Source organism: Aegilops tauschii, chromosome 1 (genome assembly GCF_002575655.3).
Source record: "Aegilops tauschii subsp. strangulata cultivar AL8/78 chromosome 1, Aet v6.0, whole genome shotgun sequence".
Classification (NCBI taxonomy): domain Eukaryota; kingdom Viridiplantae; phylum Streptophyta; class Magnoliopsida; order Poales; family Poaceae; genus Aegilops; species Aegilops tauschii.
This window is the reverse complement of record NC_053035.3, coordinates 133,894,965-133,967,053: the sequence shown is the minus strand read 5'-3', so window position 1 is coordinate 133,967,053 and position 72,089 is coordinate 133,894,965. Positions and strand designations below refer to the sequence as shown.

Here is a 72,089-nt window from a genome sequence, read left to right as displayed (position 1 = left end):
ACAGCAGGTATGTTCACGCATGTTTCTTTAACAGGTTTGCTCTTATCAATAGCTCTGTTGATTTCAATTTCAATTGTGTATACAGTTGACTTTCATATCATGCACATTACTAGCATCACAACAGAGCCAATAGTGTTGTTGTACATGTAGACCCGTGGTACCCATCTGAAATCTTGTTGTGCCGTGTAGTTTCCCACGCTTTGTATTCTTTCACTGCTGCTTTGTCTTGAACTGATATGATTTGAACCGTGTCTCTATTTTGATTTGGCAAGACAATGCAGTGACCATAGGACATAGATATATGTTTGTTTGATGCTTTTATTATGTACTAGTACTTGGCAATAGAAGACTTGGTAGTTTAATCCTGTCCACCTTACTAATGAACTGGTTCACCAAAATGAGTTTCATATACTAGTACATGCTAAACTTGTTATGTGTCTGCTTGTTTCTTCTTTTAGAATGCTGACAGAATATTGGGGAAGAGTGCCTTATTAAGCAATGGTAAAGGAAGTAATGCAGATAAGGTTCAGGATAGTGACACATCCTTGTTGGTCTCCAACAAAGCTGATAAAACAGCTAAGGAAGACTATCTTGAAGACAGCGAGACAACCCCAAAGTCCTGTCTTGGTTTAGTGTTCGAGTTACTGGCCACTACCGCTTGCACAAGCTATTCAAACTCACTGTCTAAATCAGTTCGGTTTCTTGAGTCTCAACTACAAGCTGAAAGACATCGATCAGCTGTGCTGCGACAAGAAGCGGAAGGACTGCGGAAGTCCCTGGAGCATTCAGATGCATACTTTCAGGTGCAACAGCAAGCATTGGAGGATTTAGCGCCAAACAGGACAAAGCTAATCAGCTTGCTAAGCTTATTGCCAGCATGGTGGATACCCAGGATAACGTTTCTTGATCTCTTCTGAAGTTGTTTCAGTTATGCTCTTGTTTTGCTGCCGCGTTTATTTGCACTGGTGGCCAATTTTGACGGCCAGTGTATGTAATGTGCTACTTTGTTCCCTATATTTGCACTGGTGGCGAACTTTGATGCCCAGTGGATGTAATATGTGTAATAGCGGTAATAGGCTAGCGTTAATTGCTTGCTTATTTATTTCCTTATTGTCTTGTTTAGTTGTTTGCTTGTAGTCACTTCAGTTCTTTTTCTGTTTTTTTCTAGTGGCCACAATAGCCTATTTTTGGTAACTAGGCCAAAATAATCATGGCAACACACAGACTGTTGTAACTATGGGCCTCCTACAGGCCGTATGATCCATGGGCCTTCGTCCGGCCGTAGGATCCATCGACCTTCTATACGGGCCTTAGGGTCCATGGGCCTTCTATGGGCCGTAGGGTCCATGGGCCTTCTACGGGCAGTACGATCCATGGGCCTTCTACGGGCCATACTATCCATGGGCCTCATATGGGCTGTAGGATCCATGGGCCTTCTACGGGGCGTATCATCATTTCGCCAATCATGGGCCGTACTATTCGTGGACCATAACGGGCCGTTAATACGCCGTATTTGATTACTCTATGAAAACAGCCCAACGGGTTTTTTTTGACATGAAAACGGCCCAACGTATTAACGGTCCGCAAACGGGCCGACTGTAACGACGGGCTGAATTTGGCCCACAAGCAGAAAATGACAGTAACGGGCCGTATGTAACCGAATGCTGCAAATGAGCCCAAGAATCAATGGGCCCTGAGAAGGCCGAAAGATAACTTGGGCTAGAAACGGCCCAATGGAATAACGGGCCGTTAATGGGTATAAAGTGATACACTGTTCATTACGGGCCAGTTTCACCACGGGCCGTTAATGGGCCAAGAGTTACAAAGGTCCTCATATGGGCCGAAAGAAGTCATGGTCCACACATGGGCCGGAAGTTAAAACGGGTTGAATCATATTGGACGGCCCAGATGACGCTACTGGGCCTAATTCGGATAGGGCGTAACGGGCCCTGGGTTAGCGGGCTGTAAATGGGCTATATGCGAACAGGCCGTTAACAGGCTTTCCGTGGGCCGGCCCGCCACCTTTTGACCAAGTCAAACGGGCCGGCCTTTTCACAGGAATGGGCCTTTGTTGGGCCGTGCCACGTGTCACCGTATCATAGGCGCCTTCGGTCCAATGAGCGGATGACATCTGTCCCAACGGTGAGCCGACACGTGTTTCCTCCAGCCAATGATGATTTTACACGTGGAAAATCCCCATTGGTCGGGGCTGTTAATGGGTTATCGGATCCAACACCCGACCCGATAGCTTAGCGGCGTTCCGTTATGGTGGATGCCACGTGTCGGTCACCCTTGACGAAAGCACTTCTGTGACGCGCGATTTATCATCATGGAAGTGGACACTTCCGTGACGATAATTTTGGCAATGTCATGGAACACTTCTACGACAACACAGGTATGACTATCTTGATTTTGTCATAAATTTGTCATGGATGTACATGCATGACAGAAAACGCGACCTACTGTGACAAACACGTATCATCACGGAAGTGTATTTTTTTGTAGTGCTACTTCATCCCACATTAACAGTGTCCTGCACCTTCTTCCATACAAAGCTTGGAAAGGTGCCATCTTCAAACTAGCCTGATAACTATTGTTGTATGAGAACTCTGTGTAAGGCAAATTATCATCCCAACTAGATCCATAATCTAGCGCACAAACTCTCAACATGTCCTCCAGAATCTGATTGACTCTCTCGGTCTGTCCATCTGTCTGTGGATGAAAGGCTATACTGAACTCTAGCCTGGTACCCAAAGTCTGGTGCAGCTGATTCCAAAACTTCGAGGTAAATTGTGTTCCTCTATCTGATACGATGGTCCTCGGAACCCCATGCAGACATACGATCCTGGTCATATATATCTTGGCCAACTTCGCGCTCGTGTAAGTAGTTTTCACTGGGATAAAGTGAGCCACTTTGGTCAAGCGATCAACTACTACCCAGATAGAATCATATCCCGATCGTGTCCTAGGTAATCCAGTGATAAAATCCATGCCAAGTTTATCCCACTTCCATTCGGGTATCGGCATAGGCTGAAGTAATCCTACTGGCTTCTGATGTTCTGCTTTAACTCTCTGACATACATCACATACTGCTACATACTCGGCAATATCCTTCTTCATACTTATCCACCAGAAACGTTCCTTCAAATCCAAATACATCTTGGTGTTTCCAGGGTGAATCGAGTATGGCGAGTCATGAGCCTCCTGAAGTATTAACTTCCTGATCTCCGCATTATTGGGCACATATACACGATCCTCAAACCATAAAGTTTCATGCTCATCCTCACGAAAACCCTTGGCTTTTCCTTTGCTCATCTTCTCCTTATCTCAGCAATTTCATTATCCTCTTTCTGAGCTTCTCGAATCTTTCCCAATAATGTAGACTGAACCTCCATTGCTGCAACAAAACCTCTTGGAACTATCTCGAAACGAAGTTCCTTGAGATCGTCGACTAACTCCTGCGATAATCCTCCGCTTACGAGGGTATTGACATAACTCTCACGGCTCAAAGCGTCTGCTACAACATTGGCCTTTCCGGGATGATAATGCAACTTCATATCATAATCCTTTATGAGCCCCAACCATCTCCTCTGTCTGAGATTCAGCTCCTTCTGTGTGAAAATATACTTCAAACTCTTATGATCCATGTATACATCACAATGGTTTCCAATAAGAAAATGTCTCTAGGTCTTGAGCGCATGCACTATGGTTGCTAACTCCAAATCATGCGTGGCATAATTCAACTCATGAGGTCGAAGCTGACGTGAGGCATATGAAACAGCTCTTCCGTCTTGCATAAGTACACCTTGAAGTCCTAGGCGAGAAGCGTCGCAGTAAACTTGGAAATCCTTGCGTATATCCGGAAGAATTAGCACTGGGGCTGTAACTAACCGTTTCTTCAACTCTTGAAAACTGGCCTCACATTCCTCGGTCCACTTGAACTTGGTGTCCTTCTTCAACCACTCCGTCATGGGTTTCGCAATCTTGGAAAAATTCTCAATGAACCTCCTATAATATCCTGCGAGTCCCAGAAAACTGCGGATCTCTCCTACTGAGGTGGGTGCCAACCACTCAGTGACAGACTGAACCTTGGTAGGGTCTTTTGCTATACCTTCTCCTGATAAAACATGTCCAAGAAATCCAACTTCCTTCAACCAAAACTCACATTTGCTGAACTTGGCGTATAGCTGATGTTCCCTGAGCTTCTCGAGAACTAAACGCAAATGCTCCTTGTGTTCCTCTTCATTCTTCGAGTATACTAAAATATCATCAATGAACACCACAACAAACTTATCCAAGAACTCCATGAACACCTTGTTCATCATACTCATAAAATAGGCAGGGGCGTTAGTCAATCCAAAAGACATGACCATGTACTCATATAGCCCGTACCTTGTGGTAAAAGCTGTCTTGGGTCTATCATGTTCTTGGATCTTCAGCTGGTGGTATCCTGATCGAAGACCGATCTTGGAGAATACTTTGGCTCCCTGCAGCTGGCCAAACAAATAATTGATCATCGATAGTGGGTACTTGTTCTTGATCGTCACTTCATTAAAAGCCCGATAATCAACAACCATTCTCAAAGATCCATCCTTCTTCTCAACTAAGAGCACTGGGGCTCCCCATGATGATGAACTTGGTCGAATGTAACCTTTCTCCAATAACTCTTTAATCTGCTTCTTAATTTCCTCCAGATCATTAGCGGGCATCCAATACGGTCTCTTCGATATTGGTCTGGTGCCTGGCAATAACTCTATTAAAAATTCTATGTCTCGATCTGGTGGCATGCCTGGTAATTCCTCTGGAAATACTGTAACGCCCACGATGCGGCTATATCTCCCACGTGTCGAGGCACGACTTAGAGGCATAACCGCATAGTGGTTTTGTCGCAAGAAGGGTCATCTTCACACAATCCCATGTAATGAACAAGAATGGGATAAAGAGTTGGCTTACAATCGCCACTTCACACAATACATGAATATAATCCATACATCATCCAAAATACACACATAGATCGACTACGGTCAAGATCCAAATGAAAATAAGATAACCCCAAATGTTAGATCCCTAATCGCCCCAACTGGGCTCCACTACTGATCATCAGGAAAAGACACATAGTAACGACCATGTTCCTCATCGAACTCCCACTTGAGATCTATCCCATCATCTGCACTGGCATCGTCGGCACCTGCAACTGTTTTGGTAGAATCTGTGAGTCACGAGGACTCAGCAATCTCACACCCGCGAGATCAAGACTATTTAAGCTAATAGGAAAGGATGGTGTAATGAGGTGGAGCTGCAGCGGCAATAAGCATATATGGTGGCTAACATACGCAAAAGAGAGCGAGAAGAGAAGCAACGGAACGGTCGTCATCTAGTAATGACCAAGAAGTGATCCTGAACTCCTACTTACGTCATTCATAACTCAAACCGTGTTCATTTCCCGGACTCCGCCGAGAAGGGACCATCACGGCTACACACACGGTTGATGTATTTTAATTGGGTCAAGTCACAAGTTCTCTACAACCGGACATTAATAAATTCCCATCTGCCTCATAACCGCGGGCACGACTTTCGAAAGATAATACCCTGCAAGGGTGTCCCAACTTAGCCCATCATAAGCTCTCACGGTCAATGAAGGATAAACCTTCTCCCGGAAAGACCCGATCAGTCTCGGAATCCCGGTTTACAAGACATTTTGACAATGGTAAAACAAGACCAGCAAAGCCACCCGAATGTGCCAACAAATCCGGATAGGAGCTGCACATATCTCATTCTCAGGGCACACCGGATTGTCCAAGCTTCCGGTAGGCTAGACCAGAGTTGCCCCTGGTGGCCACCGGCGACTGACAGGTTGGACCAATACTCAAAGGAGCACTGGCCCGGGGGTTTAAATAAAGATGACCCTCGGGCTCGCGAAAACCCGGGGGGAAAGGCTTAGGTGGCAAATGGTAAAACCAAAGTTGGGCCTTGCTGGAGGAGTTTTATTCAAGGCGAACTGTCGAGGGGGTCCCATAAATCACCCAACCGCGTAAGGGACGCAAACTCAAGGAACATAATACCGGTAAGACAGAAACTAGGGCGGCAAGAGTGGAACAAAACACCAGGCATAAGGTCGAGCCTTCCACCCTTTACCAAATATATAGATGCATTAATATAATAAGAGATATTGTGATATCTCAACATATCCATGTTCCAACATGGAACAAACTTCAACTTCACCTGCAACTAGCAACGCTATAAGAAGGGCTGAGCAAAAGCGGTAACTTAGCCAAACAACGGTTTGCTAGGAAAGGATGGTTAGAGGCTGACATGGCAATATGGGAGGCATGATAAGCAAGTGATAGGTAGCGCAGCATGGCAATAGAGCGAACAACTAGCAAAGCAAAGATAGAAGTGATTTCGAGGGGTGGTCATCTTGCGTGCAAGGTTCTCAGAGTTGTCGAAAGCTTGATCCTCGTAAGCGTGCTCAATATGTTCCTCGTTCACGAACTCGTCTCCCGGCTCTACCCAAGACAAGAACACAAGCAACGGAACCACAACCAACCACGAGAAATGCACAAGCAACATGATGCAAAATATGTATGATATGCAAGATATGATATGCGATGCATATGCGTGCTCCGGAAGAAAAATGATGAACAAGGCAATAACTTGGCAAACCAAGCATGCCACTGGAAAGATGAGATGATTTCGGTCGAAATCGATATAAAGATCACCGGAAACGGATGCACGGTTTGCAAATGGCAAGCAAAACAAGAATGACATGAATCTGCGATTAACAGCAAGATAGCACTTAGAATACATCAAGAAACCATGCTACAGCACTCCAAAATAGCAACAAAGCATATGGCAGTAATCTACAGGAGATTATTGACAAAAGATGAACACTGACCTACGGCTAGATCACAACATATCAAGCTCAAACAAGCATGACAAAAGTACAAAAGATAACAGGTTCACAGACTTGGTGAAATTACTGGACATGGCAGAAAACAGCATCAGGTAGCAATGTTCAGATCACGAAATCAACATGCTACAGGAAGTTAACATGGCAAAACAAGGCATGGAAGTATTCTACTGAATGCATATGACAAAAGTACCTTACTTACCATAAGCCAAAAAGGACCAGAAGATATGATGGCAACCATGTAAACATAGCAAGTTTCATTAACAGCAGAAAACAGAGCATGGGAGAAACAGACATTAAGAGGGCATCTAGGTGAGCTTGATGCACTCACCACAAAGCAATGCATGACAAAACAAGCATACCTACAGCAAGATGGCATGTTTATGAAGCTATCCATGGCAAGAACAAATGCATAGCATGTATGGATCAACTACAACAAGCTTGGCAAAAAATGAATATCATGTTAAGAATCTGCCAGAAATATTTTATAGCAAAAGTAGAGCAAGATTGAGTCATGCTATGGCACTCCATAATTGCAAAAAATGGCAGGAATAGATCAATTACAACAATGTCTACAAAACATCCTTACTGAACATCTCCAAAATATGCATGTATCTCTCTGTAGCATCAAGTTTACATGGCAACAAAATAACAGCAGACAAGGACTTGGAGAAATCACTGAGTCCCTGAAATCAGAAACATTACGGGGCCTAGTTTGCATGCTTGTGCTAGTCACCATAGAGATCACAAAAATACATGTCATACATCACTGGAAAGATGGCATGGCATACAACAAAACACATGTAGAGCTCATGCCCATAAGATGCACAGATTAAAAGTTACAAAAATAACAAATCTCCAAGTTCTGCTAAGAACCAGTAGATAACAGCAACTAACTCTCTTGCAACAGAGATTTGGGCATCAAGATGGCCTCTAATGAACATGGTTCAATTGAACAAAATGTAGAGCATCACGAGGCGAACAATTTGACATATTACACGCGCGAAACGGAGCTATATGCAGAGAGTTATGCAATAATAAACATGCGCATATAATGTGAAAATTGCAAAAACTTAGGAAAATTCGGGGGGTACTCGGTCAACCTTAGGTTTGACCCAGATCGGATCGAGGCTTGGGTTCTCGGGCTCGGGCTCGCCGGAGGTTCGAGGTTGCCAGCGCGAGGGAGGACGAGGGGGACGGCGAGGAGGCGCGGGCGACGAGGGGCGGAGAGGCGGAGTCGGCGAGGCGCTGGCGGGGCTCGCCGGCTCGGGCGGCGGCCGCGACGGAGGGCGGCGGAGCGGCGGAGGCGGTGAGGGCGGCGGGCGGCGCACGGGAGCGGGCGGTCGGGCGGCGGAGGCGCGCGCGCCCGCGGGGCCGGCGGCGGGCCTGGCGGGCCGCGGCGTACGGGCGCGGGCCGCGGCGAACCCGGAGACGACACGTGGCGGCGGCGGTGGAAGACGGACGTGTCCGTCGGTGGACGTTTTCGTCCGGCGGCGCGGCGGGGACGAAGTTAGGGTTTCATCTGCGAACGTTTTTCAGGAGAGATGCCTATTTATAGGTAGAGGGAGCTAGGAGAGTCCAAATGAGGTGCGGTTTTCGCCCACACGATCGTGATCGAACGACCTACAGCATAGAAGAGAGTTTGGTGGGTTTTGGGCTGTTTAGAGAGGGTGTTTTGCTGCAACACACAGAAGGACTTTGCAGATGCCCGGTTAACCGTTGGAGTACCAAACGACCTTCAAATGGAACGAAACTTGACCGGTGGTCTACCGGTGGTATACCAAGGCCACTTGACAAGCCTCGGTCCATTCCGAAAATGTTTGACACCCTCTCACGAAAGAAAACAAGAGGGGTGCACCGGAGGAGATGGGAGCGCCGGATTGCAAAACGGACAACGGGGAAAATGCTCGGATGCATGAGACGAACACGTATGCAAATGCAATGCACATGATGACATGATATGGAAAGCATGACATGAGCAAAATGCAAAACGAAAGACAAAACCCGACCACGGAGGGAATATCATAACACATAGCTGAAAATGGCAAGAGTTGGAGTTACAAATATGGAAAGTTACATGCGGGGTGTTACAAATACATCCGGGTAAGCCTTCACAACAGGCACTTCCTCCTGAACAACTCATGAGAGTGAATTTACTTGAGTCCTCCTTGGCGCATGCCGGGACACATACTTGATCCGTTTACCCTCTGGGGTGGTGAGCAAAATTGACTTACTAGCACAGTCGATGTTTCCTCCATACATCGATAGCCAATCCATGCCTAGTATTACATCAATCCTTGTGACTCCAAAATTATTAGGTCTGAGGGGAAAACACGCCTACCTATGGTCAATGGCATCTGAAAACATCCTGTGCTTGCCATATACTCCGCTTCTGGCGAGCTTACTAACATAGGTGTCTTAAGAACTTTGGTGGGCAACTTATACTTATCCACAAATCCCCTCGATATGTATGAATGCGATGCACCAGTATCATAAAGAACAATTGCAGTAAATGACTTAATCAAAAACTTACCTATAACCGCATCTGGCTGTTCTTCAACCTCCTCCACGTTAACGTAGTTCACCTGTCCTCTGTTGAAAGGGTTGGGATTCTTCCCAGAACTTCCATTGCCATTTCCATTCTTTGCTTCAGGACATTCGGTGGCGTAGTGTCCAGCCTTCCCGCACTTGAAACAAGTAATGTGACTTAGATCCTTCTTGGCGGGTGTAGTGGGGTTGGAACGGTTCTGTCTGTTGTTTCCTCCATTCCCATTACCATTCTTAGGGCCACTATGGTTGTGTGAGCTTCCTCCATTGTGAGTATGGCCTCCCTGGTTATGATGGGTATGTCCTCCCGAGTTCGGGGTAAAACGAGGCTTCTGTTGGGCTCCAGAATTGTACTTCCCCTGTCCATACTTCCTTTTGCGGCTCTCTATCTGTTGCTGCTTGCCTTCGATCATAAGGGCCCTGTCTACCAACTCCTGGTAGTTAGCAAAGGTTGCCACCATCAACTGCATACTAAGTTCATCATTTATCCCTTTATAAACTTCTCCTGCTTTGCGGCATCTGTGGCCACATCATCCGGGGCATAGCGGGCTAACTTGCTAAACTCATCCACGTACTAAGCCATAGTACGATTTCCCTGGCGTAAGTTGCGAAACTCACGCTTCTTCATGCTTATTGCTCCAGTTGAGACATGGGCTGTGCAGAAAGCTTGCTGAAACGGATCCCAAGTGACATTTGCTATGGGGAACGTGACTGTATAATTCTCCCACCATGAGGCCACGGGTCCATCCAGTTGGTGTGCGACAAAGCGCACCTTCTCAGTATCTGTGCAACCTGCGGTGGTCAGCTCCCTTCCAATCCCGCAGAGCCAGTCATCAGCGACAATCGGCTCGGTGCTACTGGAAAACACCGGCGGATTCAACCTCAGAAAATGGGCCAAGTTGTCAACTGGGGGTGGCGGCGGCGGGTTGTTGTTGTTGTTGTTGCCTTGGTTCTGGACTAGCAACTGCATAAAGGCATTCTTCCATTGGATCAACTGAGTGAGCTCCGGTGGGAAGACAAATCCGGGGTCACGTCTCGGAGGCATCTGATGGGTTTAGAGGGGAGAGATTAGAATAGAGTGAGGTCTAAAGAGAAATCACTACCCATATGCACATGAGACAAACACATTCATATCAGACCACTCAATTCAAACAAGGGCATACAAACGATCTAACTACTGTTACAAAATACTTGGACTATTACTATATATATGGGGAAAATACTACTGATAATTTGGTGGTCGACTAGAAATTTTGATCGGTGGAAGATTCCATGATATCCGCTCCAGCTTCGTCTTCATAATCATCATCACTATCAGGGTCGGAGTCGGTGTCATCGATGATGATGTAGTCTTCTGGGTGGTTGTCCTCCTCTGGCGCGAGATCTCCCATGAATATTCCTAGCTTCTTCTTCAGGTCTTCATTCTTCTCCAGTAGTACTGCAATCTCCTCTTCATATCCATCGTGTGTAGACTTGAGTTCCTCTTCTAGCTCCATGTTCCTGGTCATCAACTTCTTCATGTCGATCATGCTGGCGCACATCTGGTTCTCCTGACGACGAATGTGTTGGTTTAACTCCTGGATGTAGGCTGCAATGGATTTATCCCCCCTAGTGCAAATCATCTCCCATTGCTCATCTCGGCGTCCACATATCTGGTAGATGGTGTCCTTAAGATCCTTGTGGTATACCTCGCCGACGCGTCCCATGGCGATGTGGGCTGCCATGCTCTTTCCTAGACTCCAGGTTGGTGCATCAAAGGAAAAATCTATGAGCTCCGTAACTGGTGTGAACGTCCTTCCTGGAACATGAACTCGAATCATCCAGCGCTCCTCTTCTGGTAAAGTGGTGGTGTAGGTTCCGGTGAAACTTGGTATTCCGATGTTCAGGTATCTAGTGGCTTCCTTCAAGTGTCGTCCAAAAGGTGTGTCTTTATCCGGTTGAGCAAACTTGTTCCTTGGGTCCGCCATCTATAGAGTAGAAAATGGAGAAGAGCCAGAAATGAGTAGAGAAGAGTGTCCTATGGCTTTTCTTAGTGGTCGCGTCCTACAGTCAGCGTGCGCTCTGATACCATCTTGTAGCGACCTGACCTCAGATGGTCAAATCTTTGTGCATAAGTGTCATCCCTGGATCGGTAATGCTGACACACACAGTACTCGAGGATTTATAACAGAGTTCAATCACACACTTATTACATCGAATGTATCAAAAGAGAACTTATTACAATAATATGGCTTAAGGCCATCTAAATAAGATAACAGCGGAAGCTTCGAAGATAAATGAGTCCATCAACTCCAACGGCATAGCTGAGTGCACGACAATGACGTAGAGCACCTTACTCTTCATCTGAAAACTCTGCAACATAATACGTTGCAGCCTGTGTAGGTCAGCACATGGAATATGCTGGCAAGATAACACTATAGAGCAAAGAACAAGTAACAGCTATAACTATATGCATATATGGCTGGTGGAGGCTCTATGGTTATCATTTGCATAAAGCTAGTTTTTCCCTATTGTCGGTGTCAAAACTGGCAGATCTCGGGTAGGGGGTCCCAAGCTGTGGATCATGGATCGACGGGTAACAGGAGACAGGGGACACGATGTTTACCCAGGTTCGGGTCCTCTCTATCGAGGTAATACCCTACTTCCTGCTTGATTGATCTTGATGAATATAGGGTTACAAGAGTTGATCTACCTCGAGATCATATGTTGTGGTCTAAGACCTAAGGGTATAATGAGTAATGTCATAATGATCTAGCATATATCTATCAACTAGCCCTGCCTCAGTTTATATAATGCACCAGAGGCCTAGGATAACAAGAGTCCTAGTCGAATACGCCGGTGGGGAGGAGTCCTCGTCTTGATCACCAAGTCTTGTGGAATCTTCCTCATGCATGTCATCGGCTGTCCGAACTGGCCCATGAGAATACAGCCATGGGGGTCCTCGGCCCAATCTAACTGATCGGGAGACGACGTGGTGAGTACCCCCTAGTCTAGGACACCGTCAGTAGCCCCTTGAACCGGTCTTCAAGTTGGGGACGCTCCTCGATTCTTCCGAACTGTTCTTCATCTTCGGTCGTCGGTCTTGAAAACTCGTTCAACAAATCATCTCATCTTCGATCTTGAGGATCGCCGAAGTGAATCCAGAGAGTTTACACGTCGGGTATCCGAGGAGCCCCTTTAAGTTATCGGCCTTTATCAATGCCTGGTTATTTTTATTCCACGCCTCGGGTTTGAAGTGTTGCCCGTGCGGCGGTGTCCTCTTGCATCCAAGCTCCAACGCCGAACCGCATTCAAGGTATCTTTTGCAGCCGAGCACCAACGCTGGACCGCTTCCGAGCCCCAACGCCGGAATGTATCCGAGCTCCAACGCCGGACTGTATCCGAGCTCTATCGCCGGACTATGTCCAAGCTCCAACGCCGGACTGTATCCGAGGTGTCATAGATCAACTTGGTTCAAAAAAGTTGAAGGAGTTTAGCCGAACTTAATGCCAGAAATGCCCTCTATGGAGCCAGCCACTGGCGCCTGAGCTTTATGCCGGACTGCTTCCGAGGTGGTGCACCACCCCGACTACGGGCTGATTTTTTGTGAATATATTTGATTGGTGCAATTTATTCTCTGCCGAGATATATATCCAGTAGCCCTCAAGGCGTGTGTTGGTCTAAAACCCGAGATGCACCTGAAGGATGACATAAGACCGCTGATCCCAGTAGCCCCTGAGACTCAGTTTGATTCGCAAAATCGGCCTGAGGATCAAGGCCTAGCTCGGCAGGATACTTCGGGACACAAAAAGCGGTGTGCAAAGTCCTCGAGACTCAGGTTGGGTGCGGCCGACCAACCTGAGGATCATAATCTCCTCAAAAACTATATTGCACTTAAATTTTCTGCATTGGATTGCCAATGCAGTAGCCCCCGAGACACTGGTCGGGTGGCAACACCAGATCAGGGGATCGATGTGCCCCTTTAATATTTATAAATAAGGAGCGCGAACCCCAGTAGCCCCGAGCCATAATGTGGGCACGGGTGGCCGAATTAAGGATCGATGTCCGGAGTAAAATCACAAATTATGTGTAATGATTCTATGTTTCCAAGTACTTGACATCATTAATGCTCGGATCCGCATTGTCCAAAACTTTGTTGACCGACCATCGGCTTCAACCTCCTCGGCCAGTAGCTGGGGAGTGTTTGTCCTACTTTATTAAGCCTTTATAAGGGCAAAGGTTTATGGCAAACAAGGCAATCCGGTCATACGGTTTTATAAACAAAGGTACGCGGAGAGATATGTTATATTACTTTTTTAACGTAAGAAATATCTTCCAAAGAAAATAGTCCCGCTACCGGTTCCTTTCTTTGGGTCGTCATGCTTATCATGATCATGAAACCTCACCTCCGATCAATGTGGGAGGAAAATATTGAGGATTTAGTTCGGGGAAAGTTCCCGAACTCTATGGTATTAATGAACCAAAATTTTCACTTCCATCGTTGCCGACCAATGTGATCCTTTAAGATTGCAAGCTTTCGGCTTCACCCAGCCTGAGGTACTTACTCGGATGACCCGGTAGTAACAATCACAGAGGTGCTCCCTTTACCACCTAGCCGAACAATCGGGAACGTAGGGGTAAGCAGAGGAGCCAGGCAACCCAGCTTGGCCAAAATCTTAAGTCAAATTGATGCATATTTATGGCTTTATATAACGATAATTACGGAAGGCAACGCTTGTATAGGAATACAAACGCTGATGATATATACTTATTTTGACTCCATTGCAACCGTTTATCAGTTGAAAGTGGCCCATCGTCGGCTTCTACACCTTTGTAGATACCACGCAAGGTGTTTCCGCAATAATAAGACAACCCTTAGCCGACGTCTCGGTGCCCGAAGGCGGTTGTGTTAGCGGAAACGAGGCAATCAGATATGCGGGCTTTATGACTTTCACTTAGTCATAGGAGCTTTAAACTGAGGAAGCTAGCTACGAGCCCCCGGTTAGTGTTCGGCGACAGCCGAGGTCAAGCCGTAAACACTTCGGCCAATGTTATGAATGGCCCGTCTTTTAACATAGTCATCGGATCGCTGACCAGTTTACGCTTATTGTGACAGTTAGTTTTCGGCTTTCTCCACTGAGGTGCTTAACCATGCAAGCTGGAAGCACAATCGCAGTGGTTCTCCCTTTGTGCACCTAGCCGAACAAAGCAGAACGTAGGAGGCAAGCACAGGAGCCGGGCAACCCAACTATTGACCAAAGACACAATTCGAAACCGATGCATATATAGCAATATCCGAGAATGTTTTTGCCGAATCTCTAAAGCTGTCCGGCGTTGCACTGCAAGACTTATGTTGGAAACATACAAATAGTTTAAAAGTGCCATAGGCTTGGAAAACCAAAAAACTTCAGTAAAAACTTGACGTCCGAACTAGATCAAGTGTTTAGTGCCAATTCGAGAATTGGAGAAAAAATTGTGCTTCTGTCGTGCTTTAACATGACACATCCTATGTCAAGACTTCAAGCGGGTCAGCCTACGGCTTCAACCTCCTATCCCGAAGGCGGAGTACTTCTCGTTAGGCCAGTTTAGCAAACTAACCCCTAGCGTCTTTGAGAGAGAAATTAGGCTATCCGGCTATTGACCATACACTCGAGTCGAAAAAGGAGCGGTAGAAAAAGACTTTGCAACGACCAAGAAGAAAACACATTCACTATAAAATGGCTCATACTAATTTAAGAGCCCCCAAGTGACTTGGGTAAAAGAATTTTATGTATAATGATTGTATGTACCAAAGTACTTATATCACATCTGTGTTCACCCGAACATTAAACGCGTCTTAACCGACCGTCGGCTTCTCCCTCTTCGGTCAAGGGCCGAAAAGTGTTATGTACTCCACCTGTCGAGAATATCAACGGTGTTTCCGATAACCAGGCAATCAGACCATAAGGCTGTAACAGACAAAGCCTGCTCAGGGAACTTATGCTATGTTACTGACGAAGCGTAAGAAGCATCTTCGAAGAAAATAGTACCCCCACCGATACCTTTCTTCGGTTGCTCATTATTACTATGAGACTTGTGCAATAGATTTTTTGTACTCATGAGTTCCATTGTGTGTCGACCATGATTGAAAACAATAAGAGCGCTAGCTTTCAGCTTCACCCAGTCTGAGGTCCGAGCTCGGATGACCCGATCATGACAATCGCAGAGGTGCTCCCTTTACTCCCTAGCCGAACAATCGGGAACGTAGGGGTAAACACAGGAGCAAGGCAACCCAGCTTGCAAAACACTTAAGTCAACATGGTGCATATTGTGGCGTAATACACGAACAAGGAACGAAGCCATACAAGTATAATCATATGCAAGAGGAAAGGCTTCATAAAGGAAGCCCCTAAATAAACAGGGTATTTGAATTTGTGAGTTACAAACGAAGTTTTGTCAAGGAAGTTTTTCACAAACAACTTTTTGCCAAAAAAGTATAATGCTTGGTCGAACCGAACAAAATTTAAAACTGAAAGTATTTGAGCATGAAAGCGACTTAGCTGGTTAATGTGCTCGGTGTTGATGACGCGATCCGAGCTTACGGCGGGACGAGGTCCTAGCCCCCAAGCCGGTCCCGAGGTGGCAGAGCGAAGAGCTCGGCGCTCTGAAGTGGCGACATAGCACGGCCGATACAGGCCGGTAGTGTGATGCCGAAGTACCCAGCGTGGGTTAATGAAGTGACGGCGAAGCCCCCGGTCCAGCCGAGGTGACGTGGTATGTCGATACGCCGAGGTGACAGTGCTGCCCAATCCGGAGATAATAGTGCAGGCCGGAGATAATAGTAATAATAATAAATTAAAAAAAGGTAGCATAATAAATAATTTATGCGAAGTGGATAATTAAAGGAATATTGCCAGTGCGCCGAACACCCGACGAGGTAAAACCCTCTTGATGATGCCGAAGTCCCCGAGGCAACCAAACATGTTGGTATGGCAATTCAATCAACAAGGTGGTCATGCGAGCCGATTTATGCCAATTGGGACGACGACGCTGGCTTGCCGAAGTGACCGCGTGACGCAGTCGAGGTCGATCACCTACACACATAAAACAGTGCGGTCCAGAAAGAATAATATAAATATATATAATCCCTGCGCAATTGCTTTTCACAAAAGTAATTTATTTAAAGAGATGTGGCCTAGCGCCGAAGCCAATGTCGATGCAGTGCGTCGGCGTGACGCGGTGAAGGCGTGCCGAAGCCAGAATTTACAGGCTGGTCCGGGTTCCGGGTGCGGCTTTCGCCGAACTGTATACGGAAACTGACCGAACCACCACGCGGCCGTCGTTAATGCGGCCACCATTTGACAGACCTGTGTACGAATGATGGAACAAACCAGAGTAATAATTCCTCGGGAAAAAATAAACCCAAACAAGAAAAAGTTACTAGGATTAATAGCACCTGGTTTATCTGTTGCAGCAATATGAAGAAAGGTTACTCCCAAAATTGGGACTCGATCCGCACACCCATTGCCTGATGGGCGATGAAGCGACGACATGGCAATGCTGGGAAGGGTTGGCTCGCCGAGGCAAAGCCCCCGGTCCGGCTAACGTTACGAAGCTGGTCGGCCGGTGATGCCGAAGTCTCCGAAGTGGGTTGATGAAGAGATGGAGAAGCCCCCGGTCTAGGCCGAGGTAACGGAGCGGGTTGGTAAGGAGACGTTGCAGCTGCCATGTCAGCCGAGGTGTTGAAGCAGTTCGGCGTGATGGACATCAGCTTGACGAAGCAACTGTGCGGCCATGCCGACGCTGGTCATAACTTGTGACGCGGTCAAAGCCGGATTGATGAAGAGACCGAGCGGCGATGTCGGCGCGCCTGACCCGTGCAATCCACGGGGTGAGGGTGTTGGTGATAATTTAGTCTTCACGATGCCGAACTCTTGTTCGGCTCGCCCAGCTGAAGATCTGATAAGGATGGGCTCAGCTCGATGATGCGACGATCCGTCTGGCGCACGTCGGCAGCCGTGGAGTAATGTTGCCGGACTAGTTTGACACCAGCACGACGGTGAAGGTTACCTCCGAAAAGGAGCAAAATTTGTGAGCATGTGTTCGGAAACAAAACACAATACCCTAGAAAGAAAATTCCTTTCAAAAGGTTGTCCAATATCACATTCATAAAGAAACATGAATTCAGGTCGGATTCGTATTCGCGCAGAAAACAGATCCGAAAATTTGTTCCACTCATCGGAAGGTTCCCGGAGTTTGAACCGTCGGTTCGAGCTGAAATTTGGAGGGGAGGTAGATATGGGAGATCCACAGCAGATGAACGGTAGGATATTCCAAAGGACCTCCGAGCTTGGCTCTGGAGACCATGCCCTAAACTCGTCCCGATTCCCGTCCAGATTTGACAGGGCTCCGGTACATCGTAGATTGCCGGAGATTCCTCCATCGGAACTCGATGAAATTTTGCATGGTTGTTGTAGACCTAATTCCGCACAATTCCACCAAAGCAATCATTAAAACGACACTCGAGGAGGCGGTGGCGGCGGATACAAGTTCGCTGCCAGAAAAACAGCACGGTCGCCCAAGGGCTATGTTGACGTTGAGCCCCCAAGCTCCATGGATGATTCCTCCATGATCTTGATAGAGATCGGAGTTGATGTTGATGTTGACGAAGGCCCTCATCCGAACATGATGATTGGAGGTAGGGCATAGTCCTCGGTCAAGCCGAGGTGACCAGTCAAGGCGGCGACGAAGACGCCGACGTCGCAGTTGATCTGCAGGCGAGCCATTGATCCTTTTGCCGATCACACTGCGGAACTCTCAATGAAAGCACCATTGTCGGTGTCAAAACCGGCAGATCTTGGGTAGGGGGTCCCAAGCTGTGGATCATGGATCGATGGGTACCAGGAGACAGGGGACACGATGTTTACCCAGGTTCGGGCCCTCTCTATCGAGGTAATACCCTACTTCCTGCTTGATTGATCTTGATGAATATAGGGTTACAAGAGTTGATCTACCTCGAGATCATATGTTGTGGTCTAAGACCTAAGGGTATGATGAGTAATGTCATAATGATCTAGCATATATCTATCAGCTAGCCCTGCCTCGGTTTATATAATGCACCAGAGGCCTAGGATAACAAGAGTCCTAGTCAAATACGCCGGTGGGGAGGAGTCCTCGTCTTGATCACCAAGTCTTGTGGAATCTTCCTCATGCATGTCATCGGCTGTCCGAACTGGCCCATGAGAATACAGCCATGGGGGTCCTCGGCCCAATCTAACTGATCGGGAGACGACATGGTGAGTACCCCCTAGTCTAGGACACCGTCACCTACAAGGAATATATTTTATTTAACTACAAAGTTTGTTGAAAATATTGAGAAGGTTCCTCCAACTCAATCCCAAAATAACAATTATCAACCCAACAAATTAATTAAGTAAAGTGATGAGATCAAATCAATAATTCAAGTACAAGATACTCAATATGTCCATAACCGGGGACACGACTAGCCATGATTAGTTTACACACTCTGTAGAGGTTTGCACACTTTTTCCCACAAGAATCGATCTCCTCCGTTGAATTTCTCGCACTACATGGTGTTTGAGAAACGGATGACCGAGACACAATCTTTCCGGAGAGGTCCCCTTAACCGATAGATAGGCCGGTACACCTACAATCCCCTACATCTGTTAGCCCATCATGGAAAGGATTCCCACAACTTACTCAACTATGCCAGAGCCCATAATGGCTTGTGGCTGCACACGAAAGTTTCTAGCATGAATAATCTTATGATCCCTTTGAGCCTGGGTGGCATTCCATAGGATGAACACACGGGTACTCCGGGATACCCCAGGACAACGCTGGATTGCTCCAGGTGCCCGGACAACCACTGGGTGCTCCAGGGTGCCTCAACCAATCCACCCAGATGTGTATTAAAGTAGACACCTTAAGTTTAACCATTAGTAGATAACAACTCTTACATCTGTCGTGGATCACTCAAACCAAACCACGTCTACGAGCATAGCATAGCAATATAAGCATAACGTAATAACTCCCAGGGTTTGATATAAGACAATAGGTTCTACCTCATCAACTACTTCCCAAAACCCAAAAGTTAATCAGATCCTAACCATGCAGTGTTTGAGGAATGAAGCTAATGCATAAAAACTGGGTAATAAAAGGGGTATGATCAAAGTGTTACTTGCCTTGCTGACAATCTCAAAACCCTAGTGACTCGTAGTAGAAAGCCTCGCACTGCGGAAACTCTATCGTGAACAAGCAATAACATACATAAGCACTCAATCATAAGATGCAAAGGTAAAACTCAACAGAAAATATCCAAACTGAAAGTTCAACTGAAGAGCTTCGATTTGCAAAAAGAATCAATCGAATCGGAGTTACAAAACTAAAACTACGATCAAAAGAAGTACGAATTCAAATCTGCTTGAAACCAAATTTTAATTTGTCAAAATCTTGTTCAAGTTGATTATCTGCAAAGAGGGGAACAAGACGAAGATTTTGGCGTTGGTTTCACTGGATTTGGACAAACGAGCAAAAAGTAGCGAGTGTTTGAAGATCGGGGACTAAACTGTGATAAAAATATTCACGGATAGGTCCCTGGCCGAAAAAAGTATAAACAGAAAAAGAAAAATCTAACGAACGAACATTCACTAACAGAACTAAACAAACGAATTTGTTCGTTAAAACGATCTAACCGAAGGACGCTCGCTATTTAACCTAATAAATAAAAAAACCGATCTAATCTAAACCCAAAAAAACAAAAGAAAAACCTGGGAAAACCGAGCGGTTTTTACCGGTCAACCGCGGCGGCGAGGTCAATGGCGGCGCGGCGGGATCCGGCGGCATCTGCGGGGTGAGGCGGGGCTCCGGCTGGCTGCGGCAGCAGCAGCAGGCGGCGGCTAGCGGCGGCTGGCGAGGTGGAGGAGGCGGCGGGGTGGGCGGCTTATAAAGGAGGGGCCGGGGGGCTTGCTTGCGGGAGGGGCGACGGCGGAGTGGAGTTCGGCTCGAACTCCATGGCGGTGGCGACCGGGACTCCGAGCGGGAGGCAGCGGCGGCGCGGGCTGCTCGGCCTTCGGCCCAGTCGGGCGATGAAGATTTTTTTTGTTTTTTTATAAATTTTCCCCGAAAGAAAAGACCTAATATAATATAAAAAATATTCTAAAAATACTAGAAATAATTTTCACCGTCCAAACCTAATATTTAGGACAAGATGAACATTTTTCTGGCCTAAAATGCAATTTTCAAAAATGCATATTTTTTCTAATTCAAATAAAATAGCAAATAAAATACAAATAAAATATTAATTTGATTTTCAAATTTCTTCTCCAATATTCCTTTCATTTGAAGAAGTCATTTTATCTCCTCTCATTTATTATTATTGGTGGAAATAATTGGAGAGAAAAATACTAAAATCAAATTGATCCTCTTTTCAAATTTGAGAAAAATCCAAATATGAAAATTTGTGAAATCTCCAACTCTCACCTTGGGTCCTTGAGTTGCTTAAGATTTCTAGGATCACAGCCAAAATGCAAAATAAAATATGATATGCATATGATGACCTATGTATAACATCCAAATTGAAAATTGGGATGTTACAAGACTCCGAAAAAGTTTTTCTTCTAGACTGGACAACGACCAAACTACGATCAATCAAGGGGGCTCCTATGGTCGGTCGAGGCTCTGATACCAACTTCTCACGCCCAATATGTGATCCTATCCGAGAGGAACTCGAGGGTCCCACCAAGGATAGAACCGCATATTGAAACGCTTTTGCAAGGTGGATATCATTACATCGTACCATTACGTAATAGTTGGGGATACATACAAAGGGCATACAAATGCCACAAGAATACATCAAACATCATACAGAAGAGAGGCATCTGACTACGGATGAAGTCAAATGGAAAACAAGAACGACATCCACCCTGCTATCCCAGGCTGCCGACCAGAAACCTATCCCCTGAACGAAGAAGAAGCAGAGGAACTCGAAAATAAGCAAGCATCGCTCTCACGTCATGATCATCGCATTACCTGTACCTGCAACTGTTGTTGTAGTAATCTGTGAGCCACGAGGACTCAGCAATCCCATTACCAAGGGTATCAAGACTAGCAAAGCTTAATGGGTAAGGAATGGATAAGTGGTGAGGTTGCAGCAAGCGACTAAGCATGTATGGTGGCTAACTTACGAGTACAAGAATAAGATGAGAAACTACGCAAACGGTCGCAAACTAGTAATGATCAAGAAGTGATCCTGAACTACTTACATTCAAACATAACACCACCGTGTTATCTTCTCGACTCACCCGAAAAGAGACAATCACGGTTACGCACGCGGTTGGTGTATTTTAATTCGAATCTGGTGTCAAGTTCTCTACAACCGAATATTAAAAATTCCCATCTGCCACATAACCGCGGGCATGACTCTCGAAAGTTTAAACCCTGCAGGGGTGTCCAAACTTAGCCCATGACAAGCTCACAATCCGCGGAGACAATCCTCCATCTCGGGACCCTCCGATCAGACTCGGAATCCCGGTGCACAAAACATTTGGATAATGGTAAAACAAGTCCAGCAAGACCTCCCGACGTGCCGACACCCTGATAGTAGCCGTGCGTATCTCATCTCAGGCCAGGATCGGATGAGTGAAGCGTACATGATCCAAATACCCCAAGTTGCCTAGGGGCGGTCCTGCATGGTGCTCTAGTTTGGACCAACACTCATGAGGAGCACTAGCCCGGGGGGTTGATTAAGTCCTCGGGGTCCGGAAAGTCCCTATCCAAGTTTTCGTTGTTATTAGGCAAATGGTAAAACCAATGTTGGGCCTTGCCGGAAGAGTTTTATTTAAAGCAAACTGTCAAGAGGGACCCATAAACCCACATCGTGTTAGGGACGCAAAATCAAGGAACATAACTGTTGCGGAACGTAGCATAAAATTTCAAAAAAAATCCTATGATCACGCAAGATCTATCTAGGAGATGCATAGCAACGAGATGGGGAGAGTCTGTCCACATACCCTCGTAGACCGAAAGCGGAAGCGTTATGTTAACGGAATTGATGTAGTCGAACGTCTTCACGATCCAACCGATCCAAGTACCGAACGTACGACACCTCCGTGTTCAGCACACGTTCAGCTCGATGACGTCCCTTGAACTCTTGATCTAGTAGAGGGTCGAGGGAGAGTTCTGTCAGCATGACGGCGTGGCGACGGTGTTGGTGATGTGATCCACGCAGGGCTTCGCCTAAGCACTACGACGCTATGACCGGAGGCGTAAACTGTGGAGGTGGGCACCGCACACGGCTAAGAGAAATCTTGGTGTGCCTTTGGGGTGCCCCCCGCCCCCGTATATAAAGGACAGGGGGGAGGAGGAGGCCGGCCCAAGGGGGGCGCACCAAGAGGGGAAAAGGGGAAAGGAGGGAGAAGGAGAAGGAAAAAGGGGGGTCGCGCCCCCTCCCCTTGTCCAATTCGGATTGGGCAGGGGGGCGCCACCTCCCGTGGCCTGCCTCCTCTCCTCCACTATGGCCCATTAGGCCCATTAACTTTCCCGAGGGGTTCCGGTAGCCTCCCGGTACTCCGAAAAATCCCCGAACCTTATCGGAACCATTCCGGTGTCCGTATATAACCTTCCAATATATCAATCTTTACCTCTCGACCATTTCGAGACTCCTCTTCATGTCTGTGATCTCATCCGGGACTCCGAACAAACTTCAATCACCAAAACACATAACTCATAATACAAATCGTCATCGAACGTTAAGCGTGCGGACCCTACGGGTTCGAGAACTATGTAGACATGATCGAGACACATCTCCGGTCAATAACCAATAGCGGAACCTGGATGCTCATATTGGCTCCTACATATTCTACGAAGATCTTTATCAGTCAAACTGCATAACAAAATACGTTGTTCCCTTTGTCAGCAGTATGTTACTTGCCCGAGATTCGATCGTCGGTATCGTTATACCTAGTTCAATCTCGTTACCGGCAAGTCTCTTTACTCATTCTGTAATGCATCATCCCGCAACTAACTCATTAGTCACATTGCTTGCAAGGCTTATAGTGATGTGCATTACCGAGAGGGTCCAGACATACCTCTCCGATACACGGAGTGACAAATCCTAATCTTGATCTATGCCAACCCAACAAACACCTTCGGAGACACCTGTAGAGCATCTTTATAATCACCCAGTTATGTTGTGACGTTTGATAGCACACAAAGTGTTCCTCCGCTATTCGGGAGTTGCATAATCTCATAGTCAGAGGAACATGTATAAGTCATGAAGAAAGCAATGGCAATAAAACTAAACGATCATTATGCTAAGCTAATGGATGGGTCTTGTCCATCACATCATTCTCTAATGATGTGATCCCGTTCATCAAATGACAACACATGTCTATGGTCAGGAAACATAACCATCTTTGATCAACGAGCTAGTCAAGTAGAGGCATACTAGGGACACTCTGTTTGTCTATGTATTCACACCTGTACTAAGTTTCCGGTTAATACAATTCTAGCATGAATGATAAACATTTATCATGAAATAAGGAAATATAAATAACAACTTAATTATTGCCTTAGGGCATATGTCCTTCAGCCTCCCACTTGCACTAGTGTCAATAATCTAGATTACATAGTAATGATTATAACACCCATGGAGTCTTGGTGCTAATCATGTTTTGCTTGTGGAAGAGTCTTAGTCAACGGGTCAGCAACATTCAGATCCGTATATATTTTGCAAATCTCTATGTCTCCCTCCTTGACTAGATCGCGGATGGAATTGAAGCGTCTCTTGATGTGTTAGGTTCTCTTGTGAAATCTGGATTCCTTCGCCAAGGCAATTTCTCTAGTATTGTCACAACAGATTTTCATTGGACCCAATGCACTAGGTATTACATCTATATCAGATATGAACTCCTTCATCCAGAATCCTTCATTTGCTGCTTCCGAAGGAGCTATGTACTCCGCTTCACACGTAGATCCCGCCACGACGCTCTGCTTGGAACTGCACCAACTTACAGCTCCACCATTCAATATAAATACATATCCGGTTTGTGACTTAGAGTCATCCGGATCAGAGTCAAAGCTTGCATCGACGTAACCATTTACGACAAGCTCTTTGTCACCTCCGTAAACGAGAAACATATCCTTAGTCATTTTCAGGTATTTCAGGATGTTCTTGACCGCTGTCCAGTGATCCACTCCTGGATTACTTTGGTACCTCCCCGCTATACTTATAGCAAGGCACACATTAGGTCTGGTACACAGTATTGCATACATGATAGAACCTATGGCTGAGGCATAGGGAATGACCTTCATTTTCTTTCTATCTTCTGCAGTGGTCGGGCATTGAGTCTGACTCAACTTCACACCTTGTAATACAGGCAAGAACCCTTTCTTTGACTGATCCATTTCAAAATCTTATCAAGGTATGTGTTTGTGAAAGTCCAATTAAGCGTCTTGATCTATCTCTATAGATCTTGATGCCCAATATATAAGCAGCTTCACCGAGGTCTTTCATTGAAAAATTCTTATTCAAGTATCCTTTTATGCTATCCAGAAATTTTGTATCATTTCCAATCAACAATATGTCATCCACATATAATATTAGAAATGCTACAGAGTTCCCACTCACTTTCATGTAAATATAGGCTTCTCCAAAAGTCTGTATAAAAAGATATGCTTTGATCACACTATCAAAGCGTATATTCCAACTCCGAGAGGCTTGCACCAGTCCATAAATGGATCGCTGGAGCTTGCACACTTTGTTAGCACCTTTAGGATCGAAAAAACCTTTTGGTTGCATCATATACAACTCTTCTTTAAGATATCCATTAAGAACGTAGTTTTGATATCCATTTGCCAGATTTCATAATCATAAAATGCGGCAATTGCTAACATGATTCGGACAGACTTAAGCATCGCTATGGGTGAGAAGCTCTCATCGTAGTCAACTCCTTGAACTTGTCGAAAACCTTTCGCAAAAAGTCGAGCTTTGTAGACAGTAACATTACCATCAGCGTCAGTCTTCTTCTTGAAGATCCATTTATTCTCTATGGCTTGCCGATTATCGGGCAAGTCAACCAAAGTCCATACTTTGTTCTCATACATGGATCCCATCTCGGATTTCATGGCCCCAAGCCATTTTGCAGAATCTGGGCTCATCATCGCTTCCTCATAGTTCGTAGGTTAATCATGGTCTAGTAGCATGACTTCCAGAACAGGATTACCATACCACTCTGGTGCGGAACGTACTCTGGTTGACCTACGAGGTTCGGTAGTAACTTAATCCGAAGTTTCATGATCATCATCATTAACTTCCTCACTAATTGGTGTAGGCATCACTGGAACTGATTTCCGTGATGAGCTACTTTCCAATTCGGGAGAAGGTACAATTACCTCATCAAGTTCTACTTTCCTCCCACTCACTTCTTTTGAGAGAAACTCCTTCTCTAGAAAGGATCCATTCTTAGCAACGAATATCTTGCCTTCGGATCTGTGATAGAAGGTGTACCCAACAGTCTCTTTTGGGTATCCTAAGAAGATGCATTTCTCTGATTTGGGTTCGAGCTTATCAGGTTGAAGTTTTTTCACATAAGCATCGCAAGCCCAAACTTTAAGAAACGACAGCTTAGGTTTCTTGCTAAACCATAGTTCATATGGTGTCATCTCAACGGATTTAGATGGTGCCCTATTTAACGTGAATGCAGCCGACTCTAAAGCATAACCCCAAAATGACAGTAGTAAATCAGTAAGAGACATCATAGATCGCACCATATCTGATAAAATACGGTTACGACGTTCGGACACACCATTATGCTGTGGTGTTCTAGGTGGCGTGAGTTGCGAAACTATTCCACATTGTTTCAAATGAAGACCAAACTCATAACTCAAATATTCACCTCCACAATCACATCATAGAAACTTTATTTTCTAGTTACGATGATTTTCCACTGCACTCTGAAATTCTTTGAACTTTTCAAATGTTTGAGACTTATGTTTCATCAAGTAGATATACCCATATATGCTCAAATCATTTGTGAAGGTTAGAAAATAACGATACCCGCCGCGAGTCTCAATACTCATCGGACCGCATACATCAGTATGTAATATTTCCAATAAGTCAGTTGCTCGCTCCATTGTTCCGGAGAACGGAGTCTTAGTCATCTTGCCCAAGAGGCATGGTTCGCAAGCATCAAGTGATTCATAATCAAGTGATTCCAAAAGCCCATCAGCATGGAGTTTCTTCATGCGCTTTACACCAATATGACCTAAACGGCAGTGCCACAAATAAGTTGCACTATCATTATTAACTTTGCATCTTTTGGCTTCAATATTATGAATATGTGTATCACTACAATCGAGATCCAATAAAAATAGACCACTCATCAAGGGTGCATGACCATAAAAGATACTACTCATATAAATAGAACAACCATTATTCTCTGATTTAAATGAATAACCGTCTCGCATTAAACAAGATCCAGATATAATGTTCATGCTCAATGCTGGCACCAAATAACAATTATTCAGGTCTAAAACTAATCCTGACGGTAGATGTAGAGGTAGTGTGCCGACGGCGATCACATCGACTTTGGAACCATTTCCCACGCGCATCGTCACCTCGTCCTTAGCCAATCTTCGTTCAATCCGTAGCCCCTATTTCGAGTTGCAAATATGAGCAATAGAACCAGTATCAAATACCCCGGTGCTACTACGAGCATCAGTAAGGTACACATCAATAACATGTATATCAAATATACCTTTCACTTTGTTATCCTTCTTATCCGCCAAATACTTGGGGCAGTTCCGTTTCCAGTGACCAGTCCCTTTGCTGTAGAAGCACTCAGTTTCAGGCTTAGGTCTAAACTTGGGCTTCTTCCCGGGAGCAGCAACTTGCTTGCTATTCTTCTTGAAGTTCCCCTTCATCCCTTTGCCTTTTTTCTTGAAACTAGTTTTCTTGTTAACCATCAACACTTGATGCTCCTTCTTGATTTCTACCTCCGCAGCCTTTAGCATCGCGAAGAGCTCGGGAATTGTCTTTTCCATGCCTTGCATATTATAGTTCATCATGAAGCCTTTATAGCTTGGTGGCAGTGATTGAAGAACTCTGTCAATGACACTATCATCAGGAAGATTAACTCCCAGCTGAGTCAAGTGGTCATGGTACCCAGACATTCTGAGTATGTGTTCACTGACAGAACTATTCTCCTCCATCTTGCAGCTACAGAACTTGTTGGAGACTTCATATCTCTCAACTCGGGCATTTGCTTGAAATATTAACTTCAACTCCTGGAACATCTCATATGCTCCATGACGTTCTAAACATCTTTGAAGTCCCGATTCTAAGCCGTAAAGCATGGCACACTGAACTATCGAGTAGTCATCAGCTTTGCTCTGCCAGACATTCATAACGTCCGGAGTTGCTCTTGCAGCGGGTCTTGCACCTAGCGGTGCTTCCAGGACGTAATTCTCCCGTGTAGCAATGAGGATAATCCTCAAGTTACGGACCCAGTCTGTGTAATTGCTACCATCATCTTTCAACTTAGCTTTCTCTAGGAACGCAGTAAAATTCAAGGGAACGGTAGCACGGGCCATTGATCTACAACAACATAGACATGCAAAAAACTATCAGGTACTAAGTTCATGATAAATTAAAGTTCAATTAATCATATTACTAAAGAACTCCCACTTGGATAGACATCCCTCTAGTCATCTAAATGATCACGTGATCCATATCAACTAAACCATGTCCGATCATCACGTGAGATGGAGTAGTTTTCAGTGGTGAACATCTCTATGTTGATCATATCTACTATATGATTCACGTTCGACCTTTTGGTCTCAGTGTTTCGAGGCCATATCTGCATATGCTAGGCTCGTCAAGTTTAACCCGAGTATTCTGCATGTGCAAAACTGGCTTGCACCCGTTGTATGTGAACGTAGAGCTTATCACACCCGATCATCACGTGGTTTCTCGGCACGACGAACTGTAGCAATGATGCATACTCAGGGAACACTTATACCTTGAAATTTTAGTGAGGGATCATCTTATAATGCTACCGCCGAACTAAGCAAAATAAGATGCATAAAAGATAAACATCACATGCAATCAAAATATGTGACATGATATGGCCATCATCATCTTGTGCCTTTGATCTCTATCTCCAGAGCACCGTCATGATCTCCATCGTCACCGGCTTGACACCTTGATCTCAATCGTAGCATCATTGTCGTCTCGCCAACTATTGCTTCTACGACTATCGCTACCGCTTAGTGATAAAGTAAAGCAATTACATGGCGATTGCATTTCATACAATAAAGCGACAACCATAAGGCTCCTACCAGTTGCCGATAACTTCTACAAAACATGATCATCTCATACAATACCTTATATCACATCATGTCTTGATCATATCACATCACAACATGCCCTGCAAAAACAAGTTAGACGTTCTCTACTTTGTTGTTGCTAGTTTTACGTGGCTGCTACGGGCTTCTAGCAAGAACCGTTCTTACCTATGCATCAAAACCACAATGATTTTTCGTCAAGTGTGCTGTTTTAACCTTCACAAGGACCGGCCATAGTCAAACTTGATTCAACTAAAGTTGGAGAAACAGACACTTGCCAGCCACCTTTGTGCGAAGCACGTTGGTAGAACCAGTCTCATGAACGCAGTCATGTAATGTCGGTCCGGCCCGCTTCATCCAACAATACCGCCGAATCAAAGTAAGACATTGGTGGTAAGCAGTATGGCTATTATCACCCACAACTCTTTGTGTTCTACTCGTGCATATCATCTACGCATAGAACTAGCTCGGATGCCACTATTGGGGAACGTAGCATGCAATTTCAAAAAAATTCCTACGATCACGCAAGATCTATCTAGGAAATGCATAGCAACGAGAGGGGGAGAGTGTGTCCATGTACCCTCGTAGACCGAAAGCGGAAGTGTTTGACAATGCGGTTGATGTAGCCGAATTTCTTCTCATTCCGACCGATCAAGCACCGAATGTACGACACCTTCGAGTTCTATACACGTTCACCTCGATGACATCCCTCGAACTCTTGATCCAGCAAAGTGTCGAGGGAGAGTTCCGTCAGCACGACGGAGTGGCGATGGTGTTGGTGATGTGATCCGCACAGGGCTTCGCCTAAGCACTACAACGCTATGACCGGAGGCGTAAACTGTGGAGGGGGGCACCGCACACGGCTAAGAGAAATCTTGGTGTGCCTTTGGGGTGCTCCCCGCCCCCGTATATAAAGGAGGGGCGGAGGAGGAGGCCGGCCGAAGGGGGGGCGCCAAGAGGGGGGAGTCCTACTAGGACTCCGTTCCTAGTAGGATTCGGCCCCCCTTTCCTTCCAACGGAGAGGGGAAAATGGGAAAGGAGGGAGAAGGAGAACGAAAAAGGGGGGACGCGCCCCCTCCCCTTGTCCAGTTCGGATTGGGCAAGGGGGGGGGGCGCCACCTCCCGTGGCCTGCCTATTAGGCCCATTAACTTTCCCGGGGGGTTTCGGTAGCCTCCCAGTACTCCAAAAAATCCACAAACCTTATGGGAACCATTCCGGTGTCCGTATATAACCTTCCAATATATCAATCTTTACCTCTCGACCATTTAGAGACTCGTCGTCATGTCCGTGATCTCATCCGGGACTCGGAACAAACTTCGGTCACCAAAACACATAACTCATAATACAAATCGTCATCGAACGTTAAGCGTGCGGACCCTACGGGTTCGAGAACTATGTAGACATGACTGTGACACATCTCCAGTCAATAACCAATAGCGGAACCTGGATGCTCATATTGGCTCCTACATATTCTACGAAGATCTTTATCGGTCAAACCGCATAACAACATACGTTGTTGCCTTTGTCATCGGTATGTTACTTGCCCGAGATTCGATCGTTGGTATCATCATACCTAGTTCAATCTCGTTATAGGCAAGTCTCTTTACTCGTTCCGTAATGCATCATCCCACAACTAACTCATTAGTCACATTGCTTGCAAGGCTTATAGTGATGTGCATTACCGAGAGGGCCCAGAGATACCTCTCCGATACACGGAGTGACAAATCCTAATCTTGATCTATGCCAACACAACAAACACCTTCTGAGACACCCGTAGAGCATCTTTATAATCACCCAGTTACGTTGTGACGTTTGATAGCACACAAAGTGTTCCTCCGGTATTCGGGAGTTGCATAATCTCATAGTCAGAGAAACATGTATAAGTCATGAAGAAAGCAATAGCAATAAAACTAAACGATCATTATGCTAAGCTAACGGATGGGTCTTGTCCATCACATCATTCTCTAATGATGTGATCCCGTTCATCAAATGACAACACATGTCTATGGTCAGGAAACATAACCATCTTTGATCAACGAGCTAGTCAAGTAGAGGCATACTAGGGACACTCTGTTTGTCTATGTATTCACACATGTACTAAGTTTCCGGTTAATATAATTCTAGCATGAATAATAAACATTTATCATGAAATAAGGAAATATAAATAACAACTTTATTATTACCTCTAGGGCATATTTCCTTCAATACCACCGGTATGACGGAAACTAAGGCGGCAAGAGTGGAACAAAACACCAGGCAAAAGGCCGAGCCTTCCACCCTTTACCAAGTATATATGTGCATTAATTAAATAAGAGATATTGTGATATCCCATGATATCCATGTCCCAACATAGTTTAACTTGGCGCACTTTATTTTACTTTTTAACAACAATAAAATATGGTTTAGGGCAGAACAGTACCAAATTGCTAAATGTGCATATGGGGATTTACCGGAATTGTTGTTTGTTGTTTCCAGCCTCACTTAAACTTGCCTTTATAGTTGGTTTACTTATGCCTCACCTCTTGCCATGTTTAACAACATTTAATATTGTTGAGTAGCTTTAACAAGAGCGAACTAAATAATTAAATGTGGCGTTTCTTCAATATGCAACTCGTTGCATATTGAGCTCCACTTAATTTGTAGTATTGTTTGTTGCACTTTGTCATGCCATGCCATGAATCATGAAACCGGACATGCATCATACTTGATTGTGCATTATGCCATGTTTATGTGTTGTGTGTTTACCATGTTGTTTGCTTCTTTCCGGTGTTGCTTCTTCTTGATAGTTCCGGTAACGTTGCGATTGTGAGGATTCGTTCGACTATGTCGGATCGTCTTCTTCATGGATTCGATCTTCTTTCTAGCGGGATTTCAGGCAAGATGACCGTCACCTTGGATCTCACTACTATCTTTGCTATGCTAGTTGTCTCGATGCTATCGCTATGTCGCGCTACCTACCACTTGTTTATCGAGCCTCCCAGATTGCCATGATAGCCTCTAACCTTTTCACCCTTCCTAGCAAACCGTTGTTTGGCTATGTTACCGCTTTGCTCAGCCCCTCTTATAGTGTTGCTAGTTGCAGGTGCAGTTGCAGTTTGTTCCATGTTGGGACATGGATATCATGGGATATCACAATATCTCTTATTTATTTAATGCACATATATACTTGGTAAAGGGTGGAAGGCTCGGCCTTATGCCTGGTGTTTTGTTCCACTCTTGCCGCCCTAGTTTCCGTCATACCGGTGTTATGTTCCTTGATTTTGCGTCCCTAACACGGTGAGGGGTATGGGGCCCTCTTGATAGTTCGCTTTGAATAAAACTCTTCCAGCAAGGCCCAACATTGGTTTTTAACATTTGCCATAATAATACTTGAACTAAATAATTAATTGGCACAGGGCGTCATGAACCCGAGGATTTTCTACATAGCAGGGGGGCCAGTGCTGATGGTGTTGGTCCCAACTGGGTAGACTGCGGGGCCACCTCGGGGAAACTTGAGGGCTGGTTTTACTCGTAGGATGTCCCATCCGGACGTTGCCTGAGACGAGATACGCGCGGCTACTATCAGGGTGTCGGCACGTCGGGAGGTCTTGCTGGACTTGTTTTACCATTGTCAAAATGTCTTGTGCACCGGGATTCCGAGTCTGATCGAAGGGTCCCGCGATGGAGGATTGTCTCCGCGGACCGTGAGCTTGTCATGGGCTAAGTTGGGACACCCCTGCAGGGTTTAAACTTTCGAGAGCCGTGCCCGCGGTTATGTGGCAGATGGGAATTTGTTAATATCCGGTTGTAGCGAACTTGAAGTAAGTCCAATTAAAATACACCAACCCCGTGTGTAACCGTGATTGTCTCTTTTCGGGGAAGTTCGAGAGGAGAACACGATTGGGTTATGTTTGATCGTAAGTAGTCCAGGATCACTTATTGAACGTTACTAGTTTGCGACTGTTTGCGTAGTTTCTCATCTTATTCTGGTATTCGTAAGTTAGCCACCATGCAATGCTTAGTCGCTTGCTGCAACCTCACCACTTATCCTTTCCATACCCATTAAGCTTTGCTAGTCTTGATACCCATGGTAATGGGATTGCTGAGTCCTCGTGGCTCACAGATTACTACACCAACAGTTGCAGGTACAGGTAATGTGATGATCATGACGTGAGAGCGATGTTTTGCTTGTCTTGGAGTTCTTCTTCTTCGTCGATCTTAGGTTAGGTTCCTAGTCGGCAGCCTGGGCTAGCAGGGTGGATGTCGTTTGAGTTTCTGTTTGTGTTTCATCCGTAGTCGGATGTTATTCTCATTTATGATGTATTGATGTATTCTTGTGGCATTTGTATGCCTCATATGTATCCCCATCTATTATGTAATGGTTTGATGTAATGATATCCACGTTGCAAAAGCGTGTCAATATGCGGTTCTATCCTTGGTGGGACCTTTGAGTCTCTTTAGGATAGAGTCGCATATTGGGCATTACAAGTGGGTGATATTTAAACCACTTCTCTTTTGGGAGTTCAACATGAGTAGTAAATGATTCACAAAAGGAGGCTACTATCTCAGAGTCAAGTCCATATTTAGTGTTAAACTTTTGAAAAGCATCAGTATCCATAAAAGATTTAACACAATCAAACTTAAGCTTAATAGCTGACTCTTTACCTTCGTCGAGTTCCCAATCTTCAGAGTTGCATTTAATTCTTTCCAAAAGATCCCACCGGAATTCAATAGTTTTTCTTCATAAAAGAACCAGCACAAGAAGTATCCAGCATGGTTTGATCATTACGAGAAAGCCGAGCATAAAAGTTCTGAATAATAATTTCTCTTGAGAGCTCATGATTGGGGCATGAATATAACATTGACTTAAGCCTCCCCCAAGCTAGAGCGATACTTTCTCCTTCACGAGGCCAAAAATTATATATATAATTCCGATCACGATGAACTAGATGCATAGATAATTTTTTTGGTGGAACTCCAATTTTAAATGAGTCCAATTCCATGATCCAATATCATCGCATAACCTATACCATGCCAATGCTTTTCCCTTGAAGGATAAACGGAAAACCTTTTTCATCAGCTCATCTCTGGGTAAACCTGCAAGCTTAAACAATCCACAAATTTGTTCCACATATATCAAGTGCATATCAGGATGTTCGGTTCCATCTCCTGCATAAGGATTAGCTAGCAGTTGTTCTATCATACCTGAAGGAATTTCATATTCAATATTTTCAGTAGGTTGAGGGGTAGCTAATTGTGGTTCCGGTCGAGGTGAAGATACCCCGAACAAACCCCTCAAAGGATTGTTTTCCATAGTAACAAGTGACAATAAATTTCAGCACACTATATAAATGTTTCCTTACCGAATTCCACTTACCAAAGGCGCTTCACTCCCCGGAAACGGTGCTAGAAAATAGCCTTGATGACCCACAATTATAGGGGATCAATTGTAGCTATTTTCGATAAGTAAGAGTGTCGAACCCAACGAGGAGCAGAAGAAAATGACAAGTAGTTTTCAGTAAGGTAATGTATGCAAGTGCTGAAACTGTAAGTAGGGAGTAGTTTGATAGCAAGATAATTTGTAACGAGCAAGTCAAGATAATAGCAATAAGTATGCAGCAAGGTATCCCAATCCTTTTGAGGCAAAGGACAGGCCAAATTGGTCTCTTATGATAAGCAAAGCGTTCTTGAGGGTACACGGGAATTTCATCTAGTCACTTTCATCATGTTGGTTTGATTTGTGTTCGCTACTTTGATAATTTGATATGTGGGTGGACCGGTGCTTAGGTGCTGTTCTTACTTGAACAAACCTCGTACTTATGATTAACCCTCCCGCAAGCATCCGCAACTACGAGAAAAGTATTAAGAATAAATTCTAACCATAGCATTAAACTTTTGGGTCCAATCGGTCCCTTACGGAATAGCGCATAAACTGGGGTTTAAGCTTCTGTCACTCTCGCAACCCACCAACTATTTACTACTCCACAATGCATTCCCTTAGGCCCAAATATGGTGAAGTGTCATGTAGTCGACGTTCACATGACACCACTAAGGGAATAACGACATACATACTATCAAATATCAAACACATTTCAAGTTCACATGATTACTTGCAACATGATTTCTCCCATGACCTCAAGAACAAAAGGAACTACTCACAAATGATAAACATGCTCATGATCAGAGGGGTATTAAATAGCATAATGGATCTGAACATATAATCTTCCACTAAATAAACCATATAGTAATCAACTACAAGATGTAATCAACACTACTAGTCACCCCCTAGCCGGTAACAAGATTGAATACAAGAGATGAACTAGGGTTTGAGATGAGATGGTGTTGTTGAAGATGTTGATGGAGATTGCCCTCCCCAAGATGGGAGAGTTGTTGGTGATGATGATGACAATGATTTCCCCCTCTGGGAGGGAAGTTCCCTCGGCAGAATCGCTCCGCCGGAGGGCAAAAGTGTTCCTGCCCAAGTTCCGCCTTTTCCTTATTTTTCTAGGTCAAAATGACTTATATACCAGAAGATGGGCACCGGAGGTGGGCCGAGGAGGCCACAACCCACCAGGGCGCGCCTAGGGGGCCTGGCGCGCCCAGGTGGGTTGTGCCCACCTGGTGGCCCCCTCTAGTGGTTATTGGCTCCAATATTTCTTAAATAATCCATAAAAAATCTCCGTGAAGTTTCAGCTCATTTGGAGTTGTGCAGAATAGGTGGCCTGACGTAGCTTTTTCAGGTCCAGATTTCCAGCTGCCGGAATTCTCCCTCTTGGTGTGTACCTTGTAAATTTGAGAGAAAAGGCATTCGAATTACTCCAAAAAGCATTATTATGGATGAAAACGTTATAAATAATAGTAAGAAAATATGATGCAAAATGGACGTATCAACCATCAGCGCATGTCTTCTTCTTGAAGATCCATTTATTCTCAATGGCTTGCCGATCATCGGGCAAGTCCACCAAAGTCCACACTTCGTTCTCATAGATGGATCCTATCTCAGATTTCATGGCCTCAAGCCATCTATCGGAATCTGGGCTCATCATAGCTTCTTCATATTTCGTAGGTTCGCCATGGTCTAGTAACATGACTTCCAGGACAGGATTACCATACCACTCTGGTGCGGATCGTGCTCTATTCGACCTACAAGGTCCAGTAGTAACTTGATCTGAAGTTTCATGACCATCATCATTAGCTTCCTCTCTAGTTGGTGTAGGCATCATGGGAACGGATTTCTCTGATGTGCTACTTTCCAAATTGAGATAAGGTACAATTACCTCATCAAGTTCTACTTTCCTCCCACTCACTTCTTTCGAGAGAAACTCCTTCTCTAGAAAGGTTCCATTCTTGGCAACAAAGATCTTGCCTTCGGATCTGTGGTAGAAGGTGTACCCAATTGTTTCCTTAGGGTATCCTATGAAGATGCACTTCTCCGATTTGGGTTCGAGCTTATCAGGCTGAAGCCTTTTGACATAAGTGTCGCAACCCCAAACTTTAAGAAACGACAGCTTAGGTTTCTTGCCAAACCACAGTTCATACGGTGTCAACTCAACAGATTTAGACGGTGCCCTATTTAACGTGAATGTGGTTGTCTCTAATGCATAACCCCAAAATGATAGTGGTAAATCGGTAAGAGACATCATAGATCGCAGCATATCTAATAAAGTACGGTTACGACGTTCGGACACACCATTACGATGTGGTGTTCCAGGTGGCGTGACTTGTGAAACAATTCCACATTGTTTTAAATGAAGGCCAAACTCGTAACTCAAATATTCGCCTCCGTGATTAGATCGTAGAAACTTTATTTTCTTATTACAATGATTCTCCACTTCACTATGAAATTCTTTGAACTTTTCAAATGTTTCAGACCTGTGTTTCATTAAGTAGATATACCCATATCTGCTCAAATCCTATGTGAAGGTCAGAAAATAACAATACCCGCCCCGTGCCTCAATACTCATCGGACCGCATACATCGGTAAGTATTATTTCCAGTAAGTCATTAGCTCGCTCCATTGTTTCGGAGAACGAAGTTTTAGTCATCTTGCCCATGAGGCATGGTTCGCAAGTATCAAATGATTCACAATCAAGTGATTCAAAAAGTCCATCTATATGGAGTTTCTTCATGCGCTTTACACCAATACGACCTAAACGGCAGTGCCACAAATATGTTGCACTATCATTATCAACTTTGTATCTTTTGTCCTCAACTAGCAAAGTGGCCCGCTCGATGCGCGGGCTAGTATTTTGCGAAGTTGAATTAGAAGATATATTTTATTCGTTATTTTTTGAAGTAAACTCTAAAGCAATTGTTGAGACATTCTTTAAGTATTACAATTTTGGAAACTTTATTCTTTGATGTTTTATTGATATCTGAATATAATTATTTTTCGAACACCCTTTATCTGCTAATTATTCATGCCATACTAATTTGATACGGTATGTTTGATTGGCATGTTTATTTTTTTGTAATTGTTTTTATATCGAGAAAAAACATCTTACATTTTGAGACGGATATAGTATTTGTTTACATAGACAAGTAGCAAGGGTGATCGGTTGCATATGTGTTCTGTCTAAAGAAAACAATATTCGAACGTAGACATATTTCAGTGTTAAATACATTCGTTTGAGCAACATCTATTATGAAACGGAGTGAGTACCTTGATAATGTTCTTTTTTAAGAGTAGTATCATGCCATGGTTGGAGTGCATCATTTCGGAGGACGAGCTCCATGCAGCTCGTTTTAATTTTTGAAAAATTCAAAAAAAACATATTTTAAAGTTTCGAAAAATTGCGGTAAAATCCATAGGCATTCATGTGGATGTGTTCTACATGTGTGTAAAATCTGACGATGAAATACATTATGGTGAGAGCTACATAAAAAAGACAAATTCATGCATTTTTTGTAGTGAACAGTGCGTGTACTGTTCATCATTTCAAAATCATGATTTTTTTTATTTTTTGTATAGCTCTCATCGTAATGTATATCATCTTCAAATTTCACACACATGTATTACACATCCGTATGAATGCGGACAATTTTTGAAGATTTTTTTAAGCTTCAAAATGTGATTTTTTAAATTTTCAAAATAAAGAGCTCCATGGAGCTCGGGGCTAGGCCTCCATTTAGCATTTTCGCCATGGTTGTAGCTATACATATATTGTCTTGTGTTATTCTCCTGTGGCTAACCAATCATCATCACGTAATGTAGGTTTGACTGGGATAAACATACAACTCTATTTGGACAATAAGCAAATTAATGCTTGTAGTTATAGCTTGATATAGGTAATGTAGATTTCACCTGGGTAAAGGTTTTTTCAGTTTTATGTTCGGTTGAATTCTTCAAATTAGATATTTTTTTCTAACATTTTTATCATGTCGGTCTTTTGTGTGTGTAAAGTTATTCTTCTTGTTTTCATGTAGTCATAAATTATTTCACTAACGCTATGAAACATTGGCATATTTTTTATTGTTTTTGTAGAGTAAATGTTTTATTATTTATATATACAGTATACGTATATGCATAAAAGGTTTGTTGGTGTTTGCTTCCATACACGTGCACTCAACGGTACCACCAAGTTTTGTATTTTAAAAAAGAGTTAATTACACTATTAATACATAAACTTGCACGGTGCGTAAAAATTCATACATAAAGTTGTAAAATGACACAAATTAGCCCTATAACTTGTGTTTGGGGTACATTTAAATACATTTTCGTTAGTGGATGTTAACTCTCAGTTAACTTTGCCTACGTGGCATGCCAGCGAGGCCGGGCCCGCACTCTCTTATTTGTGGGTCCGACCTGTAAGTTGCAAAAGAAGAATATATAGAAAAATAAAATTGCGCAGCAACTGCAGCTGACGTGAGAAGTATAAGTAGGTACCTATGTCTATATCACTTCCAGAGCTTTTCGTTTCTTCTCCCATAATTTTGGAAACCGAGCCGACTAGCCTTTCAGTTCAGGTTTTTACCCGTCAGACCGCCGGTCTACTGGTCAATCAACTTTCTAGGCACTAAATAAAAAGAGATCAAATACCACCAGTTTCTATAATTATTATTTTTTAGAAAATATTTTCTATAAATAATTTTTTTAGACAATAATATGGTATCTTGGGTGTGATGGTTATTGGGCCAAACCTGAAGGCGATTACTGTAATGACCTAGGATCGTATCAAAATCCATGTGGACTAATTTCTATTATAATTTATCTGCACGCGTATGGCTTATTCAGCGCCCTGGTTTTTACCCCGGTTTACAAAAAAGGTCTATTCAGATGGTTCAAACTCGTTCAATAGTAGAATACAAAGAAACAAATTCTTGAACGTAGATAAAACAATTCTGCCGGTTCAAATAATAGAATGTGAAAATCTTTTGTTCCAGACCTTTCCTAAGATATATAAATATGTGTATCTAAATGCAACTAAGCAAACAGAAAGCGGCTCATTGGCTTGTGCAACAACCCCTATGCGGGAGCTTTTGAAATCGAGTTTAGGCAGCAACAGTGCTACATTATTCTTTTTTCTTTCTCTTTCTCACTTATAGGTGGGACCCACAAATAAGAGAGTGCGGGCCTGGCCTCGCTGGTGTGCCACGTAGGCAAAGTTAGCAGTGAGTTAACTGTCACTGACGGAAATGTATGTAAATGTACCTCAAACACAAGTTGTAGGATTAATTTGTGTCATTTTTCAACTTTATATATGAATTTGTACGTACCGTGCAAGTTTGTGTACTAATAGCGTAATTAACTCTTAAAAAAAGCTCGGCAGTACCAAGTTGCCTTATATTTTGACGTTACATTGTTTTGTCTCACAGTTTCCACAGTACATAATTGGTGTCATGGGTCCCACCAGTATTACTCTTCACTTTACCCTTTCTGCAGTCTTCTGGACTTCTCTGTTCTTCTTTCCTCACACAAGTGAGAATGTTCTTGGCCGATCCCCTTTCTCCTCTCCTCTTATTTTTCTTATGAGTTAAAATTTGCTGATGTTGGATACCACCCATCAGGTTGCTCTCTTGATTCACTGCATTCAGGATGCTCGTCCTAACCTGAAGCCACCCCCGCACCTGGTGCTTTGACGGGGTGACCATCGACGGCGATTGAGGGTTAGCAGGGCCCAAGGATCTACTACACCAGAGTCTAGGCAAGATCATCGATCTGGACGCTGCCGTTGATGCTGTCGTCCGTGTCGTTGATTTGGTCTTGGATTTCATCTCCCGCAGGCCTGCAACGGCAACATTGTTCCAAATTGAGCTGCAGGTCCTTATTTTTCCTTTTCCTGACTCTGTAATATTTCCCCTTTCTCCTAGCCTTTTCCTGTCCTTGTGCCATTCAACCAATATAATTTAATTAAGGAAATTCTTGTTAGCTGTAAGTATTTCATAGTTTCCCTTAAATTCTTGAATAGCATGTTTTTTTAAGTGATCTATAAGTGTTGAATGAGGTATAGAGTAGATAATAATAAGTTAGTGTACATTTTAAAGATGTAAGTATATACCGTATAAGTTAGTGTATACTTTACCAGGGCATCTTGTGTGTCACCATACGGTGTGTGTTGGCGATCTACATGACTTCTACTCTGCCGAGCATCCAAGCCAGCACCCATCTAGAAGTTTTATAGTAATCGCAAAATGTTTTCCTTTAGTCTGTTTTATAGTAATTTAATTTATTATCTTGCTTAGATATCATTTTTTTATTTGATTTGGACAGGTGATATCATATTTGTGACATGAAGAGTAAGAGAGCCACATGTCAATCTTAAGGAGGTGTTTTTTGGGAATGTTTATATGTTCCAATCATGCCATGTATCTTCATCTCCAGTTGGGTATGCCTCCTTCGATTTTCTTCAATTCTTAAAAATAAATCAGTGTTTATTTCTTTATGGGCGTTGTTAGTGTTGAATGAGGTAGATGCTAAAGAAGACACAAGCGAGTGTAACTAAATTTTTTTTAAGTATATGTCTGAGTACACATGATAACTTCAATCCGTACTCTCGTGGAGCATAAAATAAACATAAACGTTTATCAATGCAAATTACTACTAAGTATAGAGTGTGTATAGTATATTCTTCAATTCTTGCAGCTATTGGACGTATGTAAGCACTTGCTGCTGTATAATGCCTAGCCCATGTATCTCGCTGGTTCTCTCCTAATCCTCTTAGGTCTATCATACAAGGTTGGCTGCATGTCTTTAGATGATATTTTCCTCCTCTTTATGCAATCGGTCCTTTCCTTCTTTGTTCTGCTTCTAGTTTTGGCGTTCCATTCTTCATTACGGTCATCTGTGCTGGTACAGTTGTTGTCGGCGTGACTATTGTTGTCTCGCTGCATAAATGCAAGAACAATGTTATTATTGAAACATTCATAAATTTCCATAAATGCATGGTAGATATTAAGCTTGTATATCATCGCCATATTTAACAATGTATTATGGAGTACATATATAAGATCAAATGCATACAAAATTAGACCACAGTGGGAAATGACCGATACACTGTCATGGATTATTATTTTTAGTATATATAGATGAGCGTAAGTAATTTGAAACCTCATTATCGAATAGATTGCTCTCTGTAAGAACTTTTTTTTTATTTCGCAAAGCCTTTCTTTTCAAATCCTGTTTACATCTCTTATGTTTGGTCTCTCCTTTTATCTTCGGCGAAACAGTTTTTGGCTCTTCCTGTGTGTTTTGTGATGTCATAAATAAATAGGCTGTAAACAATTATCAATGCATATATAGGAAGATATTTTTTTTTCCATTTGTTACCTCGTCATCAGGAGCATCGATTTTAACAATTGGTTTTCTGCTATTTCTGGAAGCAAACATTGTCACATCTTTTTCATATATTTTGCTAGACTTCTTTCTCTTTGTCCTCCTTTGTTGCTTTTTGTTAGATGATTTAGAGGTTTCCTTTCAGCACATATCCTCCTTCTCATCATTTCTTGCATTCTTGGAGGAGTGGTTGACCTATAAAAATATTTTTTTAATACTTTAAAACAAAAATTGCACACTCGTGACAGCAAAACCATTAATTAGTGGCAATACCTTGTTATCGGACTTCTGCATAGCAAAATTTGAAGAACCTTGTGTGTCTTGCCTTTCCAGTATACGCTTTAAAGAATGTACTCGCGTTATAATTTTATAAACCATTTAAAATACTGAAATGTGCATGTGCATACCTCTTCAACTATTTCATTTGAATATTCCATCTCAAGTCTGTCATCAACTTCAAAAGTGAAGCTCACTTTAAAATTTTCCGTACACTCTTATAGATTCCTTGAATTTAACTTAAGTCGGAATATGAGTTTTCTGCCATAAAGGTCTTAAATAATATCTGGTACTATGTTGTTGAATCCCTCCTGCTCTAATAGGGTTGATGCAGATATGTTGCCCAAAAGACTCTTTGCTACCTCATTAAACATAACGAAAGTTGTTGTTGTCGTGTCCTCGCGTACCTTCAAGTTTAATTAGGTACCTAATATGATAGTGTCAGTTATTACTGGTCTATTATTAAAAGAAATGGCACCAAAGACAATCTAGTGCATTAACATGCTCACCTTATGTTGGGATTTTCAGATACTTAATGACAGGAAGTGCAAATATAGTTATGGTGTTTATGTTATAATATCATCAATTGTTGCTTTTGTCCTGCATACAAATTCCTATTAAAGATTAAACATATGAGTTTACATAATAATGTAAAATAGAGAAGGTATAAGATTTTTATGATCAAGGTTAGAGGGAAACCTTTCTTTTAACATCAACATATCATAGTTCTATAATTTCCCTCAATGTTTTTTTATTGTAGAACATTTGCTCTTCAATCATTCCTTGGGTGCTTTCGTCAATTCCAACCATTGTTGGAATAACATCGCTTTCACAATGCCTATAATACATTACAATATGAGCACATAAACTTGTAACTTAAAAAACATGCATAATTGCATTATTATATACATACCTCTCAATAATTTGGTCTGTCTCTAGAATTTCAGGGTCCAGGAAGACTTTAGATGCATTTGTCGGGCGTAGTGATAGCCCTGGTAATAAATTGTCAGTAATTTGGATTCAGGTTTACACATAGAGATTATAGTTCTCACCATTGAATTTTCTGACCAAATTTGAAGTGACAATCACTATTGTTTATTTGTTTAAAAGCTTTTCATTCTCCATATTTGCAAATATTCCCCCGTAGCGTGATTCTGATTATCTCACCACTTCATGCATTTAATCATGAAAAAGTGATATATAAAGATCATATATGCAATTCAAAAATATCTATAGAATATAATCACTTACTCTAGTGAAAGGACTTCAATCTCACGGACGTTTGAAGTTTGCGTCATGCCCGTCCCTTTATTTATTTTTGCACTTGCTATATTGGCTTCATTGTAGTAAGAAATCCAATGACATCTGCACATAATCATACTTACAAATCTAGTTCACCGGTGCTTGTTCTTCGATATGGATTTTGATTGTACCCGAGCACTATTTATCAATAATCACCCTACTATCCAAGGTATCACCATAAGCAAATTCAAAGTGGTAGTCCAAAAACTTGGATTTTCCTTCATCCACTTCCTTCATCGTTGTATCATAGACAAAACTTCTCTTGAGATTTTTCTTCAATGGTCGGTATTTTTCATACTCCCAAACTTTGAAGGTCTTAATTTTGTACCTCTTTAATTTTTGATTTAAATTTATCGACCAGTTTGCTCCAAATAGAAGCATGGATTACATCACCTTACATAGAGAAAACATCAGCAAACTTTGGAAAGGGTAAATTGAAGAGACATTATACATGTAATACTTGCACCTTTTTATCTAGTAAAATCACATCAGTGCTAATGAGTTCATTAGTTAATAAGTTAATTGGGTCCCAAAGTCTTAAAACCTTGACTTTGATTGTCCATGTCTCGTTTCCTGTAGTCGATGAATTCAACGGTGTCTGTGCCATAATCTTTGAGGCCCTAAAAATATAAGAACAAAGTGTTGATTGATAAAGTAAGTAACATAATGACATGCAAGCTCTATAAATACAAAATATTTTTGTCGCTTTTAGATTAGCACTGCCTACAGTGTAATTTAAGTATTATTGATCCATTAATAGGTTAGATCTATAATATGAACACCATCTAATGCACCATATATGTTTCTCTATATCGCAGCAAGCAATCCCACTTCTTTCTATTATAGTTGTATGATTCTAGACTTCGATTCTATGTTATCTTAACGTGAAAACACTGGAAGCAACATCCATGGCATTAGCCTTCTGTAGATGAGTCTATATGAAATCATAGTAGATGGGTCGATACAATTTTATTAACAATTGGTCTTAAATTTTGTTTCAGATGGAGCTGCTGGTATTACGACAGGAACCCACCATAGCATCTGAGGTTGACCAAATACAGGAACCATCTATGTTTCTCCATATCTGTTTGTACATAATGAAACTTGTGAGCTAACATGTGCAATCTTTTTAGATTAGCACTGCCGATAATATAATCTAAGTATCATTGATCCATTAATAGGTCTGATCTATAATACGAACACCATCTGAAGCACCATATATGTTTCTCTATATCACAGCAAGCAACATCCATGGCATTAGCCTTTTGTAGATGGGTAAAAAGTATGAACATGACACCATTAAGACATGAACCCACACCTATAGGATTCTACGTAATCAACCTTCTGAGGTAACATGTCAAATATTCTTAGATGAGGACTGCGTAGAGCATACTTGAACCATCATTGATCCATGAATCGGTATCATTTATAATTTCGTGCAGATTGAACTTACTTGATGTTTCTTGATTGCTCGACAGAGATATCCTATGGCCACTGGAGGAAGATAATTCTGAAGTTGATCTCGAAGTTTGGGTCGCCGGAGGAAGATGATGTGCGAGGAAGATCATGTAGAAGTTGTAACCTAAAATCTCGAGGACAACGAACCTATGAGGTCGTGGGGAAGGTCTTATATGGATGGTTAAGTTTCTCATGTTTGCACGATGGAAAAAAATTGGATTCCATGTGGACACATATTCTGTTTGGAGAGATATGATATTTTCGATTTCGTTAGGCACATTAGACCTTTTTTTGGGATGGCCTCATCGCTGATGGCATGGTCCATCCTGTATGCGTGCGATGGCCCAACCTGCATGTTTTTTTCTTCTTAATGATGCGTGATGCATGTGTGTTTCTGATCCCTCACGGGATGGTCCAACCATTGGGGTTGTGGTTGGGATCGTGAAAATCAAACGTGAAGCCGTCATTGGACGCTATGGACCCAGATCATTTATGAAGATCGAATGGTTGGACTTATCTTTATTCTGACCCACCTGGTTTACAAATATCTAATGGTTGGATTTTGTTGTCTCACGACATGGACCACGGCATGGACCCACCTGGTTTACGAAGATCTAATGGTTAGACTTTGTTGTCTCACAGAATTAAAGGCTAGATCTTTCTAATTATTGTGGTATTTACTAAGCTAATTATCTTTATTCTGATGACCTTGTCAAGTACTTTTTATATATAAATAGATACCATGAATATGTGTATCACTACGATCGAGATTCAATAAACCATTTACATTAGGTGTATGACCATAGAAGGTTTTATTCATGTAAATAGAACAACAATTATTCTCTGACTTAAATGAATAACCGTAGTGCAATAAACAAGATCAAATCATATTCATGCTCAATGCAAACATCAAATAAGATTTATTTAGGTTCAACACTAATCCTGAAGATAGAGGGAGTGTGCGATGGTGATCGTTTCAACCATGGAATTACTTCCAACACTTATCGTCACCTCGCCCTTAACTAGTCCCTGTCTATTCTGCAACTCCTGTTTCGAGTTACTAATCTTAGCAACTGAACCAGTATCAAATACCTAGGGGCTACTATGAATACTAGTAAGGTACACATCAATAACATGTATATCAAATATACATTTGTTCACTTTGCCATCCTTCTTATTCGCCAAGTATTTGGGGCAGTTCCGTTTTCAGTGACCATTTTCTTTGCAGTAGAGGCACTCAGTTTCAGGCTCGGGTTCAACTTTGTGCATCTTCGCGAGAGTGGCAACTTGCTTGCCATTCTTCTTGAAGTTCCCTTTTTTTCCCTTGCCCTTTTTCTTGAAACTAGTGGTCTTGTTAACCATCGACACTTGATGCTCTTTCCTGATTCCTACCTTCGCCGATTTCAGCATCGCGAAGAGCTTGGGAATCATTTTTGTCATCCCTTGCATATTATAGTTCATCACGAAGTTCTAGTAGCTTGGCGATAGTGACTAGAGCACTTTGTCAATCAATATCTTATCTGGAAGATTAACTCCCACTTGATTCAAGCGATTGTAATACCCAGACATTTTGAGCACATGCTCACTGGTTGAGCTATTCTCCTCCATCTTGTAGGCAAAGTACTTGTCAGAGGTCTCATACCTCTCGACACGGGCATGAGTCTGAAATACCAATTTCAGCTCTTAGAACATCCCATATGCTCCGTGGTGTTCAAAACATTTTTGAAGTTCTGATTCCAAGCCGTAAAGCATGGCGCACTAAACTATTAAGTAGCCATCATATCGAGCTTGCCAAATGTTCATAACGTCTGCATCTTCTCCTGCAATAGGTCTGTCACCTAGCGGTGCATCAAGGACATAATACTTCTGTGCAGCAGTGAGGATAATCCTCAGATCACGGACCGAGTCCGCATCATTGCTACTATCATCTTTCAACTTATTTTTCTCTAGGAACATATCAAAAATAAGGAAGCTATATCGCAAGCTATTGATCTACAACATAGATTTGCAAATACTATCAGGACTAAGTTCATGATAAATTAAGTTCAATTAATCAAATTACTTAAGAACTCCCACTTAAATAGACATCCCTCAAGTCATCTAAGTGATACGTGATCAAAATCAACTAACCCATGTCCGATCATCACGTGAGATGGGGTAGTCATCAATGGTGGACATCTCTATGTTGATCATATCTACTATATGATTCACATTCGACCTTTCGGTCTCTAGTGTTCCGAGGCCATGTCTGTACATGCTAGGCTCGTCAAGTTTAACCCAAGTATTATGCATGTGCAAAACTGTCTTACACCCGTTGTATGTGAACGTAGAGTCTATCACACCCGATCATCACGTGGTGTCTCAACACGACGAACTGTAGCAACGGTGCATACTTAGGGAGAACACTTTTACCTTGAAATTTAGTGAAGGGATCATCTTATAATGCTACCTCCGTACTAAGAAAATAAGATGCATAACAGATAAACATCAAATGCAATCAAAATATGTGACATGATATGGCCATCATCATCTTGTGCTTTTCATCTCCATCTCCAAAGCACCGTTATGATCTCCATCGTCACTGGCTCGACACCTTGATCTCCATCGTTGCGTCTTGGTCGTCTCACCAACTATTTCTTCTACAACTATTGCTAACACATAGCGATAAAGTAAAGCAATTACATGGCATTTGCATTTCATACAATAAAGAGACTATCATAAGGCTCCTGCCGGTTGCCGATAACTTACAAAACATGATCATCTCATACAATAACGTATATCACATCATGTCTTCACCGTATCACATCACAACATGCCCTGCAAAAACAAGTTAGACGTCCTCTACTTTGTTGTTGCAAGTTTTATGTGGCTGCTACGGGCTTCTAGCAAGAACCGTTCTTACCTACGACAAAAACCACAATGGTGATTCGTCAAGTTTGCTGTTTTAACTTTCTTCTAGGACCGACCGTAGTCAAATTCGATTCAACTAAAGTAGGAGAAACAGACACCCGCCAGCCACCTTTATGCAAAACTAGTTGCATGTCAGTCGGTGGAACCGGTCTCATGTGCGTGGACATGTAAGCTTGCTCCGGGCCGCTTCATCCCACAATACCGCCGAAACAAAATAAGACGTTGGTCGTAAGCAGTATGACTACACCGCCCACAACTCTTTGTGTTCTACTCATGCATATCATCTACGCATAGAACTGGCTCATGATGCCACTGTTGGAAGTCGTTGGATGGAAAACAAAAAATTTCTACGCACACGCAATGATCTATCCATGGAGATGCATAGCAACAAGGGGGAGAGTGTGTCTACGTACCCTTAAAGACCGTAAGCGGAAGCGTTTCACAATGCGGTTGATGTAGTCGAACTTCTTCGTGCTTCAACCGATCAAGTACCGAACGCACGACACCTCCGCGTTCTGCACACGTTCAGCTCGGTGACGTTCCTCGCCTTCTTGATCCAGCAAGACGTCGAGGTAGTACATGACATCCGTCAGCACGACGGCGTGGTGACGGTGATGGTGAAGTGATCTCCGCAAGGCTTCGCCTAAGCACTACGAAAATATGACCGGGGGTGTAAACGGTGGAGGGGGGCGCCGCACACGGCTGACAATTGATCTGGTGTGTGTGCTAGGCGCCACCTTCCCACATATATATAGGTGGGAGGGAGGGAGGAGCAGCCATAGGAGGCGCCCAAGTAGGAGGAATGCTACTTGGAGTCCCTCCCAAGTCGCCTCCCATTTCCTTATTTGGAGTGCGGGGAAAGGCAGGGGAGGGTGGCACCCCCCTTTTTCCTTTCTCCCATGAGAGGGAAAGGCGGGAGGGGCTAGCCCTCCCCCTTTTCCTTCCCTTTTTTTTGAGTGGTCCTTTTCCTTCCCTAGGGCTGGCCATACAACGGAGGGGGCGCACCAGCCCCCTTGTGGGCTGGTCTGTCCCCTCCTTTGGCCCATAAGGCCCATATCTTGTCGGGGGTGCCCGGAACCCCTTCCGGTGACCCGATTCTTTCCCGGTACGTCCCAAAACACTTTCGATGTCCAAATACCATCGTCCTATATATCAATCTTTACCTCTCGACCATTTCGAGACTCCTCGTCATGTCCGTGTTCTTATCCGGGACTCTGAATGTCGGTGTACAAAAAGAGGGGCACGCTTTTGTACCCCTTTACATGTGCACGGGCAGTTGGAGCCGCGCCCACGGTCACACCAAGCAGAACAAGGGAGGTGAGCCAAGGTAAGACCGAAGCCCAAGATAATCAGAGCAACACCAAGGCCGAGGCCACAAGGAGCAGAGTGACGAAGCAGGCTCCCCCGGCAAGACCCTTGCCGGGGCAGCTCGCCCACACCAACAGAGCGAGCCACCCTTGAGCCCACGGTACCCAACGCCATCATCCACGTGGGGCCAGGGCTCGGGAAGGCACCTCTGTGGTGGCATGCAGATCTTTGTGAAGACATATTCAAGATCAGATGAGGATTAGAAGACGACGATCCTCGGCAAGATCCTTGCCGAGGAAGGCCACCAGACCCCCGGCAAGGCCCTTGCCGGGGACGAGAGCGCGCCACGGCAACACCCTTGAAGGGCCAGACGGCAAGACCCTTGCCGGGCCACCCGGCAAGGCCCTCACCAAGGACGCCAGCAGGGCCACCGCCAGGCCCACGCCGACCAAGCTTCCACCACCGTTCACATGCAGCTGCCAGCCCAACCAGCTGGGCGGGCACCTACGTGGCAAGATGCAGCCCCCAGGCCAACTCATCGAGCGCCTGCATGGCGGCATGCAGATCTTCGTGAAGGCTCCACCACCGCGCCACCTCAAGCTGCCTGCCTGCCTACATGGCGCCACATGCATCGCTGGCCAAGGCGCGTGTCAAAGCGAGGAGGAGCGGCGACGGACGGGACGGGCCTCGCCCCCGTCCCCAATAAAGCAAGGGGACACCTAAGCTACGCATTAAATGCGTCTTGTCCTGTAATACGAGCGATAAGCTCAGGGCACTGTACGCCTTTACACCTCCTGTGTGCCACTGTGGCAGCCCCTTCCGACTATAAAAGGAGGCCCATGGCATACTGGAGAAAAATTCGGCTCTTTCGAACCACACACTCACCACAGCTAGTTCGAGAGCTCAAGAACTCTCTGAAATACACCCACCAAAGCAGGACTAGGGTTTTACGCATCCTCGCGGCCCGAACCTGGGTAAACGATCCTTGTGCTGTCTACTAGCCCTGCTCTTCTCGCAACCCCGCGCCCCGGCAACCGTAGTAGGGATTCTTGTGATCCCATAGGTGTCGTTCCACATCGACATCTTTGGCGCGCCAGGTAGGGGGCGCAAATTGTGAGAATCTGGTCTAGTAGTTAGCGTAGCAGCTCTTCATCGTCCTTGGCTCCTGAGAAGAAGGCGGCCGGAGGAACGACGCCGGCTCGGCAACAGAAAAGCTAAGCCATTCAGAGCTTTGAGTTATTTCCTCCTATACATAAGGTTATCGTCCTTGGAGATCTTGCCTATGTATGAGAAACCTGCACGCAAAGGGGCCCTCCCGCAATTGGCAACGCCCTTGTTCTGTTTCGAGTCCGCTCAACAGCTCAAAGCGGCCGCGTCGAGAGTGGCGGGGTAGCCTTCCGCACTTGGCAATGCTCCCGACTCTGACTCGAGTCAAGCTTGATAGTTCGGGCGGCTGCGCTAAGGGCGGCAAGGTGGTTCGCCCGGCAGCAAGCACACCCGGCAGGCCAATGGGGATCCATCCCCAAGACGTCGCCTTGGGTTTACGCGCCAGCGAGCCTACCCAGCAACGTAGGAAGGACATACAAAGGAAAATCGAACAGGAAAATAACATGCATAATACTGAAAGTGTTGCAGAGTTATATTACATCGAATTGTTGTTGCGGTTCTAACTAGAGATAGCGATTGTCTTGGTTGTGAACCTGCAGTGGCGATAAAGAATGGGATGCCTAATCCCGGCGCTGGCCCTCCACCCTCTGGATTTCGCCGACTCGGCTGATGATGGGCTTGATGCGCTCCCTGAGCGGTGCGAGGTTAGTACCCTCCGGCAAGCTCTCCAGCGCGGCGTCAAAGTCGAGGTCGGGGTACCAGTGCGCCACCTTGGTGAGAACCTTGGTCATGGCACCCTGGCAAAGCCTCCGGGACTCGTCGGCCAGTGAGGCCGCCTGGTTGGCGTGGAGCCGCTCCAGAGCGCCGACGACCTTCTCAAAGAACATGGTCAGGCTGCAATTGGCACTCACGCTCCGCTACGGGACATACCTCATGTCCGGCATCCCCATGATGGCCAGCTGCGCAGCGGCCTGGTTGGCGACGGTGGCGAGGCGATCGAGCCAACGGTTCTCGCCCGCCATGTGATCCGCGAAGTTGAGGCCCTTGTTCTTCCGCAACTGCTTCTCGGCCTCCAGCTCCTTGGCCAGGGTCCCCTCTCGGGTTTTGGCCTCCGACAGCACCTTCTCGAGACCCTCCAGCTTCAGCTTGAGGTCTTTGATGGAGTTGTTGGCCTCGGAGAGCTCCCCAGCCTTGCTGACGACCGCGCCCTGCGCCTCTATCAGGGCACTGTTAAGCGTGTCCTTCTCCTGGGACAGCTTCAGGGCCTGCCCCTTCAGCCCGTCGTGCTCCGCCTCCAACTCATCCACCTTGCCGGCGTGAACCTGGGCCTGGGCATTGAGTGCCTCTTTGTGCCTCTGCTCCAGCTCACTGGTCCGCTGCAAGACAAGCTTCTCCACCTCTGCATCCTTGCCGCGAAGCATGGCGGCAAGCTTCTCCTCGCGTGCAGCGAGGTCCTCCTCCTGGGAGTTCAGCGCGGCCTCGTGCTGGGTCCGGGCGGCTTCGGCGGCCGCGGCCAAGTTCCTCGCCATCTCTTGAGCTTCATGGCGAGCTCCACGTCGCGCTTGGCCAGCTCGCCCTGGGCAGCCTTGAGCTCCTTGTGGGCCTCGCGGAACCAGTCCTGCGTCTCGGCAGCGCGCTTCTGGAGGTCCGCCTCCGCCTTCTCCACCACAGCCGTCCTGGACTTAGCCTTGTCCAGGCGGGCGTGGTGGAGCGCCTGGAGCTTCCGGAAGCTGGCGCCCATGGCGTGGAGGAGCCGCTCTTCCTGCGAACCGTCGTCGCCAATGATCGGCTCGTCAACGACTTCAAGCCCGGTAGCGGCAAGCACTTCGCCGTCGAACACCTCTCCCTCAACGGGTGTCCTAGTGCTCGACGCGCCTGGAAGGTGGACGAACAAGTCGTCGCTCACCCTCAGGTACTTGCCGAAGCCGGAAGCAGTAGAAGAGGAAGGCTGGTCATCAGCCACCTCCTCCTCCTCCTCGGCAGCGGCCCCGCCGGCCTCTCCGGCAGGCCCCTTGCCGGTCTCCTCAGCGGCAGCCTTGCCGGCCTCCCCGGTAGGCCCCTCGGCGGCGTCCTCGGCAGCACCCTTGGCGGCCTCCTCGGCGGCGATCTTCTCGGCGTCCGCCTCGGCGGCCTTGGCGACGTCCTCGATGACGGCGTCGACGTCCTCTGGGTTCACCGAGGAGGAATCTAGACGCCGAAGAAGGGGGTGAGGCAAGGCCAGGACCAAGAGTCGTAAAGAAAAAGAAGCAGGGACGGACGGCGAACGACTTACCTGTGCCAGTACCCGGCTGGGAAACGGAAGTCCCCTCCCCGCCAACATTTGGCGTCGAGGCAAAGCCGCCGGCGCCCAAGTTCTCCTCCTCCTCCTCCATGTGCGTGGGCCCGGTGCCTAGCGCCCTTGCCGGGGACGCCCCTCGGGGCGGCGTGGTCGATGGGGGCGGCGTGTTGGGAGTAGCCCTCTGTGGCTCCTCCTCCTGCTGCTCTCCTCCTGCATACCTGGCGAGGTCAGCACCAAAGTGTCGTGCCCCTGACATATGTCGACAGGGGAAGAGTGATGAACTTACGCTGGGGGCTATGCCGGGGGCTGCTGTCCGGGCTGCTCAACACCACCAGTGGCGCCCCCGAAGTACCAACTGGGGGCTGGCCACCCGCCGAGACCTTGGCCCTCTTCACTCTCTGGGCCAACATCTCCACGTCCCTGCAAAGATGAAGACAAGTCAAGACGAGCAACACAGATTGAGGAGGCAGAGATAACGAAAAGGAACCAGATACTTACTCGTCGTCTGCCTCCTCCTCTGCTGTTTTCCTCTTCCTCCTCGGGCTGAGGGATCCATAATCGAAAGTAACCTCCGTATCAACATCCGCCGGAGGAGGAGAAGGAGGTGGTGTTGGGGAATGTAATAATTTCAAAAAATTTCCTACGCACACGCAAGATCATGGTGATGCATAGCAATGAGAGGGGAGAGAGTTGTCCACGTACCCTCGTAGACCGAAAGCGGAAGCGTTAACACAACGTGGTTGATGTAGTCGTACATCTTCACGATCCGACCGATCAAGTACCGAACGCACGGCACCTCCGAGTTCAGCACACGTTCAGCTCGATGACGTCCCTCGAACTCCGATCCAGCCGAGTGTTGAGGGAGAGTTTCGTCAGCATGACAGCGTGGTGACAATGATGATGTTCTACCGACGCAGGGCTTCGCCTAAGCACCGCTACGATATTATCGAGGTGTAATATGGTGGAGGGGGGCACCGCACACGGCTAAGAGATCAATGATCAATTGTGTGTCTAGAGGTGCCCCCTGCCCCCGTATATAAAGGAGCAAGGGGGGGTTCGGCCGGCCAAAGGGGAGAGGCGCGCCAGGAGGAGTCCTACTCCTACCGGGAGTAGGACTCCCCCCTTTTCCATGTTGGACTAGGAGAGAGAGGGGGAAGAGGTGGAGGGGAGGAAGGAAAGGGGGGGCGCCACCCCCCTCTCCTTGTCCTATTCGGACTGGGGGGGAAGGGGCGTGCGGCCCTGCCCTGTCCTCCTCTCCTCTCTTCCACCTAGGCCCACTAAGGCCCATTAAGTTACCGGGAGGGTTCCGGTAACCTCCCGGTACTCCGGAAAAATCCCGATTTCACCTGGAACACTTCCGATATCCAAACATAGACTTCCAATATATCAATCTTTATGTCTCGACCATTTCGAGACTCCTCGTTATGTCCGTGAGCACATCCGGGACTCCGAACAACCTTCGGTACATCAAAACATATAAACTCATAATATAACTGTCATCGTAACGTTAAGCGTGCGGACCCTACGGGTTCGAGAACTATGTAGACATGACCGGGACACCTCTTCGGTCAATAACCAATAGCGGAACCTGGATGCTCATATTGGCTCCCACATATTCTATGAAGGTCTTTATCGGTCAGACCGCATAACAACATACGTTGTTCCCTTTGTCATCGGTATGTTACTTGCCCGAGATTCGATCGTCGGTATCTCGATACCTAGTTCAATCTCGTTATCGGCAAGTCTCTTTACTCGTCCCGTAATACATCATCGCGCAACTAACTCATTAGTTACAATGCTTGCAAGGCTTATAGTGATGTGTATTACTGAGTGAGCCCAGAGATACCTCTCCGACAATCGGAGTGACAAATCCTAATCTCGAAATACGCCAACCCAACAAGTACCTTTGGAGACACCTGTAGAGCACCTTTATAATCACCCAGTTACGTTGTGACGTTTGGTAGCACACAAAGTGTTCCTCCGGTAAACGGGAGTTGCATAATCTCATAGTCATAGGAACATGTATAAGTCATGAAGAAAGCAATAGCAACATACTAAACGATCGAGTGCTAAGCTAACGGAATGGGTCAAGTCAATCACATCATTCTTCTAATGATGTGATCCCATTAATCAAATGACAATTCATGTCTATGGCTAGGAAACATAACCATCTTTGATCGACGAGCTAGTTAAGTAGAGGCATACTAGTGACACTTTGTTTGTCTATGTATTCACACAAGTATTATGTTTCCGGTTAATACAATTCTAGCATGAATAATAAACATTTATCATGATATAAGGAAATAAATAATAACTTCATTATTGCCTCTAGGGCATATTTCCTTCAGTCTCCCACTTGCACTAGAGTCAATAATCTAGATTACACAGTAATGATTCTTACACCCATGGAGTCTTGGTGCTGATCATGTTTTGCTCGTGGAAGAGGCTTAGTCAACGGGTCTGCAACATTCAGATCCGTATGTATATTGCAAATTTCTATGTCTCCCACCTGGACTAAATCCCGGATGGAATTGAAGCGTCTTTTGATGTGCTTGGTTCTCTTGTGAAATCTGGATTCCTTTGCTAAGGCAATTGCACCAGTATTGTCACAAAAGATTTTCATTGGACCCGATGCACTAGGTATGACACCTAGATCGGATATGAACTCCTTCATCCAGACTCCTTCATTTGCTGCTTCTAAAGCAGCTATGTACTCCGCTTCACACGTAGATCCCGCCACGACACTTTGCTTAGAACTGCACCAACTGACAGCTCCACCGTTCAATGTAAACACGTATCTGGTTTGCAATTTAGAATCGTCCGGATCAGTGTCAAAGCTTGCATCAATGTAACCATTTACGATGAGCTCTTTGTCACCTCCATAAACGAGAAACATATCCTTAGTCCTTTTCAGGTATTTCAGGATGTTCTTGACCGCTGTCCAGTGATCCACTCCTGGATTACTTTGGTACCTCCCTGCTAAACTTATAGCAAGGCACACATCAGGTCTGGTACACAGCATTGCATACATGATAGAGCCTATGGCTGAAGCATAGGGAACATCTTTCATCTTCTCTCTATCTTCTGTAGTGGTCGGGCATTGAGTCTTACTCAATCTCACACCTTTAATACAGGCAAGAACCCTTTCTTTGCTTGATCCATTTTGAACTTCTTCAAAACTTTGTCAAGGTATGTGCTTTGTGAAAGTCCAATTAAGCGTCTTGATCTATCTCTATAGATCTTGATGCCCAATATATATGCAGCTTCACCGAGGTCTTTCATTGAAAAACTCTTATTCAAGTATCCCTTTATGCTATCCAGAAATTCTATATCATTTCCAATTAGCAATATGTCATCCACATATAATATCAGAAATGCTACTGAGCTCCCACTCACTTTCTTGTAAATACAGGCTTCTCCAAAAGTCTGTATAAAACCAAATGCTTTGATCACACTATCAAAGCGTTTATTCCAACTCCGAGAGGCTTGCACCAGTCCATAAATGGATCGCTGGAGCTTGCACACTTTGTTAGCTCCCTTTGGATCGACAAAACCTTCCGGTTGCATCATATACAACTCTTCTTCCAGAAATCCATTCAGGAATGCAGTTTTGACATCCATTTGCCAAATTTCATAATCATAAAATGCGGCAATTGCTAACATGATTCGGACAGACTTGAGCATCGCTACGGGTGAGAAGGTCTCATCGTAGTCAATCCCTTGAACTTGTCGAAAACCTTTCGCAACAAGTCGAGCTTTATAGACAGTAACATTACCGTCAGCGTCAGTCTTCTTCTTGAAGATCCATTTATTTTCAATGGCTTGCCGATCATCGGGCAAGTCAACCAAAGTCCATACTTTGTTCTCATACATGGATCCCATCTCGGATTTCATGGCCTCAAGCCATTTCGCGGAATCTGGGCTCACCATCGCTTCTTCATAGTTCGTAGGTTCGTCATGGTCTAGTAACATAACCTCCAGAACAGGATTATCGTACCACTCTGGTGCGGATCTTAATCTGGTTGACCTACGAGGTTCAGTAATAACTTGATCTGAAGTTTCATGATCATTATCATTAACTTCCTCACTAATTGGTGTAGGTGTCGCAGAAACTGGTTTCTGTGATGATCTACTTTCCAATAAGGGAGCAGGTATAGTTACCTCATCAAGTTCTACTTTCCTCCCACTCACTTCTTTCGAGAGAAACTCCTTCTCTAGAAAGGATCCATTCTTAGCAACGAATGTCTTGCCTTCGGATCTGTGATAGAAGGTGTACCCAACAGTCTCCTTTGGGTATCCTATCAAAACACATTTCTCCGATTTAGGTTCGAGCTTATCAGGTTGAAGTTTCTTCACATAAGCATCGCAACCCCAAACTTTAAGAAACGGCAACTTTGGTTTCTTGCCAAACCATAGTTCATAAGGCGTCGTCTCAACGGATTTCGATGGTGCCCTATTTAGAGTGAATGCAGCCGTCTCTAAAGCATAACCCCAAAACGATAGCGGTAAATCAGTAAGAGACATCATAGATCGCACCATATCTAGTAAAGTACGATTACGACGTTCGGACACACCATTACATTGTGGTTTTTCGGGTGGCATGAGTTGCGAAACTATTCCGCATTGTTTCAAATGTAGGCCAAACTCGTAACTCAAATATTCTCCTCCACGATCTGATCGTAGAAACTTTATTTTCTTGTTACGATGATTTTCAACTTCGCTCTGAAATTCTTTGAACTTTTCAAATGTTTCAGACTTATGTTTCATTAAGTAGATATACCCATATCTACTCAAATCATCTGTGAAGGTGAGAAAATAACGATATCCGCCACGAGCCTCAATATTCATCGGACCACATACATCTGTATGTATGATTTCCAACAAATTAGTTGCTCTTTCCATAGTTCCGGAGAACGGTGTTTTAGTCATCTTGCCCATGAGACACGGTTCGCAAGTACCAAGTGATTCATAATCAAGTGATTCCAAAAGTCCATCATTATGGAGTTTCTTCATGCGCTTTACACCGATATGACCTAAACGGCAGTGCCACAAATAAGTTGCACTATCATTATCAACTCTGCATCTTTTGGCTTCGACATTATGAATATGTGTGTCACTACTACCGAGATTCATTAAAAATAGACCACTCTTCAAGGGTGCATGACCATAAAAGATATTACTCATATAAATAGAACAACCATTATTCTCTGATTTAAATGAATAACCGTCTCGCATCAAACAAGATCCAGATATAATGTTCATGCTCAACGCTGGCACCAAATAACAATTATTTAGGTCTAATACTAATCCCGAAGGTAGATGTAGAGGTAGCGTGCCGATGGCGATCACATCGACTTTGGAACCGTTTCCCACGCGCATCGTCACCTCGTCCTTGGCCAGTGTTCCCTTAATCCGTAGTCCCTGTTTCGAGTTGCAAATATTAGCAACAGAACCAGTATCAAATACCCAGGTGCTACTACGAGCTCTGGTAAGGTACACATCAATAACATGTATATCACATATACCTTTGTTCACCTTGCCATCCTTCTTATCCGCCAAATACTTGGGGCAGTTCCGCTTCCAGTGACCAGTCTGCTTGCAGTAGAAGCACTCAGTCTCAGGCTTAGGTCCAGATTTGGGTTTCTTCTCCTGAAGAGCAACTTGCTTGCTATTCTTCTTGAAGTTCCCCTTCTTCTTCCCTTTGCCCTTTTTCTTGAAACTAGTGGTCTTATTGACCATCAACACTTGATGCTCCTTTTTGATTTCTACCTCCGCTGCCTTTAGCATTGCGAAGAGCTCGGGAATTGTCTTATTCATCCCTTGCATGTTATAGTTCATCCCGAAGCTCTTGTAGCTTGGTGGCAGTGATTGAAGAATTCTGTCAATGACGCTATCATCCGGAAGATTAACTCCCAGTTGAATCAAGTGATTGTTATACCCAGACATTTTGAGTATATGCTCACTGACAGAACTATTCTCTTCCATCTTGCAGCTATAGAACTTATTGGAGACTTCATATCTCTCAATCCGGGCATTTGCTTGAAATATTAACTTCAACTCCTGGAACATCTCATATGCTCCATGACGTTCAAAACATCGTTGAAGACCCGGTTCTAAGCCGTAAAGCATGGCACACTGAACTATCGAGTAGTCATCAGCTTTGCTCTGCCAGACGTTCATAACCTCTGGTGCAGCAGGCCTGGCACCCAGCGGTGCTTCCAGGACGTAATTCTTCTGTGCAGCAATGAGGATAATCCTCAAGTTACGGACCCAGTCCGTGTAATTGCTACCATCATCTTTCAACTTTGCTTTCTCAAGGAACGCATTAAAATTCAACGGAACAACAACACGGGCCATCTATCTACAATTAACATAGACAAGCAAGATACTATCAGGTACTAAGTTCATGATAAATTTAAGTTCTATTAATCATATTACTTAACAACTCCCACTTAGATAGACATCCCTCTAATCATCTAAGTGATTACGTGATCCAAATCAACTAAACCATAACCGATCATCACATGAAATGGAGTAGTTTTCAATGGTGAACATCACTATGTTGATCATATCTACTATATGATTCACGCTCGACCTTTCGGTCTCAGTGTTCCGAGGCCATATCTGCATATGCTAGGCTCGTCAAGTTTAACCTGAGTATTCTGCGTGTGCAAAACTGGCTTGCACCCGTTGTAGATGGACGTAGAGCTTATCACACCCGATCATCACGTGGTGTCTGGGCACGACGAACTTTGGCAACGGTGCATACTCAGGGAGAACACTTTTATCTTGAAATTTAGTGAGAGATCATCTTATAATGCTACCATCAATCAAAGCAAGATAAGATGCATAAAAGATAAACATCACATGCAATCAATATAAGTGATATGATATGGCCATCATCATCTTGTGCGTGTGAGCTCCATCTCCGAAGCACCGTCATGATCACCATCGTCAGCGGCGCGACACCTTGATCTCCATCGTAGCATCATTGTCGTCTCGCCAAGTATTGCTTCTACGACTATCGCTACCGCTTAGTGATAAAGGAAAACAATTACATGGCGATTGCATTGCATACAATAAAGCGACAACCATATGGCTCCTGCCAGTTGCCGATAACTCGGTTACAAAACATGATCATCTCATACAATAAAATTCAGCATCATGTCTTGACCATATCACATCACAACATGCCCTGCAAAAACAAGTTAGACGTCCTCTACTTTGTTGTTGCAAGTTTTACGTGGCTACTACGGGCTTAGCAAGAACCGTTCTTACCTATGCATCAAAACCACAACGATAGTTTGTCAAGTTGGTGCTGTTTTAACCTTCGCAAGGACCGGGCGTAGCCACACTCGGTTCAACTAAAGTGAGAGAGACAGACACCCGCCAGTCACCTTTAAGCAACGAGTGCTCGCAACGGTGAAACCAGTCTCGCGTAAGCGTACGCGTAATGTCGGTCCGGGCCGCTTCATCTCACAATACCGCTGAAGCAAAATATGACATGCTGGTAAGCAGTATGACTTATATCGCCCACAACTCACTTGTGTTCTACTCGTGCATATAACATCAACGCATAAAACCAGGCTCTGATGCCACTGTTGGGGAACGTAGTAATTTCAAAAAATTTCCTACGCACACGCAAGTTCATGGTGATGCATAGCAACAAGAGGGGAGAGTGTTGTCCACGTACCCTCGTAGACCGAAAGCGGAAGCATTAACACAACGCGGTTGATGTAGTCGTACGTCTTCACGATCCGACCGATCAAGTACCGAACGCATGGCACCTCCGAGTTCAGCACACGTTCAGCTCGATGACGTCCCACGAACTCCGATCCAGCCGAGTGTTGAGGAAGAGTTTCGTCAGCACGACAGCGTGGTGACAATGATGATGTTCTACCGACGCAGGGCTTCGGCTATGCATCGCTACGATATTATCGAGGTGTAATATGGTGGAGGGGGGCACCGCACACGGCTAAGAGATCAATGATCAATTGTGTGTCTAGAGGTGCCCCCCTGCCCCCGTATATAAAGGAGCAAGGGGGGTTCGGCCGGACAAAGGGGAGAGGCGCGCCAGGAGGAGTCCTACTCCTACCAGGAGTACGACTCCCCCCTTTTCCATGTTGGACTAGGAGAGAGAGGGGGAAGAGGTGGAGGGGAGGAAGGAAAGGGGGGGCGCTGCTCCCCTCTCCTTGTCCTATTCGGACTGGGGGGAGGGGCGTGCGGCCCTACCCTGGCCTCCTCTCCTCTCTTCCACCTAGGCCCATTAAGTTACCGGGAGGGTTCCGGTAACCTCCCGGTACTCCGGAAAAAATCCCGATTTCACCCGGAACACTTCCGATATCCAAACATAGGCTTCCAATATATCAATCTTTATGTCTCGACCATTTCGAGACTCCTCGTTATGTCCGTGATCACATCCGGGACTCCGAACAACCTTCGGTACATCAAAACATATAAACACATAATATAACTGTCATCGTAACGTTAAGCGTGCGGACCCTACGGGTTCGAGAACTATTTAGACATGACCGGGACACCTCTCCGGTCAATAACCAATAGCGGAACCTGGATGCTCATATTGGCTCCCACATATTCTACGAAGATCTTTATCGGTCAGACCGCATGACAACATACGTTGTTCCCTTTGTCATCGGTATGTTACTTGCCTGAGATTCGATCGTCGGTATCTCGATACCTAGTTCAATCTCGTTACCGGCAAGTCTCTTTACTCGTTCCGTAATACATCATCCCGCAACTAACTCATTAGTTACAATGCTTGCAAGGCTTATAGTGATGTGTATTACTGAGTGGGCCCAAAGATACCTCTCTGACAATCGGAGTGACAAATCCTAATCTCGAAATACGCCAACCCAACAAGTACCTTTGGAGACACTTGTAGAGCACCTTTATAATCACCCGGTTACGTTGTGACGTTTGGTAGCACACAAAGTGTTCCTCCGGTAAACGGGAGTTGCATAATCTCATAGTCATAGGAACATGTATAAGTCATGAAGAAAGCAATAACAACATACTAAACGATCGAGTGCTAAGCTAACGGAATGGGTCAAGTCAATCACATCATTCTTCTAATGATGTGATCCCGTTAATCAAATGACAACTCATGTCTATGGCTAGGAAACATAACCATCTTTGATCGACGAGCTAGTTAAGTAGAGGCATACTAGTGACACTTTGTTTGTCTATGTATTCACACAAGTATTATGTTTCCGGTTAATACAATTCTAGCATGAATAATAAACATTTATCATGATATAAGGAAATAAATAATAACTTCATTATTGCCTCTAGGGCATATTTCCTTCAGTCTCCCACTTGCACTAGAGTCAATAATCTAGATTACACAGTAATGATTCTTACACCCATGGAGTCCACCGGCGGGCGGCACCCACCGGGCGAGCTCCTCCTCCTCCGCAGCCGTCGCGGCCTTGTTCTCCACACTGCCGGCGCTGCCGGCCTCCTTGGCAAGCTGTGCCTCCCTCGCCCTGGTGGCGATGTAGTCCAGCTCCGCCTGGGTGGTGTCCTGGAGAAGCAGCCGCTCGGTGTCGGCGTTGACGTACCCCTCGTGCAGAGTATCAAAGAACTGCTGCACCTCGGCGTCCTCCGGCTCCTTCCAGCTCGGGTCAGGGCCATGCGCATTGCAGTCCGGCATCATGGCAATGATATCGGACTGGCGCGAGTTGTTGCACAACGGGACCACCCCCGTCAGCAGCTTGAACAGAGGCCCCTTGAGGACCTTGCCGGCCTTCGGGGCGGCCCTCGTGACCTTGCCGGCCGCTCGACCTCGCCGTCGCGGCCCACGTCAAGCTAGAAGAGCCGCTGGCAGAAATGGGCGTGCCCATCACCGTGAAATTGTGGTCGAGGCCGGGATGAAGCCGCATGATGTCGGCGGGGTTCGTGAAGAGCCAGGCTGGCCTCCCCTTGTTATGCAGTGGAGCGATCCGGCGGCGGATGAAGTCCGCCCCGATCATCTAAGGGTGAGGCCGGCCTCGGTGAGCCGGAGGATCTTGGTGATGGCGACCGTGAGCTTCTCGTCGTCAGCATCAACGTCGCTCCAATCGCTTCTGTGGACCGGCGGCGCCCGGCGAACTTCGCAGAACGCCGGCGGGTCCTTCTCCTCGATCCAGCACCACCGGCCTCGCCATTCTTCCCACCTCTCCTTCATGGTGCCCTCCGGATACGCCCCCTTGGATCTTGAGACCCAGGCAATGCAACCGGAGATGGCACCCCCTGGTTGGATCCGAGGGGAGAAGTAATGGCGGAAGAGCGCCATGTTGGGGTGCACCCCGGCGAACCCCTCGCAGAGATGCGCGAAAAGGGCCATGCATGGCACCGCATTCGGAGTAAAATCCAGGAGGCGGAAGCCAAAGGTATGCATGACGTCGCTGAAGAAATTGGAGAAGGAAGGACACAGCCTGCAGGAAAAATAATCAACAAAGAAGGGGTACCGATTTGGGGCAGCCTCGGCGCAGTCGGCGGGGATGACGCCCGTGGCTGGATGGCCCGAATTCCCCCCCCCCCCGTCTTCACTCCCCACAGAGGCCTGAAGGAGTCCCGAAGCTCGAACACGTCAACTGTCGAGGGGAAGAAGGCGGACTGCGTCCGCTGCACCGCCATCACACTCTCTGGCGGCTCCGGCGTCCTTGGCCACTCCCTTGCCCTTGGTGGATTTTGGCGCCATGGTGGCTGGGAGAGGAGGGCAGGACAGAGGGCAGTGGAAGCGCAATGGCGGCGAGCAGGAACGAAGCTTGGAGAAGAAGACGAAGGCAGGCGGAGGTTTCCGAGATTGGGGTTGCGCGAAGGGTAAAAGGAACAGTACGCCCGCGGTTATCCCTTTTTATGGGGAAGCCGCGGGGCGCGCTACCCATTTACGGCGATGTGACGCATGCGTGTGGAAACCGCCCCACGCATGCCGCCCACGTCACGCACACCCGTCCACGCCGCGCCGCGCGCGCGGGTCGTGGGAAGCACAGCGCGCGAAAAGTCTTACCACAGTAAAAACTGCCCCGCCTGCCCGCGCACCGTTTTGGGCCTGGCCCAACAACGTGTCGCGCTTATGTGTGGCCCAGGCCCGGGGGCTCCTGTCGGTGTACAAAAAGAGGGGCACACTTTTGTACCCCTTTACCTGTGCACGGGCAGTCGGAGCCGCGCCCACGGTCACACCAAGCAGAACAGGGGAGGTGAGCCAAGGTAAGACCGAAGCCCAAGATAATCAGAGCAACACCAAGGCCGAGGCCACAAGGAGCAGAGGGACGAAGCAGGCTCCCCCGGCAAGACCCTTGCCGGGGCAGCCTCAGCAGCCCCGACAAGACCCTTGCCGGGGCAGCTCGCCCCACACCAACAGAGCGAGCCACCCTTGAGCCCACAGTCCCCAACACCATCATCCACGTGGGGCCAGGGCTCGGGAAGGCACTTCTGTGGTGGCATGCAGATCTTTGTGAAGACATATTCAAGATCAGACGAGGATTAGAAGACGACGATCCTCAGCAAGATCCTTGCCGAGGAAGGCCACCAGACCCCCGGCAAGGCCCTTGTAGGGGACGACAGCGCGCCACGGCAAGACCCTTGAAGGGCCACACGGCAAGACCCTTGCCGGGCCACCCGGCAAGGCCCTCACCAAGGACGCCAGCAGGGCCACCGTCAGGCCCACGCCGACCAAGCTTCCACCACCATTCACATGCAGCTGCCAGCCCAACCAGCTGGGTGGGCACCTGCGTGGCAACATGCAGCCCCCAGGCCAACTCATCGAGCGCCTGCGTGGCGGCATGCAGATCTTCGTGAAGGCTCTACCACCGCGCCACCTCAAGCTGCCTGCCTGCCTACATGGCGCCGCACGCATCGCAGGCCAAGGCACGTGTCAAAGCGAGGAGGAGCAGCGACGGACGGGACGGGCCTCGCCCCCGTCCCCAATAAAGCTAGGGGACACCTAAGCTACGCATTAAATGCGTCTTGTCCTGTAATACGAGCGATAAGCTCAGGGCACTGTACGCCTTTCCACCTCCTGTGTGCCACTGTGGCAGCCCCTTCCGACTATAAAAGGAGGCCCATGGCATACTGGAGAAGGATTCGGCTCTTTCGAACCACGCACTCACCACAGCTAGTTCGAGAGCTCAAGAACTCTCTAAAATACACCCACCAAAGCAGGACTAGGGTTTTACGCATCCTCGCGGCCCGAACCTGGGTAAACGATCCTCGTGCTGTCTACTAGCCCTGCTCTTCTCGCAACCCCGCGCCTCGGCAACCATAGTAGGGATTCTTGTGATCCCATAGGTGTCGTTCCACACCGACACTGAACAACATTCGGTCACCAAAACATATAACTCATATAACACTATATCGTCAACGAACGTTAAGCGTGCGGACCCTACGGGTTCAAGAACTATGTAGACATGACCGAGACACCTCTCCGGTCAATAACCAATAGCGGAACCTGGATGCCCATATTGGCTCCTACATATTCTACGAAGATCTTTATCGGTCGAACTGTTATGACAACATACGTAATTCCCTTTGTCCATCGGTATGTTACTTGCCCGAGATTCGATAGTTGGTATCTCTATACCTAATTCTATCTCGTTACCGGCAAGTCTCTTTACTCATTCTGTAATACATCACCTCATGACTAACTCCTTAGTCGTTTGCTTGCAAGCTTATGATGTGTATTACCGAGAGGGCCCAGAGATACCTCTCTGATACTCGGAGTGACAAATCCTAATCTCGATCTATGCCAACTCAACAAACATCATCGGAGATACCTGCAGAGCATCTTTATAATCACCCAGTTACGTTGTGACGTTTGATACCACACAAGGTATTCCTCCGGTATCCGGTAGTTGCATAGTATCCTAGTCGAAGGAATATGTATTTGACATGAAGAAAGCAATAGCAATAAAATTGAACGATCATTATGCTAAGCTAACATATGGGTCTTGTCCATCACATCATTCTCCTAATGATGTGATCTCGTTATCAAATGACAACACATGTCCATGGTTAGGAAACCTTAACCATCTTTGGTCAACGAGCTAGTCTAGTAGAGGCTTACTAGGGACACTTTATTTGTTTATGTATTCACACATGTATTTAAGTTTCCGATCAATACAATTCTAGCATGAATAATAAACCATTATCATGAATACGGAAATAAAAAAATGAATCCTCGACCTCCTCCCTCCCTCGCCCCCGCGGGCGACGGGGGGAGCCCTAGCCGCCGGTCGCGCCCCGTCTCCCCTTCTCTCCTCCCCCCTGCCGCCGCCGGCGGCGGGCCTCCTCGTCTCCCCGTGCATGGGGCTTGGTGCGGGCCGAGCTCGGTGGGCCGGGACGCCGCGCTTGGGTGGGGCGTGATGATGCGGCGGATCTCCGCCTGGCGACGGCGGCCGGCGGGCTCTGCAGCGTGGCGGGCTGCTGGATGGCGGGGCTGTAACGCCCACGATGCGGCTATATCTCCCACGTGTCGAGGCACGACTTAGAGGCATAACCGCATAGTGGTTTTGTCGCAAGAAGGGTCATCTTCACACAATCCCATGTAATGAACAAGAATGGGATAAAGAGTTGGCTTACAATCGCCACTTCACACAATACATAAATATAATTCATACATCATCCAAAATACAAACATATAGACCGACTACGGTCAAGATCCAAATGAAAATAAGATAACCCCAAATGCTAGATCCCCGATCGTCCCAACTGGGCTCCACTACTGATCATCAGGAAAAGACACATAATAACGACCACGTTCCTCGTCGAACTCCCACTTGAGATCGACCCCATCATCTGCACTGGCATCGTCGGCACCTGCAACTGTTTTGGTAGAATCTGTGAATCACGGGGACTCAGCAATCTCACACCCGCGAGATCAAGACTATTTAAGCTTGTAGGAAAGGATGGAGTAATGAGGTGGAGCTGCAGCGGCAATAAGCATATATGGTGGCTAACATTCGCAAAAGAGAGCGAGAAGAGAAGCAACGGAGCGGTCGTCAACTAGCAATGACCAAGAAGTGATCCTGAACTCCTACTTACGACATACATAACACAGACCGTGTTCACTTCCCGGACTCCGCCGAGAAGAGACCATCACGGCTACACACGCAGTTGATGTATTTTAATTGGGTAAGTGACAAGTTCTCTACAACCGAACATTAACAAATTCCCATCTGCCTCATAACCGCGGGCACGGCTTTCGAAAGATAATACCCTGCAGGGGTGTCCCAACTTAGCCCATCATAAGCTCTCACGGTCAACGAAGGATAAACCTTCTCCCGGAAAGACCCGACCAGTCTCGGAATCCCGGTTTACAAGACATTTCGACAATGGTAAAACAAGACCAGCAAAGCCGCCCGAATGTGCCGACAAATCCCGATAGGAGATGCACATATCTTGTTCTCAGGGCACACCGGATTGTCCAAGCTTCCGATAGGCCAGACCAGAGTTGCCCCTGGTGGCCACCGGCGACTGACAGGTTGGACCAATACTCAGAGGAGCACTGGCCCGGGGGTTTAAAATAAAGATGACCCTCGGGCTCTAGAAAACCCGGGGGAAAAAGGCTTAGGTGGAAAATGGTAAAACCAAGGTTGGGCCTTGCTGGAGGAGTTTTATTCAAGGCGAACTGTCAAGGGGGTCCCATAAATCACCCGACCGTGTAAGGAACGCAAACTCAAGGAACATAATCCCGGTATAACAGAAACTAGGGCAGCAAGAGTGGAACAAAACACCAGGCATAAGGCCGAGCCTTCCACCCTTTACCAAATATATATAGATGCATTAATTAAATAATAGATATTGTGATATCCCAACATATCCATGTTCTGACATGGAACAAACTTCAACTTCACCTGCAACTAGCAACGCTATAAGAAGGGCTGAGCAAAAGCGGTAACTTAGCCAAACAACGGTTTGCTAGGAAAGGATGGTTAGGGGCTGACATGGCAAAATGGGAGACATGATATAGCAAGTGATAGGTAGCGCAGCATGGCAATAGAGCGAACAACTAGCAAAGCAACGATAGAAGTGATTTCGAGGGGTGGTCATCTTGCCTGCAAGGTTCTCAGAGTTTTCGAAAGCTTGATCCTCGTAAGCGTACTCAACAGGTTCCTCGTTCACGAACTCGTCTCCCGGCTCTACCCAAGACAAAAACACAAACAAACGGAACCACAATCAACCACGAGAAATGCACAAGCAACATGATGCAAAACATGTATGATATGCAAGATATGATATGCGATGCATATGCGTGCTCCGGGAGGAAAATGATGAACATGGCAGTAACTTGGCAAACCAAGCATGCCACTGGAAAGATGAGATGATTTCGGTCGAAATCGATATAAAGTTCACCGGAAACGGATGCACGGTTTGCAAATGGCAAGCAAAACAAGAATGACATGAATCTGCGATAAACAGCATGATAGCACTTAAAATGCAACAAGTAACAATGCTACAGCAATCCAACATAGCAACAAAGCATATGACAGTAATCTACAGGAGATGCTTGACAAAAGATGAACAGTGAGCTATGGCTAGATCACAACATATCAAGCACAAACAAGCATGGCAAAAGTGCAAAAGATAACAGGTTCACAGACTTAGTGAAATTACTGGACATGGCAGAAAACAGCATCAGGTAGCAATGTTCAGAGCACGAAATCAACATGCTACAGGAACTTAACATAGCAAAACAAGGCATGGAAGTGTTCTACTAAATTCATATGACAAAAGTCCCTTACTGACCATAAGACAAAAAGGACTAAAAGATATGATGGCAAGCATGTAAACATAGCAAGTTCCGTTATCAGGTTTCAGACAGCAGAAAACAGAGCATGGCAGAAATAATAATATGTAGGCCTCTTTGTGAGCTTGATACACTCACCACAGAGAAATGCATGACAAAACAAGCATACCTACAGCAAGATGGCATGTATATGAAGCTAAACATGGCAAGAACAATTGCATATCATGTATGGATCAACAACAATAAGCTTGGCAAAAAAGAATATCATGTTAAGAATCTGCCAGAAATATTTTATAGCAAAAGTAGAGCAAGACCGAGTCATGCTATGGTACTCCATAATTGCAAACAAGGGCAGGAATAGATCAATTACAACTATAGCTACAAAACATCCTTACTGAACATCACCAAAATATGCATGGATCGCTCTGTAGCATCAAGTTTACATGACAACAAAATAACAGCAGACAAGGACTTGGAGAAATCACCAAGTCCCTGAAATCAGAAACATTACGGAGCCTACTTTGCATGCTTGTGATAGTCACCACAGAGATCACAAAAATACATGGCATACACCCTTGGAAAGATGGCATGGCATACAACAAAACACATGAAGAGCTCATGCCCATAAGATGCACAGATTTAAAGATACAAAAATCACAAATCTCCAAGTTCTGATAAGAACCAGAAGATAACAGCAACTAGCCTTCTTGCAACAGAGATTTGGGCATCAAGATGACCTCTAATGAACATGATGAAATTTAACAAAATGAAGAGCATCACGAGGCGAACAATTTGACATATTACACGCGTGAAACGGAGCTATGCACAAGGAGTTATGATGCTGTGAACATGACAATATGCTGAGAAAATTTATGACTTGGGGAAAAATCGGGGGGGGGGGGGGAGAGAGAAAAGTCAACGCGCTGGGAACTACCAGATCGGATCGGGACTTGGCCTCGATGGCAGTTGCCGGCGACGGGAGAGTGGAGGGAGGCCGCGGTCGATGTCGGGGAAGGACGCCGGAGAAGGAGGCCGGAGGGACGCCGGCGCGGTGGTCGGTGCGGGGCGGCGCCGGCGGCGGAGCCCGGCGGCGGAGCGGCGGCGCGAGCGCGGCGGTGGGGCAGTGCGGCGGCCGGCGGCGGCGGAGGCCGGCGCGGGAGGCGGCGGGCGAGCGCGGGCTCGGCGGCGGCGGATGGGCTCGGGCGGGCCCTCCTCGGGCTCGCCGGGCCGGCGGTGGTGGGAGGCCGGAGGCGTGCCACGTGGCGGCGGCGGAGGAGATGGACGCGTCCGGCTCCGCCCGGACGTGTCCGGCGGCGGAGAGGGACGAGGGTTAGGGTTCGTCTGCGTTTCGTTTTCGGGAGGGGATGCTCTTTTATAGCTAGAGGGAGCTAGGAGGCTCCAAATGAGGTGCGGTTTCGGCCACATGATCGTGATCGAACGACCTAGAGCATGGAAGAGAGTTTGGTGGGTTTTGGGCTGGTTTTGAGGGGGGGTTTTGCTGGACACACAAATGGACTTTGCGGATGCCCGGTTAACCGATGGAGTACCAAACGACCTCCAAATGGAATGAAACATGACCGGTGGTCTCCGGGTGGTATATTAAGGCCACATGACAAGCCTGCGTCCATTCCAAGAATGTTTGACACCCGCACACGAAAGAAAACAAGAGGGGTGCACCGGAGGAGATAGGAGCGCCGGATTGCAAAACGGACAACGGGGAAAATGCTCGGATGCATGAGACGAACACGTATGCAAATGCAATGCACATGATGACATGATATGAAATGCATGACATGAACAAAATGCAAAACGAAAGACAAAACCCGACCACGGAGGGAATATCATAACACATAGCCGAAAATGGCAACAGTCGGAGTTACAAATATGACAAGTTACATCCGGGGTGTTACAACACTCCACCACTACGAGAGGATCTCGTCCCGAGATCTAGGACTGAAAGAACTCTGGATATTCGGAACGGAGGTGGTCCTCGCGTTCCCAGGTGGCTTCCCGGTCGGAATGGTGCGACCACTTCACTTTCAGGAATTTGATTGACTTGTTGCGAGTCTTGCGCTCAGTTTCTTCAAGAATAGCAACGGGGTGCTCATGATAAGACAAATCTTCTTGGAGGTCAATATCTTCGAAGTTGATAGTGCGCTCAGGTGTCTTGAAGCACTTGCGGAGCTGTGACACGTGGAACACATCGTGCACGTTCGCGAAGTTGGAAGGAAGCTCAAGTTGATAGGCGAGGTCGCCTCTTTTCCCAATGATCTTGAAAGGAGCCACGTATCTAGGGGCAAACTTCCCTTTGATACCGAATCGACGAGTGCCTTTCATTGGAGAGACGCGGAGGTAGACATGGTCTTCGATCTCGAAAGCCACATCACGGTGCTTACTATCATAGTAACTCTTCTGGCGCGATTGCGCGGCTTTGAGATTATCATGGATGACTTTATACATTTCTTCAGCTTCAGTGATTAAGTCATTGCCAAGAAGTTGGCGTTCACCAGTCTCTGACCAATTGATAGGAGTACGGCACTTTCTGCCATAGAGAATCTCGAATGGGGCCTTGCCCGAACTCGCTTGGAAGCTGTTGTTGTAGGAGAATTCGGCATATGGAAGACAATCTTCCCATTTCATGCCAAAGGAAATGACACAAGCCCTGAGCATATCTTCAAGAATTTTATTGACTCGCTCGACTTGGCCACTAGTTTGAGGATGGAAAGCTGTGCTGAAGCGAATGTTTGTGCCCATGGCCTTCTGGAAGGAGTCCCAGAACTTAGAGGTGAAGATGCTTCCACGATCAGAAGAAATCAATTGAGGAATGCCGTGCAAGGAGACAATTCTGGAGGTGTAAAGCTCTGCCAGCTGAACTGCTGTGATGGATTCTTTGATTGGAAGGAAATGAGCCACTTTAGAAAGCTTGTCGATGACAACGAAGATAGCATCATTTCCACGCTTGGACTTTGGAAAACCAGTCACGAAGTCCATTTCGATATGATCAAACTTCCACTCTGGGATAGCAAGAGGTTGGAGGAGACCAGCTGGTCGTTGGTGTTCTGTTTTCACTCTTCGACAGACATCACATTCATTCACGAATTGAGCAATTTCTCGCTTCATTCGAGTCCACCAATACGACTGCTTGAGGTCATGATACATCTTCGTACTTCCAGGATGAATGGAAACGAGAGAATTGTGCGCCTCGTTCATTATGACTTTCCTTAGATCACCTTTAGGAACCACAATCCGGTCCTCGAAGAACAAAGTGTCTCTGTCATCAATGCGATAGCACTTGTATTTGGAAAGACCCTTGTCGATACCACGTTTCACCTTCTTCACCATGGCATCAAGGAGTTGTGCCTCACGAATTTGATCTTCCAAAGTAGGAGAGACTAAGAGGTTGGCAAGGATGCCTTGAGGAACAACTTGGAGATTCAGCTTGCGAAACGCTTCACAAAGATCCGGTTGGAAAGGCTTGAGAATTAAGCTGTTGCAATAAGCCTTCCTGCTTAAAGCATCTGCAATGACATTTGCTTTGCCTGGAGTATATTCAATACTCGGATTGTACTCTTGAATCATTTCGACCCATCGAGTCTGCCTGAGGTTGAGGTTGGGCTGAGTGAAGATGTACTTGAGACTCTTGTGATCGGTGAAAATGTCCACTTGTCTTCCCAACAAGAGATGTCTCCACGTTATTAATGCATGGACAACTTCCGCCAACTCAAGATCGTGAGTGGGGTAGTTCTTCTCGTTGGGCTTCAACTGACGAGAGGTATAGGCCACATTTTTTTTCTCTTGCATTAACACAGCACCAAGACCTTGGAGAGAAGCATCACAGAAAACTTCAAACGGCTTGGATTCATCAGGAGGAGTCAAAACAGGAGCTGTGACTAGTTTCTCTTTGAGAGTGTTGAAAGCAACGTCACACTCAGGAGACCAGACATACTTCACATGCTTCTGGAGGAGGTTGGAAAGAGGCTTTGCAATCTTGGAGAAATTCTCAACGAATCTTCGGCAATAGCTTGCAAGACCAAGAAAACTGCGGAGCTGCTTGACATTCTGAGGAGGTTCCCAATTCACAATTGCGGACACCTTCTTGGGGTTAACAGCGATGCCCTTGGCAGAGATGATGTGACCAAGGAAAAGAACTTCATCGAGCCAAAACTCACATTT

General features: G+C 45.8%; 2 long non-coding RNA genes across 16 annotated transcripts; one reads left to right on the top strand and one right to left on the bottom strand.

Annotated features, from left to right (window-relative positions):
• The first annotated feature begins 39,567 nt into the window (after window positions 1-39,567).
• LOC109741836 (uncharacterized) lies at window positions 39,568-44,838 on the top strand. 2 transcript variants are annotated; one of them, XR_002227700.4, is made up of 5 exons: window positions 39,568-39,675; window positions 39,765-40,017; window positions 40,468-40,582; window positions 44,109-44,153; window positions 44,586-44,838. It is a non-coding gene; the product is annotated as an uncharacterized lncRNA (long non-coding RNA). The 2 variants fall into 2 exon arrangements; XR_012204068.1 differs by lacking the exon at window positions 39,568-39,675 and having other exon boundaries at window positions 39,682-40,017.
• On the bottom strand, window positions 40,693-44,846 carry LOC109741837 (uncharacterized). 14 transcript variants are annotated; one of them, XR_012204069.1, is made up of 5 exons: window positions 44,561-44,846; window positions 42,719-43,727; window positions 41,803-42,643; window positions 41,524-41,724; window positions 40,693-41,081 (listed from the first exon to the last, which is right to left on the bottom strand). It is a non-coding gene; the product is annotated as an uncharacterized lncRNA (long non-coding RNA). The 14 variants fall into 14 exon arrangements; XR_012204071.1 differs by lacking the exon at window positions 44,561-44,846 and having other exon boundaries at window positions 41,803-41,868; window positions 41,937-42,643; window positions 42,719-44,102; XR_012204077.1 differs by lacking the exon at window positions 44,561-44,846 and having other exon boundaries at window positions 40,693-41,724; window positions 41,803-41,817; window positions 41,937-42,643; window positions 42,719-44,102.
• Between the last annotated feature and the right edge of the window lie 27,243 nt (window positions 44,847-72,089).